The sequence below is a fragment of the Protopterus annectens genome, chromosome 5.part1, assembly GCF_019279795.1.
Source record: "Protopterus annectens isolate FY-2018-M chromosome 5.part1, PAN1.0, whole genome shotgun sequence".
Lineage (NCBI taxonomy): Eukaryota > Metazoa > Chordata > Ceratodontiformes > Protopteridae > Protopterus > Protopterus annectens.
In genome coordinates this window covers 133,026,895-133,098,983 of record NC_056736.1, presented here as the reverse complement: position 1 = coordinate 133,098,983, position 72,089 = coordinate 133,026,895, and positions in this window count along the sequence as shown.

Here is a 72,089-nt window from a genome sequence, read left to right as displayed (position 1 = left end):
CTTACTTTTCCAATGGTATGGTTTTGCAGTGTTTTGGTGCTTGCAGAAACATCCATTTCAAGCAGGCCTCCAACCTCTTGTCACCCCCCCCCCCAAAATAGCCTGCTGTCATCCACTATAAGTTCACCTGCAGTCATAAATATATATATATATATATATATATATATATATATATATATATATATATATATATATATATATATGGGTTCCATACACTAGATTGAATTTTCACTAATTCGAAATAGTGCATGGAATGCTCACTGCAGCGAACCTGCACTTAATCAAAAGTGCACTTATGTGAAGTTCAGTACAACGAACGGGTGTTGTACTGAACTTCTGTGCAGTACTCACGGACCTTAGGGCTAGGGCATGGGTCATAGTAAGGGGACTACGGGCTATCCCCTTACTATGACTCGTGCCCTAACCCTAAGGTCCGTGATGACTGCAGCACAGTGAAGGACATAGCAATGTCCTCCACCATGGTGCGATAGTCATGAACCTTAGGGTTAGGGCATGGGTTAGGGTAAGGGGATAGCTGTACTAACTATCCCCTTACCCTAACCCTTGCCCTAACCCTAAGTTCCATGACTATCGCACCATAGTGGAGGACATAGCTTGTTTTTTATGTCCTCCCCTGTGCTGGAGTGTTTTTGATGAAGTGCACTTACACAAAAGTTCACTTTCGTTAAAGCGAACTTTCGCAGAAGTCAGGCTTCCTATTACAAGTTCGAAGTAGTGAAGTTTTGTTCTTGTAATAGGAATCCATACATATATATATATATATATATATATATATATATATATATATATATATAAAATATCCGACTTGTGCTGTTTCACATGCATTAAGTACTGTGTTCTCTAGACTGTACACTTAGATAGGCAGGATTTCATTCTCACTACAATCAACTGGGTATGTGTTTTTATAAACAAGAGTGGAGGTGTGCATCCCTAACTGACTTCTCCAATGGCATAGGTTTGTTGTGTTTTGATGCATGCACAAATATCTTTTTCAAGCAGGCCTCCATCCTCTTGTCCCCCACATGGCCTGCTGATGTCATCTGCTATAATTTCACCTGCAGTCCTCTATAAATCACACTTGTGCTGTGGGATGTGTGCTAAGTACTGTATTCTACAGTCTGTGTATTTAGATAGGTAGGGGTTCTATTCTCAATACAGTCAACAGTGTGTGTATGAGCTGTTGCTTGACATTACAGAGAGGATTTTATACCAGCATGTGGGACACTGTTATATCCTCCCCAACAGACACTGCTCATGTCATCAGCTATAAATTGTTATCTGAGACACTCCTAGTCAGACTTAAGGTGTGGCACTTTTGTAAAGTATTGTGTTTTGTAGTTTATGTTCATAGATAGATAGAGGTTCTATTCTCACTGTGGTCAACTCAGTGGGTATTTGTGAGCTGTTGCTTCACGTTACAGATAGCATTTTACACCAGCATGTGGGACACTGATATTCTCCTCAACAGACAGTTCTAATGTTATCAGCTGTAAAGTTTTGTCTGAGACACACCAAGTAAGACTTGAGCTCTGGTGCTTTCATAAAGTACTGTGTTCTGTAATCTGTGTTCTTAGATATTTAGGGCAGGGGAGGTGGTGTATGTGTCTGAGCTGTTACTGAATATTACACAGAGAGTGTTGTACAACAGCCTGTGGAACACTGTTCTATGCACATTCACCATGATTTGTTTTTAGCCACTCTTATGAAGTGAAAGCACTGCAGTATGTCCAGCTGCTGCTTTTACTTGTGTAAAAAAAAAAGTATAGTTATTTTTTTTGTGTGTGTTGCTATGAATAATCATGGAAAATATTGTGCTACTTTTCACTCTGTTGCCTATGTAATGCTATGAATAAATAAATTGCCAATTACTGCTTTTATTCTCTTGCAGCTGTGTTGCCTGCATTATACATTAGATTCACACTGGATGAATTCAGTTCAGTTCAACTATTGATGAGTAAGCATCATGACACATGATTTCTGAGAAAACGCCACTGTACCCTTGTGCCAGGAGTATACAGTAGGGCTATATATTTGAAGGCAACTGTTTCTGCTCTCATTTTGAGCTTTAACAGTGTTTCATTTTCTTAGCTGCTCTGCACTTTGTGTGAAGACAGCTTATCTATTTGCGGTTGTAGATGCAGAAAAAACAAAACAATTATTTTTCATTACACTCAGCCAATGCTATCTAGCAGTCTAGCAGAGCAGATCTTCAACAACTCAACATAGCTGGTCAGATTTCAGTTAAACAAAGAGTAATATCACATCTTATATCTCCACAACAGAACTGTATATCCCACTTTGGATACACCTCGTAATGTAAACCCTAATATTAAGATACAACCAAACACCCTAATACTGGGTGATTTCAACTACCCTGCCATTAACTGGGAAAACTACTCGGGTACCAACACCTTTTCCCAACGGTTCTTGGAATTCATAAATTCCAACACCCTGGATCAACTAATCCATTGTCCCACCAAGGACTCCAGTATCCTAGACCTGGTCATTACCAACATGGGAGATAGCTGCTCCACACCAGTGGTCACCCCCTCATCGGTCAGGTCTGACCATAAGCAAATCACCCTTGACATCCACATCTCACTGCTATCCCCCGTAAGGAAACATCCTTAAAGAACATCCCCAAAACCAACTCCATGCTAGTCAAGTCAGAAATGACAAACTTCATGACACCCATGCAGATTGGAGCTGAAATTTCGACTGCTGAATCCTACACTAAGGCACTGTATGAGCACATCCACTTGTGCATTAATCCTGCCATCCCAAATAGAACCAAGATGCTCTCCTCCAAAAAAAGGAAACCAATCTGGTGTGTCCCCTGCCATAAACAAACTATACAACAGAAGAAAGAAACTGTTGCAGAAAAGAGGAACATCCCAGTATGCAAAAAACTCCCTTACCAGCCTCAGTAAGAAGCTGAGATCCCTCATAAAATCCTCCAAAGCTAGTTATGAAAATAAAATTGCCAAAAATTGCAAAAAAAAACTACAAGGCATTCTATAGTTATGTCAAGAATCTAAATGTCAATGCTCAGATATGCTCTGAGCTACAACAGAATGGAAATAAATATACTGATCCCAAGGATATTGCCAATATCCTGGCAGATTGATTTAGTGCAAACTTTAACCCCCTCTCACCCTCTAAAGGGCCCATCTCAATACCAAAAGATTGCCTAATTCTGTTAATCACGGCCACATAGGTAGAAAACGCACTCTCCAAAGCTAAGAATACAGCATCCATGGGACCAGATGACATCCCTGGCTGTGTACTACATGAACTACAGAATGAACTGGCACCTCACCTAAGTGTCATGTTTAATCATAGCCTAACCAAAGGCTTCATGCCCACTGAGTGGCGCACAGCTACAGTTATCCCACTCCACAAGGGGAGATGCACCCTGGATCCCAGGAACTACCGTCCCATCAGTCTGACGAGCTTGATCTGCAAGGGCATGGAACGCATTCTCATTGAACTTATAAACAAAGACATTGGCAACCTTCAAACACTGGGCCCCACCCAGTTTGGGTTCGTGAAGGGCCGATCCTGTCTCTTGAACCTGATTGACTACTTTGAATCAGTCTCCAGAGCTATGGGTGAGGGTAAGGTAGTCCACACAGCCTATCTGGATCTCGCTAAAGCCTACGGCATCATCCCACACTCTGGAATCATAGATAAACTTACTAAGCTGGGCATATATCCCTATGCCACTCAATGGGTTGCCAACTGGCTTACAGACAGAACCCAGACTGTAAAAATAGCCGACTCCAAATCCAGCTCCAGACAAGTGACAAGTGGATTACCTCAGGGTTAATTTCTGGGATCGCTCTTGTTTGACATCTACTTCTCAGAAGTACAGGCCAACACTAAGGGAGTCTGGCTAACAAAGTTTGCAGATGACTGCAAACTGGGAGCCATTATTGAATCCCCAAATGATGTGGATATTCTACAAAAGGGCCTTACAGAAGCAGATGCTTGGTGCCAGAGCCATGAGCTCAAGCTTAATGCCAAGTAATGTATATTTATCCCCTTTGGGAAAAACCATGTACCCATGAATTACCACATAGGTGACAGTACACTATACACCGAAAGTGTGATGAGAGACTTAGAGGTGGACAGTGGTCTTTCCTTTGATAACCAAATTGCCACAACAGTCAGGAAATCCTTCTATGTGGCACACCTCATTACTAAGGGCTTTTCATCAAGAAAAAAGTAGGTCAGTGTCCCACTGTACTCATCCCTCATTAGACCCATTATAGAGTATAACACCCCGTTTGGTATGTACCTCACAAGACATCTAACAGCTGGAAAAACCACAGAAATACCTCACTAAAAGAATCACAGACCTAAAACAGAAGCCCTATACTGACCGTTTAAAAAAACTCCAGCTATACTCTGTGGCATATCATCTACTCAGGGGCGATCCCTGCTTAACATACACAGCCATGTCAAACCCTGAGCTTTTGGACCTGCTCCACTTAAAGAAATCCCAATCCCTCAGAGCCACATACTCCAGGGATCTAAACCTTGTCATCACAATGAACAAAACATGCTGGAGGGCAAGGTTACTGACTCAGAGACTCCCCATACTCTGGAATAGACTGCCCATACATGTCAAGCAGAGCACCTCTTTGGAGCTCTTCAAAAGGAACCTTGATGATTGGATGGGAGATAGGAAATTCACCCCGTGGATCACGTCAGTAGCCCTGCTAGATAGGGGTCCAGGAAAGTAAATATTGTGGGAAGAAAATTGTTATGGCTAGGTTTGTATAGGCCCTAGGGCCAATAGCCTAGTACCAACCTATGAACCTATATGTTAGACCCCACTAAAATAGCACCATATCACATACCCCCATTCTTTTCTCATTCTCTATGCAGATAGCAGGATTACACCTTACATTGTGAGCTGTCAGTTCCCCTCTTTTTCTTCTGCTAGCCTAGTTGACATGTTTTCAATGAGTCAGTGCAGATAATGCCTTAGGCCTGTACTACAACATTAATGAAGTACCATCATGGCTGGAGGTACTCTCCAGCAACCTACATAAACAGCACAGGTATCCAAAACACATGCATGGCACCCATAACACTAAACACAAAGTACACAATACATACAATAAAGGAGCACCAGTGTCTCACCCAGGAAGTGCCTAAGGCAATAGTTTCCTATTGAAAATGCTGTTCTTACAGGTTATTGTCCAGTGAGCCATACACCCACCCCACTCTCCAGCTTAAACAAGGTGAAATTTAGGGTCAGTTGTGTGAAACAAGTAGTTGTCACATCACACATGCAATCAGGTCTCACCACAACAAGTACCACTATTAATCCATCATAGTTGGTGTTGGTCTGCCCAACCTGAAACATATCTCTAGGGAATATATGGAGACATACATGATTAAGGTCACCAAATGTGTCTCAGGCATGTATGTCCCTATGTTTGACCAGCATTACAATCTCACCTAGGATGAGACAGCAATATAAAGAACAAAAGATCTTCTGAAATTGGTTATGTGTCTGGTTTCATTCTAAGGGGTTCCAGTTCTTGTCAGTGTGGGATGACATTGTGGATAGACCACACTGCTTGGAAGACATGGACTTCACGTGGAATCTCTAAGCTTTTGTTTGCTGGCTAAAGCACTTGCATCCTCCATAATATCTTTTGTTAGGGAAGCCCACAAAATCAGAAGTTACTATGTGAAAATATACAATTCCAACAAAGTAAGGTCCAGGCTGCTAAACTGTAGGAGTGAACATCATAAACTGCACTCTCTGTCAACAATTTTCCCAGTGGAAGTGGTGGATGTCTGTGTAGTCACAGAAACCTGATTCAAGGCCACAGTGAGTAACTCGACCTTGCAAGGCTGCAATGCCTTCCAAACATTCAGACTGTAATTTGAAGTTGCGTGAATCACAGGAGGTGGATTATCTGTCTTCGTTGAAGATAACACCTCCTTTACATGGGTTAGACAACATAAGTCTATGGAGTTAATGCAACTCCAATTTACTGTGACTAAGAAACTCCTTAATGTTATTGTCAGTTGTATGTCCCTTTCCATGAACAAGAAAGGCCATACAGTCTATTTATAACTACTTGTAATGATAAAGTTGAACAAAACAACCTACTCAGGGATGATTTCACCTATAACTATACTGATTGTGAAACTTTTGTGAGACCAAACTCACTTGCACAGTCATTCCTGGACTTTGATAACTCATGCTATGGAAATATGACTGCACCACCCAACAAGTGTCTATAATATTCTAGATCTAGTCATCACAAATAGCATTGACTATTGCATCCCCTCATGTGTAGAGCCTGCACTGTTTCAAACCAACCATAAAGTAGGTTTCTTATAATCTGCAATAGATACATGATTACAGAATGAAAGGTCAGCTGAAAATACATCTTCCAAGGTAACATCACCATCCTAAGGGATGGTATAATCTTCTTCCAAACTGAAGTTTACATGGAGGACATTGGCAACCATTATTTTTATTTATTTATTTATTTTATTTTGTTTTGCATTCATTTACTGGGAAAGTCCAAATGGACACACATCCTTTTTCATTGGAGGTCCAGGGAGAAAAGCTCGACGTTGAATATACAGAAATATAATATATCAGTAGTATATGACAAAGAAGTTAGAAAACTAGCTAAGAACAGTTTGGACAATCAGCTATACAAAGGCTAATTATTGGATTACTAAGTATAGATAACACATGATGAGTTTTTACCAAATCAATAAGAAGCAAAAGGTTAAACGTAAGTAGAGAGACATTACATCATACATTTCTGTGTAAATAAATAAAGGGACCAATATGACATTACAGTTTCTGAATATAGTTTACAAAGAAATTGAAACGTCTAGCCAATATGTCATCAGCACTACAATGGTATAGTCTTGGTTAATGTTAGTATGCAAAGAAGCATAGGTAATATAATGGACAGAAGGAAACAGTTTAGTCAGTAAGTGAAACAAAAGTTGTATCATTGTCAGAGGGAAAGATTAGTCAGGAGCAGAGCAAGGGCACCACAATTTATTTAGTAAGTGTTTTTTAGTGTTGTTTTAAACTGGACTAGTGATGTAATAGTTGTTGTGTTTTCTGGTAGAGCATTCCAGATTTTTCCTATATCATTTGAGAAGAGTGAATCTCCTGCTTGATTTTTGGTTATATTGATATTTATTTGATATTTGTTAGTGGAGCGTAGGGTTATGTTAGTGGCATAAGGTTGAAGTAATATTTGTAGGACAGGTATTTTCTCAGGTTCATAGATTATTTTATGGGCCATGGTTAACTTGTTGTAATGAAGATGGCAGGGTGCTCTAGCCAGTTGAGTTGCTTGAGTGATAATACAGTGGTGATCTGTAGCTGGTAAGTCTCTAGCATATCTGGCAATTTTGTTTCAACAGGATTCAAGTTTTGCTAGCTCTAATTTTTTTAGATTTGTGAATATGGGAGCTGTGTACAGCAGCGTAGAGATTAAGTGAGATTGGGCAATGGTAGCCTTAGTATTTTTAGTGAAGTAGTGTTTGCTCCAATACAAAGTTCTAAGCTTTTATGTGTACTTCTTTTACTGCTTAGAAATGTGAATGTCAAATTTTAAGTTGTAATCAATTTCTACTCCTAAAAGTTTGGTATCTGGTGATGGTTAAATGATGGTGTTGTTCAGTGATATGATGTGGAAAGTGTTAGTGGTAGAGGCTGATTTATAGGGTTGGGAAATCATAAGTTAGTTTTTTGGGGAGTTTAAAATTATTTGAGAGTTTGTAAGCAAAGTCTCAACTACTGAAAGAATTGTTGTGTTAAATTATGAACTTCTTGAACTGAGGGAGCAGCACATATCACTGTTGAATTGTCTGCATATTGGATGAAAGAGGTTTGTGAGATTGAGGTGTGGATGTTATTTGTAAACCTTGAGAATAGTAGTGGGCCTAAGAATGAGCCATGGGAGACACTTAGACTCACTGATAGAAGGGGTAATAAAGTCTGTTGTCAAAAGACTGCTTGCTGGTAAGGTAATCCTGGAACCAGGCAAGAGTAGAATTACAAAAGTTTTGTTTAGAAAGAACATTTAGAAGCTTACTATGTTAACCATATCAAAGGCTTTTGATAGCTCAAGGAAGTTAGAGGATACATAATTATTGTTTTTCCTCTAATAGTTAACAGTATTGGTGTATGCCATTAGAACAGATGATGTACTATGAAATGCTCTAAAGCCATGCTTGGTGTTGGTTAGAGGTTTGTTAATATGCGGGTAATCAGTAACTTGCATGTGATGGACCCTCTAGTATTCTGGACAGTGGTGATAATATTGCAATCGATCTGTAGTTACTGAAATCTGTACAAAAGCCAACTTTATGTAGAAGTACAACGTGAAAGGTTTTCCAAATGGGACTTGTTGTTCTGCTATGGATCTATTGATAAGAATTGATACAGGATAGGCTATTCTGTCTGCTGTTAGTTTTCAGAAATTGGCACGTAAGTTGCCTCCAGCTTTTTAAGCAGTTTTTTTCATCATCTCTGTAGGTACAGGTTGCAGGGAGAAGGTGGATTTAATATCGGAAGAGGCAGGGGTAGTTCTGATAGGTGAGGTGCTTTAATTGCTGGTTAGTAAGAGGGGGTGTTTGGACTTTGGCTGTGAGAAGTATATTATTTATAGCTGTCCAGAATTTTTGTGGGTTATTGCAGTGCTTTGATAGTATTTCTGAGTAGTAATTTATTTTGTGTTGGTTAATTTGATGTTTTTCATTGTTTATAAGTTCTCTGTAGGTTTGTAGAGCAGATTGGGACTTTGTTTTTGTTCCAGGTTACCCATGCCTTGTCTCTAGATTTAAGTAGTGATTGTGTTTCTTTTGTTAAACATGGGGCATAGTTTGATTTGACACATATATTTCTGCTAGGGGCCTGAGAATTTAGTATAGATAGGAAGGTAGAGTTAAAGTAATCAATTGCTTCCTGTAGGGATATAAGTTTCAATGATGTCCAGTTACAATGTCTTAGTATGTTTATAAGGTTGTTGGGATTCAGGTGTTTTTGTTTCTTATTTGTTTAACTGTAGTTTGCTTAGATGGATTAACTTATTTATTAAGTAAATAGGTTGAGACGTGGTCACTGAGGCTATCTGATAGACAGGCAGAATAGAGTAGAGGGCTGGCCTTTTTGTTAATATCCAGTCTAGAAAGGAGTGTTTGCTGGATGGTCTCTAGATGAGTTGTGTGAAGCTGTGCAGGCTGATGCAGTTTTTGGGGATGGGGAGTTGCAGTCTAACCAGTCTACATTGAAGTCACCCATAATAATTGTTTCCTGAGGTAATATTTTACTGCTCCAGTGTAGTATATTTTCTAATGCTTGGATATTATCCCCTGGTGGCATATAAATGCCTATTAAGCATATATGTTTCTTAACGTTAATGTTTAGTTTGGCAAATACTACTTCAGCAATGTTAAGGTTAAGATTTTTTTCATCTAAAGTTTTTATAGAGAGGTGGATTTTATAGAGTAGGGCCATACCTCCTCCTCTTTTGTTATTTCTGATATTGTATCCTGGTGGTAGTTTTTTATTGCTGGGGTGGTAGGTTTTAGCAAAGTTTCTGTGAGAAGTACAATATATGGGGAGTAACGGGAGAAGTTAGCAAGCAGCTCATGGATTTTGTTGCTGACACTTCTTATACTAATATTTAAAAGTAGAATATCAGGTTTGTCCCTAGGAGGAATGATTGGGGATTGAGGACATTGAAAAAGTATGCCATTTTGTGAGGCTGAGTTATACGGTTCATAGGCTGGGCCAGGGCTTGGATGTATATCTTCACTGAGAGTTAGCTTGGATGCTATGTTGACTAGAGTTTTCAAGAATTTGACTACGTGTTTATCATAATTGTGAGAGATGCTAGTTATTTTTGGATGAGGTTGAAGGGAAACCAAATATGGTGTAGCATTGTGATATTAAAGATGGAGCTACATATAAGGATGTTTACTGGTCTGGGTGTTAGGGGTAGCTATTAGAGGTGGAGGGGAAGGGGAAGGTACATTTAGGTTGGAATGGTTAGAGGTGTTATATGCTGCTAATGTTAAAAGTAGCAGAGTGGTTGTCAGTAAGGGCAGCTGTTTCATGAACTTTGTTGAGGGTTGGATACTTTTGAATTTTTTTGTTATGGGAGGAGTTTTATTATTAGGCATTTTAGTTAAATAGAATTAGGTAAGGATGTGTTTGCAGAAGTAATTAAAGTGGGAGAGGTGTAGAAGATTAAGTTAGAGTTAGAGAGCAGTTAGGTATAGTGTTTTGTCTGGATGCACTGTCAAGAGGGAGTGGCTAGAGAAGTATAAATTTAAGAAAAGTGGGGGTGGGTGGGAATGGGGGTAGGGTAGGGGAGCAGAGTAAGCTCAAGTGTAGCCAGGGTGAATGGAGTGTGCAGGCCATTTAGAGTGTCACCAAAGAAAAAGCAAAAAAGAAACAATCAGCAAGGTAAGCACAAATGTAGGAGGAAAGCTAGTTAAGGGTAGAGAAACCAAGTTGGAGGAACTGTAGCTAAAGTAAACAAATTAGGGCAGGTGAAGAGTTAGAAAAGAAGAGTTAAGTTTTCTATATCTGTGTCAGAGACAGAGAAGGTAGGTAGAGGGACAGAAGAGAGTAGGTATTGAGTGTGTCAGGAATAGGAAATATAGCAAAAATGTTGGAGAGTTTGCTGGATGACTGACAGAGGAGGTATACCTTGATGCCCTGTATAAACATCTACAGAAATGTATAGACACAAATGTACCTGATAACATCAAAGAAATATCATTGCCAAAATAATAACCATGCAGATGGATCTCTGGCATTACGTGATTATACAGTAAGTGAATAAAGCTGATGTCTGAAAATACAAAAATCCCAACCTGGAAAAGGATCATCCTCAGCCAACCAAGACAATAAGACATCTTATAAAGTTCTCACAGATAAGCTATGGGAAGTATGTCACAACAACAGCCAAGTATAGCCATAAGGCTGTCCTTTGCTACATCTGTAACATCAAATGTATAACTCAGATGTGTGCTGAATCAGTTGTGGATAGTACTGTACACACTGACCCAATGTAAATTGAAAACCTGCTAGCAGACATGCTTGGACAAAAGTGAGCCCACCACCCACCCTCAAGCTTGCCAGAACACATGTATTCAACGTCACTTCCAACCACACTCTGCACATGATCACAGGTACACAATCTTAGCTTTATTTGGACTGCCTCCTCAAGAGAAAGGGGTGACAACAGCATAATTGTGTTGTGAAACCAATTGGACCAAATTAAGTGTGTCAAGTAGATGTGTGTGAAATGAAGAGCTATGTATGGGATCATTTTTTTTTAAGAGAGGAATGTTGGGGAAGGGAGATAGGCATGTCTGGGGCAGGCAAGATGGGAAGGTGAGGAACAGACAAGAGACAGGGTGAGTGAAGGACACAAGAGAAAGAGTGAACACCACAGATGGGGTGGGGTTGGAGATATCAAGGTCCCATGGACATCAGGCACAGTAACAGTGTGACTACAGTCCTCACCCAGTGGACTGCCACCACTGTTCCATCACTGTGCCACTGCTGCAGTGGCCAAGGTATTTCCATACTGCAGGTATTCTCTACCAGGATGGAAAGCAGGCTCTCCATCTGGTGTAAGCATGTGTCCAACATCTGGTGCACAAGCTTATGCACCATACTTGGCAACTCAGTTCAGGTGATGTATACACCCCATCTACCTCTGCTTCCAGAGAGGACCACCGACCTAGCCACTGGTGCAGAACTACCTGAGAGTCCAGGTAGTGCAGAGTCAATAGGGGGTGCAGACAAACTGCAGCCCAGAAGTGCTGGGCCTCAGTGCTCTAGCTAGTGGAGCAAGTGTAGGTATATCACAGGGAACCAGCCTACCCTGCTCTGCTATAGTAATACCAAAAAAATAAATTACAGTATGAAATAAAACAAAAAACAAAACAAATGGAAATAATCCAATTAAAAATATTATAATTTATTATAAAAATAATAAATTATATGATTACAAACACAGTGATAAATAAATGAAACATATGTAGTACAAGTACTTGTAACAATTAAAGCAATAAAAAGTATACATAATAAAAAAAAGGAAAATTAACCCTAACAAACAAAAGAATAGAAGGGGTGGAGTGACAAAAAAGGAGAACATTAGCACTTCACAGCTAATATACAAAACTGTATACAATTAATTTTTACTCTATTCTGTTACATTTTACTTTTAACACTACCAACTGCTAAGAAATTTCTTTATTACTTTGAATACTTGCCTGTTCCTTACACATACACACTTTTTTGCAGATCAGATTGTATGCGGCAATCATTCATGGGTGCATATATTGTACATATACATGCTCCATGTACACTGAATATACTTGACAGGAGGCCATTCAAGCCACAGCTATAGAGGTCTGAACTTCAAATACTATAATGATGAAAATGTAACAGTATTATGCATTTAATGATGAAAACCTAAAACAGTATTGCAAACACATACGTTTTACATTTGGGAAGTGTGGTATTTGAACACACAACCAGTCAATACTGTAATACTGTACTTTCTTTTGGACTACAACACAATGCATGCACACTTTCCTTTTACACTTTATAGATTTATGCTCACTGTTATCTGAGAATGTGCAACTGTTGGTATGTGATACAGACCATACCTGTTAACCTCTTAGAGCAAGATATCTGGGCAGATCATAAAATAATGGGGGTACAATGACACAAACACAAGGACAGATTTTAAATATTGCTCTTACACACATGCAAAGTTGCACAGGATTTGTGTTAGTATACATTTTGACACTCGTTATTTACTGACTGCAGTCTCAACTATTTGCCAGAAAACCATAAATGTTATGAGGAGCAGACCAAAACAGTGAGTCAAAACTCTGGATATTCATCAAAAATATTTTATTTATTATTTGTTGACCAGGAAAGTCCAAATTGGACTTAGCTTATTTTCGGCAATGCCCAATGAGAAACGATCCAGATGCACGTCTTTATAATGTGGGAGGAAAACAACGGGAATGCAGGGAGAACATGCAAACTCCACACAGAACGCATCCTAGCTGAGAATTGAACCAGAGAACCTCTTGATGTGAGGCAACAATGTTAACCACTGCACCACTGCATCAGGGCCAGTTGAGTGTTATGCTACAGACTACTGCATGTATACATACTTTTACAGTTGAGATATGCATGCTGAATCTTATACAACTGTATGATATAACAACTAATCTGTCTTTAACTGTTACGTCTACCATTAACAGTACTATATTTATTTATTTATTTATTAATTTTTTTTTTTTTTACATTTGTTAACCGGGTCAGTCCAGCTGGGTCAGAAATCCATTTTCAGTAGAGACCTGAGAAGAAAAGTTCCAGTTAAATTTAATATACATGTTAACAGAAAATGCAATATACATTTAGTTACATTCAGTTTACCTTTTACAGAGAAAACAAGTTTCAGTTAGTTACATTCATTTAACATTTTGCAGAAAAAAAAGATTCCAAATTAGTCTACAGTATGGTAGAAGAAAGTGGTGCAGTAATGGTAAAACAAGGTCCAGTTGCATCTAGAATTCTACTAGCCATATGTAAAGATAAAGCAAAAAGAGAGTTAAGATAAATATATAACAGTATGAGCAGAGAAAGGACAAGAGTAGGATAGTAAACAAGCATAAGGCATTATATATATAACAATCTTTAATGATAAAGAATACCATGTGATTTAGGTCGAGTGGTGTTCGAAAGACATGCGTGACTGGGCGTGCCTTCATTGAAGGTTGGGCATTGAGCGGGCACCTCGGCACAGTAAAAATCTACTGCTAATCATTAGCGGACCGGAGTTCCATTGTGGTGACCCCTAACTGAGAAAAGCTGAAAGAAGAACAACAATTAGTTTTATACTATGAGACATTTGATAGGCTGTTTTTTACAGTCTAGGTAGAATGGGTGGGAGTTATGCACTTTGAAAGTGGGGGTTAGGTGAGGTTATGGCAGGGACAAGTTTTGGAGTTGAGCAGATGATGTTTGAGTTCCTTTTTAAAGTGAGATTTATGATGGGAAAGAGAGCGAGGGAGAAAGAGCAAGAGCTTAGTCTTTTTGGGGCTGAGGATGAGCTTATTATCTGACAACCATTTTTCTGTGGTAAAAAAGGAGTGTTGAGTGAGGCAATGTAGTTCTGTGATATTGTTGGAGATGGAGATGAGTGTTAAGTCGTCTGCATATTGGATGAGGGAAGATTTTTTTCAAGATGTGTAGAGCTCATGTGTGAAAACATTAAATAGTAGGGGACCCAACATGGTGCCATGTGGGACTCCATTAGGGACTGAAATATAGGGAGAGTAGGAAGAGAGCCATCTGACAGATTGTTGGCTACAAGATAGGTAGCTTATATATATATATATATATATATATATATATATATATATATATATATAAAAATTAGGCTTACACACCATATGTGTCTGTCATCCTTGTCAGTTGCAATGCATGGGACCTCAAATTCAAGGCCATCTCTTCTGCAGTTATGGAAAAAGAAAAAAGAAAATAATGCCATCATGAATACCAGTGTTGATTATATTCAGCTTTATTACTTACAATTAATCAATGCAATTTATGCATACACATCTGTTGGATGTTCTCTGCCTGACATTCCATGATCCAACGATCACGGGTATCCCATTTCCTCCTTTGGAGATTGTCATAGTGATGATGGCATTGGTTTCCAGTGCATGGGATACCTGTTGCACTGGACAATGCCCTAGCCACACTATTCCAGGCCTTGGATGTTTACTGAGTGCACGTATAGTTACCCTGCAAGAGGTAAGGGCCGTGCTCCTTAACCAGGAACCCAGTGAAGACCTTGGACTCCCAAACACACGAGCACCGCAATCAAAAATGCATACCCTCTGCAACGACACCAGCCATGCCTACAAAAGATCATGCTCAATGTCTAATGTGCATTTCTCACCAATTCCACCTTAAATATCATGTTGTCTTGCCAATTGCAAGTATTGCACTTACTGAGAGTGTGCGCTGTCTGTATTTAGATACATTTGAAAAATCTGTGTTCCACTTATCATCATACAAACATGGTAAGCCAAGTGCATTTGTTTGCATGATGGTAAGCGGAGCGCAGCTTTTTAAGTGTATCATAAACTAGACAGTGCACATTCTTGAGGTTATTTCATATACAGCCACTTATGCAACTCTGTTATTTAACTGAGACAGTAAATATCATATGGCATGTAAAAACAAAGTAATTAAAGTAAAATGTGTATGGAATACACAGTATTGAAACCCAGGACCATATGTACAGTAGTCCTAAACTTATAGCTCTTACCACAAGAACATTGAGACAACATTTGTCTCTGCATCACTATAATCTGCAATGTCACAACAGTATAAGAAAAAATTGCATATCCTGTACTAGAACCCAGGATCATCTGCACTCTGGTCCTAGACTTAACACCAGTCATCACAGAAATAGTTACATGAGGTACCACATATTAGTATTCATTGTTAACTTCATGGTATTAGCACAACCTCGCTACTAAGTTTGCATGATTACCAGCAGTATTAATTGAATGCATATGGTTTCTACGTTTGGATATCTGGGTCATGTCTGGTAAATGGGTGGTCCAGTAGCTTAAACAAGCTAAGCATAGCTGAAGCTGTTTGCCGCAAGGGCCACATTGCACAAACCTAGGAATTAAAGTAAAAAAAAAAAATACAAAATAAAACAGGAGAAATGATTAAACAATTATACAAAGCCAAACATAATGGGGGGACAAAGGCCCAAATATTAGGGACAATTTTGACATATTGCTCTTAAAAACTTAGAAAGTTGATAGACTAACAGATTTTACATTAGCATGAATTTTCCTTAGTGTATGAAGTTTGAATCTAATAGGCCAAAAATATGACGCAGACATCTGGACATTCTGGGAAAGTCTGTACAGATTAGAGGCATGAGGAAGTGATATCTGCATTCATGGAGAGGTTTCGTGGCCAGATGCACTGGTGCATGCCATGAAACCTTGTTTAAGAATACAGAACTTCATTAATACCTATAATGCACCAACACCACAGACACTACTTCCTGTACATGGTAAAACTTCATGTAGGCTCTACGTGAACCCTACACAGACTTTACTGAATCCTGGGGAATGTCTATAAATAAAATGCTTTATGAGTTATCGCTACAGGATGTAGTGACTTGTAGTCAACACATTGTTGTTTTGTCTGTCTGTCTGTCTGTCTCAACACTTTGGCCATTCACCAAAACAAATGCCAAGAAAACTATAATGTTTGTATGTCTGTCTGTCTCAACACTTTGGCCATTCACCAAAACATATGCCAAGAAAACTACAACTGTTTGCTGTCTGACACTTGCAATATGATTTTTCTTTTGGTGTTAGCAGTTGATAAAATGTTCTCTGGATTGTGGAATTGGGTAGGCAGGTGTTTAAATCCAGCACTGACTAACCAGTATGAGTGTTTGTAACTGTAATGTCAAGTATGACTGGCTTATACAACACATCTTTTGTGTACACTTCCACTCAGGAGAAATATTTACACAGAGTTGAGGGCTTCCCCTAAAAGTTCAATCTCTTTTTGGCCAGAGTACTGCTTTGCAGCACACTGATGAGGTAATTTCTTCAAACATATTCTGTCTCACACTTGCAGAAATACTTTTGGTGTGGCATCAGCAGTTGATATAATGTTTCCTAGAGTGTGTACTTTAGGTAGTCATGTGTTCAAATTGAGCTCTGAGTATAAATTGAGTGTGTGTCACTATAATGACATGTATTACTGGCTTATGGAGCAGATCTGGGATGTACACTTCCACTCGGTGAAAACATTTATACAGTAAGATGTTTCCTACAACAATTTAAATTTCTTTTAGGCCAAATATCTGTTTTGCAACACAATGATAAGATCATCCCTTTAAATGTGTTCTGTCTCACAATTGTAGCAAGGGTTCTGTGGCCTCAGCAGTTAATGTGATGCTTTTTAGATTGTGGACTTCGCTAGATAGTGACTAAACAGTTGGAGTGTCTGTGAGTATAGTGACAAGTAGAACTGGTCATTCAAACAGATCTAGTGTGTACACTTCCACTCAGGAGAAATATTTACACAGTGAGTGGGTGCGTACAATAGTTTCAATCCATTTTAGGCCAAACATCTTCCTTGCAACACAAAAATGAGGTCATCCCTTCAAATATGTTCTGCCTCATGCTTGTGGAAACACTTCTCCTATGGTGTCAGCAGTTGATACAATGTTCTGTAGATTGTGGACTTAGGCAGATGTTTGAATCCAACAATGAGTAATTAGTGCATGTGACTGTAGTGATGGGTAGGACTGGCTTTTCCAACAGATCTGGTGTGTGTACACTTCCCTAACTGGAAACATTTACACAGGAAGATGTCTCTCGCAAACCTTTCACTAACTTTTAAGCCAGTCATTTGTCTTGCAACGCAATGATGATATCACTCCTTCAGATATGTTCTGTCTTAAAGATGTGCTAAGACTTCTCATGTTGTGTGAGCAGCTAATGCATAATTTTCTAGACTGTAGAATTAAATAGGCAGGTGTCTGAATCAAGCAATAACTAACTAGCATGAGTGTTTATAACTCTAATCCTAGGTAGGACCAGGTTATCTGACAGATCTGGTGTATACACTTAGGTTCATAGGTTGGTACTAGGCTATCGGCTCTAGGGCCTATACAAGCCTAGCCATAACAATTTCCTGGCTATTTTTTCCCACAATATTTATTTCCCTGGACCCCTGTCTAGCAGGGCAACTGACGTAATCCCTGGGGTAAATTTCCTATCTTCAATCCAGTCGTCAAGGTTCCTTTTGAAGATGGCCAAGGAGGCACTCTGCTTGACATGTATGGGCAGTCTATTCCAGAGTATGGGGAGTCTATGGGTCAGGAACCTGTCCCTCCAGCATGTTTTATTGATTGTGATGACAAGGTTTAGGTCCCTGGAGTGTGTGGCTCTCATGGATTGGGATTTCTTTAAGTGCAGCATGTTCAACAGTTCTGGGTTTGACATGGCCTTGTATGTTAAGTAGAGATTGCCTCTGAGTAGACGATATGCAACAGAGTATAGCTGGAGTTTTTTTAGTCGGTCAGCATAGGGCATCTGCTTTATGCCTGTGATTCTTTTAGTGAGGTGTTTCTGTGGCCTTTCCAGTTGTTGCAGATGTCTTCGGAGGTACATACCAAATGGGGCATTGTACTCTATGATGGGTATAATGAGGGATGAGTACAGGGGGACAATGACCTCCTTTTTTCTGGATGAAAATCCCTCAGTGATGAGGTGTGCCACATAGAAGGATTTCCTGAATGTTGTGGCGATGTGGTTATTGAAGGTGAGACCACTGTCCACCTGTGTTCCTAAGTCTCTTGTCACACTTGCAGTGTTTAGTGTACTGCCACCTATGTGATAATTCATGGGTACATGTTTTTTTCCCAGAGGGGATAACTATACACTTCTTGGCATTGAGCTTGAGCCCATGGCTCTGGCACCAAGCATCTGTTTCTGTAAGGCCCTTTTGTAGAATATCGACATAATTTGTGGATTCGATAATGGCTCCCAGTTTGTGGTCATCTGCGAACTTTGTTAACCAGAGTCCATTAGTGTTGGCCTGTACTTCAGATAAGTAGATGCCAAACAAGAGCGATCCCAGGACTGAACCCTGAGGTGCTCCACTTGTCACTTGTCTGGAGCTGGATTTGGAGTTGGCTACTTTTAAAGTGTGGGTTCTGTCAGAAAGCCAGTTGGCAACCCATCGAGTGACGTAGGGATATATGCCTAGTTTATTAATTTTATCTAAGATTCCAGAGTGGGGGTCAGTGTTGAAGGCCTTGGTAAGGTCCAGATAGGCTGTGTGGACTGCCTTACCCTTGCCCACAGCTCTGGAGACAGATTCAAAGAAGTCAATCAAGTTCAGGAGACACGATCAGCCCTTCACAAACCCAAACTGGGTGGGATCCAGTGTTTGAAGGTTGCCAATGTCTTTGTTTATAAGTTCCATGATAATACATTCCATGGGCTTGCAGATTAGGCTTGTCAGACTGATGGGACGGTAGTTCCCAGGATACAAGGTGGATCCCCCTTTGTGGAGTGGGATAACTATAGCTGTGCAGCACTCAATGGGCATGAAGCCTGAGGTGAGGCTATGATTAAACATTACACTTAGATGAGGTGCCAGTTCATTTTGTAGTTCATGTATTACACAGCCCAGGATGTCGTCGGGTCCCATGGATGCTGTATTCTTAGCTTTGGAGAACATTTTTTACCTGTGTGGCTGTATTTACCGGAATTTAACAATCTTTCGGTATTGAGATGAGCCCTTTAGGGGGTGAGAGGAGGGTGAGGTTGGCACTGAATTGATCTGCCAGGATATTGGCAATGTCCTTGGGATCAGTAATATTTAATGCCATTCTGTTGTAGCTCAGAGCAGATCTGAGCATTGCCATTTAGATTCTTGACATAGCTATAGAATGCCTTGTGGTTGTCTTTAGAATCTTTGGCAATTTTATTTTCGTAACTAGCTTTGAAATATTTTATGAGGGATCTCAGCTTCTTACTGAGGCTGGTAAGGGAGTTTTTGTATCCTGGAATTTTTCTCTTTTCTGTAACAGTTTCTTCCTTCTGTTGTATATTTTTTTATGACAGGGGACCACCAGATTGGATTCCTTTTTTTGGAAGAGAGCGTCTTGGTTCTATTTGGGATGGCATGGTTTATGCACAAGTGGATGTGCTCATACAGTGCTTTTGTGTAGGATTCGGCAGTCGAACTATCAATTCCAGTCTGCATGGGTGTCATGAAGTTTGTCGCTTCTGACTTGAGTAGCATGAAGTTGGCCTTGGAGAAGATTTTTACAGATGTTTCCTTCCTGGGGGGTGGGATGTAGATGTCAAAGGTGATTAGCTTATGGTTAGACCTAACCAATGAGGGGATGACCACTGGTGTGGAGCATCAACTTCTCATGTTGGTAATGACCAGGTCCAGGATATTGGACCCCCTTGGGGAACTATGGAGTAGTTGATCCAGGGCTTTGGAATTTATGAATTCCAAGAACCATTGGGTAAAGGTGTTGGTACATGAGTAGTTTTCCCAGTTAATGGCAGGGTAGTTGAAATCACCCAGTATTAGGGTGTTTGGTTGTATCTTAATATTTTCCAGTATGTTTAGAAAGGTGTAATGAGAATCTTGGGGCATGGTGGGGAATCTTTAGCAAGCTATAATTTGGATTGCAGTCTTACCTAGTGTTAGTTCCCCTCGATGGAAGCATTTATAAAAGGAGTAGTCTCCCACAACTCTATCACTCCCTTTTAAGCCAAACATTTGCCTTGTACCATAATGATGATGCCATCTCTTCAAATATTTTCTGTCTCACACACAGTCCTATGGACTGAGCAACTTACATACAGTACTACTGAGTGTATACATATTGAAGAATCCAAATCTGGTAATGTATTTGTGTAGAATGGCAGTGACAGAGAGGACTGCCTTACCTAACAGAAGGTTGACTCACACTTGTGAGAGCACTGACATAGCTAAAGGATTTTGATCTGTCAAAATACATACCGGGGGTACATAAGCATTCAAAAACCATGCATATGCCAGACCTTGAAGTTTGTGCTTTTTAACTCTTGTAGCTGAAAGTCTCCTGTGGGCAGAAGCAGTTAATACACAAGCTTTATGAGGTGTAATTAGACAGGCAGTGGCTCAAATCCAGCTATTTTTGCCTACTGTGGCTGTATAACTGATAATCAGTATTATGTAACAATGGCTTCATGAATAGATGAGATATGATGTGATGTAGATACATCAAATTAGGGTTAACAGTTAACATGGCTACAGATTTTTGATAAGTCATACACATTAAATTTGTGTCATATCACTTCAAATACACCACTGGAGTCATCCATTCAAATGTGCCCCATATGACAACTCACATAATGATTTTTACCATGGCATCAGCAGTTAGTGCACAGTCCTTTAAATAGCAGATCTGTATAAGCACGAATTCAAATCAGGTTACATACTAGTGGCATACAGGACTGATGTACCAAACAGATGTTGATATCTAACCCAAACTTATGTGAACACTAGCATGGCTTAAGGTTTTTGAGCCCCAGAATAAAATTTATGGGAGATATAACCATTGGAACACTCTGCTGATGCAATTCCTTCAAGTGCTTGCTTCATGCAATTCTGTCTGTGGTATCAGTGGCTAATATACAGTTCTATGAACTCAGATAGGCAAATGTTCAAGTCTGGCAAAGTGTATCTACTGAGTGTGTAAATGACTGATAATAGAATTTGCATTTTTACAGTTCTACTTAAAGATTTACAATTGGGAAGAGAAAGGACAACTTTTGTAATCCATTTAATGAAAGCCATACACACATAACACAATGCACAAGTTATCCTTCAAATATGTGTTGTCTGACAAATGTGTTATGAAATTGTGTGCGTCATCATCATTTAGAGCACAGGTTAAGATAAGCTTGATGTACATTGCATATGTTGCCATACAGTGGTGTATCTCTTTTGTTATTTTATGTGCACTATAGTGGTTACAACAGGCAAGAATGGCTTATTCAACAGTTCATGAAGCGTGTCATGCTGCATAGTGGTCACAAACTGTAGCAGGACCTTTGCTATGATAGTCTGTTATGGTTTTGAAATAGACAGGTGATGTCCAACCAGTAACTGCAATATTTTCTTATGAGCATGCCTGGTATAATTATGCATTTCATTGTATGATGGTTAGCACATAGCACAGCAGGTACTCAATGTCCTGGAATAGTTGTCATTTGTTGTTTCATTGGCAACATTTCTGAGAATTTTCCTCTGGCAATTTAATTCTGCTGACAGCAGTACAGTAGAGGCTATGGCTGATGGATAAAGGACACCAGCATTGTTATAACAATGTGCACTTGTTGTATGCAAATGCTGCCCATTTCTACAGTTCATGTAAAACCTGATGGTACTGTTGCATCTGTCTTTGAAGTATGTTGCATGATCCAGTAATGACAGATGTGCTGTACAATGCTCAAGTCAGGAGAAATTTTGATTTACTGCATGGTTGTGTACTTCCTTCAGTGGCGTACATTGTCAGATTATATTACCTGTGTATGTGTGGCAGCTGCTCAAAGTACACACATAATCTGATGACACATAACCACAACTGTTTTACATTCCAGTCATGTATACTGAACTAGAATGTTGCATGGGGCAGTTTCTGCTATTACACAATACTGCCATTGGACACACTTGTGTTGTGATTACCCTAGGGGCTAACTATCATGAGTGGTCAACCTTTCACATATACCTAATCATCTCCATAGGCATATAATGATAGTCATGCACATGAAACCTAGATGTTATTAGACTGCTTCCAAATGACTTATGTCTTCCAGGATTTCCATCTTAGCATATTTCATATGACATGTCCCATATCTTCAATGTACTTACATCTCATCCATTATAGTCATTACTGTTGAACTGATGCATAGTGGCATAATCTTCTGTTAATATGCTGTTCAAAGTGGCAGTCCTGTTTCTGAGACACGTCCTTGTAGATTGCACTACATACTGATATAGAATTTATTAACTATCTCAACTTCTCCCCTTCCGAACATGCATGATGCAGGGGAAAAAAAAAAAAAAAAGAAAAAAAAAATCAGTATCAGTCCAGCCATCAAGGGCCACTGCTGAGGATCAGTGTCATCAACTACCTATGCCAATCATTCACTCAGCCACAGTACAAGCAGTAAGTATAGAGGATTAAGGCTATCTGCTGCTAAGTAGTTGCACCCTGTCATTCAGAGTTTGGGTCCATCAGCTTCAGTTGCCTAATTTTATGATAATGATCAAATCATTAAACCAGAGAGTGTTCCCAGACTGAGTATGAAAAAAGGTGTGTGTCAATCAGTTCTCTACCCAAATAGCAAATACACATCAATAAATAAATAAAATATAAACATACATCTACTAAACCGTCACTGGCCAAAGAAAGTTTTTTTTGTTCTCTTGACTTCCCCAGTAACTACAGTAGAAGCAAAAGGGCTGTTTTTGGCAGTTGAATCCCACGATTAGCCAGTAATAACAATACCAACCTCCCATCTACCCACCATCAGTGAAAATATTAATAAATGCAGACACTTACCGCTTCAACAGTAGTTTCTATACTTCCAGATATGCTGCATTCTGAAATGGGTGCCATGAATGGGGTTACATTTCTCAAATCTGTTCCAAAATACATGGCTTCAGTCAGGGCTTCCTTTGCTTGAAACAGGAGGAGCAGCCAGTTGTATTGTGCTGTGGTGGTGCTGTGGTAGCGTTGTCGCCTCACAGTAAGATGCTGTCTGGTTCGATTCTCAGCTAGAGTGTCTTCTGCGTGGAAACATGCATGAATGGGCGTACCTTTGTTGAAGGTTATGTGTCGGGGCTGGTAACTCGGCATGTAAAAATCAACTACCAATCATTAGCGGACCGGAGTTCCGCTGTGGCAACCCCTATTCAGGAAAAGCCGAAAAACACAACAACATGCACAGAATGCAACTCATTTTCACAATGCAGTAGTAGCTAGCCAAACCATAAAAGGCCTTTTCTTACTTTTTGTTTTTGGTGTGCCAGATGCATATGGCATTTACCTTTTCTTTTGAGGGGTTTAATATCCCCTTCCTTCCTACCATGTATCTCAAACATTATGTGTCAACCATACCCACTTTGTGCTTCGTCAGGTTAGATGGCAACTCAGTCTGTCTTAACGAACTAGAAAAGCTTTTCCCAGACTTCAGAAATAAATAGCTACATCTTGAAGGTAAGCCACTGATAAGCGGTTGAAACATTGCTAGCACTCTCTTCTTAGCTGTGTGAGTTTGTGGACTTTGCCAGTAACCGTTAGTGATGGCCAACATGGTCAGAAATATAGCTTATTTATTAATTTGTCCATTACTAATAATATGGGGTAAAAATCATATATGGAAATACTGTTACAAAATCTTATAACATCATCAGTCTTGGGAACCAAGATATCTGTTATTCTCTTTGAATCTCCATCTTATGCATAATTTCTTTTTTACTGCATGGAGTTAGGATTCTGTTATTTAATAGGGTTTTGGATTTACTTTTTCATCAGGGATAGTCTCAATATTGTGTTGAATTAAATAATTTCTGCCATAAATTTCTGACAACATGCCCTATTTTAGATTTCCATCACTCCGTCTTCCTTTCTCTGGATTATTGACAATGTGTTTTGCTATCAATATTTATGATTCTTCAGAAATCATACTACAGAGATCAAATGTTCATTTCTGTGCATCTGCATATATACTTAATATGTCTGTTTGTCTTCTTTTTCTATTTTGTCTTACTATGTCATTTACTTCAATTACTTTCTCTTCCAATTGAAAAGTTGCTTGCAACTTACCAAGAAATTTTCAACAATAGGCACTGATATGAGCATGTTATACCCCTGATGAAATTCTCTGACATGTACATTTCTATTGTATGTTCACTGTTGGGCTTTTTATCCTCTTCCCTTCTTTTCTCTGGCAATAGGCATTACAGCTGTCAAACTATCCTGCAGTTCTGTATAATATCCCATCTCACTTTTAATGGGAAGTGTTTTCTTCTTACAGGGATTCCTTTGCTATGTATAGCAGACAGTGTATAGTAGCAACTGGTCTCATTTCTTCCTATCTCAGGCATTATAGACAAGCTCAGTAATTTAGGTATAAACCCTTTTATAGGTTCATAGGTTCATAGGATGATACTAAGTTGTTGGACTGGAGGCCTTTGTAAGCCTAACCAAGATGTTACACAAAGTCAGCAACTGTTTCCCCTGACCAGCATGGACACAGGTGGGATCCCAGGGGTGTATTTTCTGTTTCCCATCTAGTTGTCCAGGTTCCTCTTAAAGAGGGATAGTGAGGTAATCTGCTTGACATGGAGAGGGAATCTATTCCACAGATGGAAGAATCTTTGGTACCCGAATCTTTCCCGCCAACAAGTTCTATTAATGTCATAGACCAGGTTGAGGGCTTGCATGCAGGTTGCACGAATGGAGTTTGACTTACGAATATGCAGCAACTCCATCAAGACTGGGTATGAGACAGCCTTGTATGCCAGACAGAGGTCACCTCTGAGCAGTCTGTATAAGACTGAGTAAACAGACAGGGATTTTAGCCTTTCTGTATAAGACTGGTGGTTGAGATCCTGGATTTTCCTTGTCAGGAACTGCTGTGGTCTCTCCAGCTGCTGCATGTGCTTGCAAAGTACATGCTGAAGGGGGCATTGTACTCGATAATGCATCTGATAAGGGAAGAGTACAGAGATGTTATGACCCCCTTGTTCCTGGATGAAATACCCTTACTTATGAGGTGGGCTATATAGAAAGCCTTCCATACAACAGAGGCAATTTGGTGGTCAAAAGTCAGGTTGCTATCAACTTGGGTGCCCATGTCCATCACAACTGATTGTGTGCTTAGTACATTGTTATTAATGTGATAACTAGTGGAGATGTCATTTGTACCAAAGGGAATAATGATGCATTTCTTGGCATTCAGTTTGAGGCCATGCTTCTGGCACCAGTCATTACTTTGGGTAAGGCCCTCTTGGAGGATGTTCATATCACTAGTTGAATGTAAGACATTGCCCAGCTTGCAGTCATCTGCAAACTTGGTCAGTCACAAACCACTGGTTTTGGTTTGCACCTCAGAAATGTATATCCCAAACATTAGAATCCCCAAGACTGATCCTTGGGGAATGCCACGGGTCTACTACTAGAGGAGGCTTCCCCTATTTTGACTGACTCATTTCTATCAGTGAGCCAGTTAGCTATCCATCTGGTAACATATGGGTTTATGCCTAGCTGTAAGAGTTTATCTGTTAGGCCTGAGTGGGGAATAGTGTCAAAGGCATTGGCTAGGTCAAAGTAGGCAGTGTGCACAGTCTTTCCCTTGTCCATGGCTTTGTTGACTGTTTTAAAGACGTCAACCATGTATAACAGGCATGATCTCTGTGTGACAAAACCAAACTATGTGGATTCCAGCATTTGGGAGTTGCCAATGTCCTTGTTCATATGGTCCATGATAATGTGTTCCATGGCCTTGCAGATCAGCCAAGTTAGGCTGATGGGGCTATAATTGCCTGGGTTAGTGGGTACTTCACCTTTGTGGAGAGGGATGACAGTGGCCATCTCCCATTCAGCTGGGACAAAGCCACTGCTCGGGCTTTGGTTGAATAGGGTGCCTAATGGTTCTGAGATCTCTTGCCTGAGTTCATGTAGGATGCAGCCAGTGATGTTGTCGGGTCCCATAGACACTGTATTTTTTACCTTTGAGAGGGCATTAAAGATCTTCTTCCTGGTGATAAGGGGAGGGTGGCAGGTGCTAGGGATGTCCTGGTTTACTGATGGGGACAGGGGCATGATGTTTTCACTGAACCTGTCTGCCAGCAGGTTGGCTATATATATGTCATTTGTGTATGTAGTGTTTTTGACCACCAGTTCAGAGCAGATTTGGGTGTTACCTTTGAGATTACTGACATATGTAAAGAAGGCATTGTGATTGTCCTTAATGGATGTGGCCAATTTGGACTCAGAGTTAGCCTTAGAGGATTTCACTAGTTATTTGCTTGTTCAGACAAAGGAAATATTGCTTCCAACTTGGCACCTGCTCCATCTTTATCTTGGACAGTAATTTTTTCGTTTTATTATAGAGTTTGTTTATTGTTGCTGTCCACCAAATAGGTTTACTTTTCCTTGAAGAAGATTATTTGATTCGGTCAGGTATTGCTTATCACCAGTTGGATAACAAATTAGCTCACTGATAGGACCCAGGAGGTCAAAATAGGTGAGGACACCTCCATAAGAGGTCAGTCACTAATGGAGTCCCCCAGGACTCATACTGGGCCTGCTCCTTTTTGGCATCTTCTTCTTCTTCTTTTGGCTTTTCCCAGTTAGGGGTTGCCACAGTGGATCACCTGTCCACTCATGATTCGCAGTGGAGTTTTACGGTGTCAAGTTGCCAGCCTGGCACCCAAACTTCCACAGAAGGCACACACACACATGCACACACTCACACCTAGGCCCAATTTAGAGTGTCCAATCCACCTACAGCATGTCTTTGGGATGTGGGAGGAAATCAGAGCACCCGGAGGAAACCCACGTGACCACAGAGAGGACATGCAGACTCTGCACAGAAGGCACCCCTGCTGAGGATCAAACCGGAGAAGCTCTTGCTGTGAGGTAGCAACTCAAAATGCTGCACCACCGTGGCCACCCTGCTCCTTTTTGGCATCTATTTCTTTGAAATGGAAGCAATGCTGAAGGTTTTCGGCTGACTAAGTTTGCAGATGACTCCAAGCTGGAAGTTATCATTGACTCCCCTGCAGACACTAGCATACTTCAAGAAAGTCTATTGCTGATTAGCAAATGGTGTCAAAGCCATGGTCTTAAACTTAATGCTAAGAAATGTATAATTGTATCCTTTGGAAAATCAAACATCCCAACTAATTACCATGTTGATAATACACCCCTAAGAATCAACCCAGTGATCACGGATCTGGGTACAGATGTAGACAGTAGCCTTATCTTTGACTATTACATCACCATAATGGTGAGGAAATAATTTTATATTTATAAGTAAGGGCATGCCATCTAGGTCCAAAGAGGTCATTATCCCTCTCTACTCTTCCCTTACCAATCAGAGATTAAAATGTTTCCATTGGTATGTACCTGACTAGGCATATACAGCAACTAGAGTGACCTCAGAGGTTTCTTTCAAGAAGAATACAATGCATAACAAACCTGCCTTATACAGAGTTCCTTAACACATGTTCCTTCTATTCAGTCTCTTATAGACTGGTGAGGGGGTGATCTATGACTGGTTTGCAAGTCATCTACAAACCCCACACTTATAAATCTCCTGCATGTTCGTAAGTCAAACAGTACCAGAAATACAAGGTCTAGGGACCTAAATTCTGTCAGTGACTTAAACAGTACATGCTGGAGAGGCAGATATGTGTCCCAGAGTCTGCCCCTCCTATGGAACAGGCTTCCCATCCATGTGAAGCTTAGTTTGTTTATTAACACAGTTTAAGTGCAACTTAGAACAGTGGGTTGAGAATAGAAAAAACACACTGGACCTGGTACCTATGTCCCTTATGGACAGAGGTAGCATAAAAGTGTCTGATCCCTCAATGTCCTATTTGAATACAGGACATCATTATTCTTTCAGGAAAACTTGGCTAGGCTTAAAAAGGCCCCCTGGGTTTTTAGTCTAGTAACACTCTATGACTCTATCTTGAAAAATAGATTTACAAAGTAAAGGCTTCAAAGTTTTGTTAAGGCATTCTATTAGCATATAGGTCTGAGGGTGGTGTACAGAGGTTTTCAGCTACTTTACTTTAAAATACTGGGACATGCATTCATCTGATAATAAACGGTGCATCTTGCCTTCTTGAGATGAGTCAAAACCACACCAATTTTGGCTTTGCAACCAGATTAATAATGATGTAAGCTCAAAAATCACTACTGAGTAGTAATCAAACATAACATATGAACATTAACAAGCTATAACCATGAAGTAACAAAGGCACCATTTGACGTTACCAAGCCCATTCCACCCTCTGATTAAAATCCAAGTGTATACACCAACCCCCTCAGAAAGATCATACTGAGCAACTAACTGCGGGCTTAACATTTTTGCCGCTAAAGAAATTGCCTTTGAAATGATGACTATTCAGTCTTCATGATCTGTCAATATAACAAGAGTCCACTGAACTATAATTGTGAAATGCAAGAAGGTTAAAGCTATGAAGGACCTACCCACCAACATGCATGCACATACTGTTTCCCCATACATGACATATGTTCTGTTGGTAATTATTTATGCTTTATAACAGAAATTAATTGCCAAAGCACACCTCATGCTAAAACAGTCATTAATAGATATGAAGTCCTCTAAATTGAATATATCAAAACCCAAATCATTCAGTGAAATTCCATCAGTGTCATAAAAGTTCTTGTCTGGCTTCAATAAGTCACTATGCTCAATACCATGGATGCCAATCAATCCTGCTGCTCAAGGCACCTGGTGATTGGTAAAGTTGAGTTTTAATAATTCAATAAGTGAAACTCTCAGAGCACCTTTCCACCAAAGTCTGGGTAGCATCACAGACCAAAACAGGACCGTGTCTGGATGTAGAATGTGTAACCTATAAAGGTTGAAAGTCATGACTAACAGAATGCTCTTCAGGGCCAGGGTTAAATCATTACTTTCAAGGTGAATGCTCATGGTGGTGGGTAAATCTCATTTGTACACTAGCTGATGCCAGATTTCCCACAGTTGAATCCAAGGTAAACCTGAAAAACCAACCCAATGAACTACCCAAAGATTGCTATCCAAAAAACATGTGAACCCAATCATGTGAACTGCTGCCCTCAAAGCAACTTTCTGGATAAAAGAACGCACCAAAATCCTCAGCAACTTCTATCCTGAAAAGTGTATATATATATATATATATATATATATATATATATATATATATATATATATATATGTTACTGCCTAATATAAGAAAGAAATGGATCAGAGATTCATCTATCCATCCTGTTTAAGACTTTGTTTGAATTCTCTTCAAGTGCAAGGTCTGAGTTCTTGCCTTTCAAGAAGGATTTTGAAGTATAACCATGGGCAGGAATACCTTGTTGAAAAAGGGCTTTCTGTAGGACTACATTGACTTCAAAGGGAGTAATCAATTCACCTGAATTTAATCAGAAAATAGAATGGAAGGGAGCAGTGTTAGCAATACTTTGCATAAAGTGGTGGTCCAGTGGATTGGACAAGTAAAATAAGAGTTGTCCCTCTCCAAGCAAACTTGGTGACCCTTACTGGTCTGGTCCATCTTGGACTTCCGCAACCAAGCTAGAACATGTTCCTACATTAAAATCACATCATCACAATGCAAAGACTGTAGTAGTCCACTTACTTTAAATGTCCCAGAGTACATCCAGGTAAAGAAGGTGGCCCAGAGAATGAATGAAAAAAATAATCCACTGAGTGATTAACTCCCATGACAATGGGACCCAAAAGGTAGTAGCTTATTTAGTTCCAGGGATCTGGCAAAGCTCCATTGAGGTGTTCCCAGCAATTTGTTAATCTAGTAACAATAACTAGAAAAAGTCAGGGAGCCATAGAAAATGTGCTAACCAGCTTAAGGTTGCTTGGTGTATGAATAATGTGCTGGCCACTTCACTCAACAAGCATCTCTGAATTAGAAACTGAAACAATACTGTACCATCTCGATTTCTGAATTGATGAGGTATTCTCTTGTAGAAAATATTAAAATTTTGTAAAGATTGTGGAATAAGGCCTTTTTATATTGGGAGTCCAAGACTTGGACAGAAGAGTGTTGGCTAATCTTTACCAATCAGACAAACTTCTGGAAGAATACATGTCCCCAGTGAAGCCTCATGTGGTGCCAATTGATGAATCCTGGACAACTGGAAGGGGGGTAAACTGTTTGCTAAGGCCTTGCCCCTTCCTAGTATGTGATGACTGAAAAGCTCAAATTTAAGCACAAACTTAACAAGACAAACAACCTTATTACTGAGCGAGCCTACCTAGATTCTGAAGACCTTTTGTTGAGGGCCAGGACAACTGATATATTATCAGAGTAATATACAACCCTCTTGTTGCAAACATTTTCTTTTCAAAGCAACATGGATACCCAAATTCACAGAACATCTAAGAAGGTGATGTCCCATGGGCAATTTTGCCGTGAACCATCTCCCTTTGAAACAGCTTCTCATCCCTAGCCCTGGTGCTTCAGCAATGAAAGGCAGCAATTTATTGCAGGAACCAAATAGACTTTGCCAAAGTATGTCCACATTGTACTGGAGCAAAAAGGTCATCCACAAACAGAGATATTCTCTGATCCTACAGGTAATGATTACACAGTGGCGTTTTTGTTTGCTGCCTATTAGCAAGTTTGAAACATATCTCAGAAAAGTCTTGCCATGGAAATAATTCTACCAGAAAGTTAAGAAGCCTGTGCAGCTGAATAACTTCACTAACTCTAACTTTGTTAACTTTAAGAGACCTGTCGCTTGTGGAGCTGAGACATTGCAGTTTGTTGATAGGGAGTTTATAGGCATAAGGATCACTAGACCCAAAAAGGTAGTGACTTAGATGGATACATCTAACTTGTGAATAGCTAAAGGTCTGTTAGTGTCATTGCATAGCCCCCCCCCCCAAAAAAAAAAAAAATGGATTACTTTTTTAGTACCTTCCTTCCCTTCACCTGTTATCAGGTAAATACCTAAATAATAATGGCAACTTGCACATGAGCCTGCTGACGCTAACACCAATGTGAGGCAGAAATAAATGTTTCAAAAACTGATCAGAATAAAGAGCAGCCCATAGGCATGGCCCTGTCAAAAGAATTTGTCATCAAAAGAAATGCCCAACAGAGGCCAATCCTTCTATTTGATGGGAAGAAGGCAGACTAAATGTCTAGCCTGCAAAGCCATGGATTTGAAAATTCCCTGATGACCTATGCAGCTTGATCCAAGGATGCATAGCATACTCTGGATTTGTGCTTGTTGATAAAATCATTAACAGACAGACTCACTGGGTGAGAAAGGTGGAGAATTATATAGAATTCTACTTCTTTCTTCTTCAAGAGAAGCCCAATAGGTGAAATTTTATAAAAAGATGACAGCTGGAGGGTGTTGGTGCGAAGGGGCCAAGAACCCTCCACATGAGTATCTTCTATTCAATTAATTTATAAACTTCAAGTTCCCTTTGATTAAGGATAGGCTTTTATTCTTTTGGAATCCAAAGAAACAGAGGACTCTATGGCAAGGCCTGAGGAGAAGCTTTTGATGAAAAAGCAACCCACCTGTTTGTTGGGGTAATTGGAAAGTTCAACCACCAGCTTATTGACCCTGATCAGAGAATGAGACACATCAAGAGGTTATCTGTCCCTGAGAAAAGTTGCAGCTTAAATACTGGAATTGTTCCAGTCTTGTCACTTCAATTTTTTTAGCTGGAATTTAATTTACAAAGTGGTCACCATCTGTGGCTGGCTGAAACCTTCATTTACTATGTGAACCTCTGTTTTGATATTGTGCAGCTTCCAAATCTGAAAAAAAGGCAATGCACCTTGAAGGTTCATCTGCCATCTTGATATTGTGCAGCTTCCAAATCTGAAAAAAGGCAATGCACCTCGGAGGTTCATCTGCCATCTTGATATTGTGCAGCTTCCAAATCTGAAAAAAGGCAATGCACCTTGAAGGTTCATCTGCCATCTTGATATTGTGCAGTTTCCAAATCGGAAAAAAGGCAAAGCACCTCGAAGGTTCATCTGCCATCTGTACTTCAGAGCTTGCAGAGAAGGAAATCCAGAAAAAAAAAGAAAATGTGATGCTAGTGATGTGGTATCAAACCTGCAACTAATAGAAATAGACTTCCCCTGACATATAGCACTGTAACTAGACCCTTCAGCTAGTGCTCACGATTCTCACAAAAAAGTATGCATGTGTGTGTGGGGGCGGGGGATGCTAACTAAACATTAAGCTCAGAATGTCTGCCTTCAGTACAATTTTCTTATTTCCCTTTATTATGTTCAAGGCAGCCCAAGACATTGAAAGTGATCTCCCTATATGCCTAACAGATTGTGTGGGAGTGACTATTGGTAAGAAATTGAAATAAACGAGTAATCAAAATCCATCTCTTCACTCTAGAGATGTTTTATAAAACCTAAAATAATGGGGACGGGACAAGTCCTTAGAATAGGGTAAATTTAATTGTTGCTCCTATATACTTAAAGTGTTGATAGAATAACAGGATTTGTGCTAGCAAGCATTCAGAAGAATATAAAGCCTTAGTTAAAATTTATTGTCATATTTGGTGCTTCAAACATCAAAGATTTGACAAAATATGAGGATCAGACCAAAGCATGAGGCAGGTATCTGACATACTGTAAAAATATGGATGGCTGAAAGATGTGCTTTTAATAGCTTCTGGAACCGATGATGCAGATGCATATAAAAATACAGGTGGATCTAAAGTATTAGCCTATGCAGCTGCTAATGTAAATGGTAACAGTTAAACTTATGCTCACTAATATTCTTGCCTCACTTTGTATGTATGTATATAAATCTTTTTTTTTTTTTGTATATTAATATAATTTTACAAGGTAATGTACAGTCCATGACACTAATTTGTAAAAACATTGATTAGGCCTGCTGTGGGCATGGAGAGGATAACTTGCAGGAAAAGAATCAAAAAGGGGGAGGGGAATATAGTAAAATATAGGACAAGGCACTTTTAAGTGCTAGAATACCAGTTTTATGTGGCATATCCTACATTCATAGCAATAGAACCAAAATAGCTGTCCTATAAAAATGGGCACACCTGGATGTTTTGCTGCTGTGTGCATTCCAGAATTGCTTAGCTTCCTGCTGTACTTTCACATAAAAGAGAACAGGAACTCCACAAGGAAACTGCATATAATAGATCCTTGCATGGCCCAACAAGGCACAGAAATTTGAAGACCGACAATCAAGCTACTCTGAATCAACACAATGCATTCTAACCCCTCAATAACATCTATTTAACAATGCACAAACAATGAGAGAAATAAGGTCTGATAATAAGGTGAGAATCGAAACATCACTCCCATTGACTTAGAAGGTTGAGATATAAATGGAATTTCAGCCAACCTGCACCTCCAAGAACAAAGAAACCACAAATACTTATAAGTCTCTTCATGATGGTTATTAATAACAGAGAGTCGACCAATAACAGTAATACATCAAACTGAATGCTGTGGGAGACTGACTAGATGAGGAAAGTGCCCCGGGCTTAGCAAAATGTAAGTCTGAAAATTCAGCAAGGAATACTGCTCTCCCTTCCATAGCCAGACACAGACAGTCAACACCACAAGATGCACCATGAGTGAACCCAATGCTCTAACCCAGATTAGCTCCTTTTCGTTAAACCAAGGTCATACTTTTCCTCTGGATTATCCAAGTTCAAAAACTTTAACCTTTTATTCTCAAATGATCTAACTCTATATTTCCTTGACTTATTTCTGACCATAAATAGAAGCCCTTAAATCTTTTCTAAATGGACAACTTAGGGAAGGGACCTGTAACCCCAAACAAGAACAATGAATAGAAACTAAACTCAAAATCTAAAATTGTCTTATTTTTAAGCTAGCACGTTTGAAAAATATGTATGAGAATTTTTGTATTTTGTGGTTGCTATAGCTAAGATGTTTTGTAGCAGTATGTAAATTGATTTTTTCCTCTCATATGCTTTACTATATGCAACAATCTGTAAATGTGTCTATGTTGGAGCTTTTCTCCCGGGGCTTCCGCTGAAAATGGACATGCATCCAGTCGGACCATCCCGGTCAACAAATGTAAAATAAATAAATAAATTAACCAAGAAACTGCTTTTAAAATATTAGAACTGTTACCCTGCAGGATTGACAGAATAAGACAAACTGAATTAATATACATTTTCTGAAGTAAATGAAGTCTATAATTCTAATTATTGTCATTATTTAAGTGTAATTCAACATCATCTCTCCAAAAATCACCAGTTTTATGAGGGATTAAAGGGGACAGAGCTAGAATTTGAGTTAAAATCAGGGACATTTGGGACTTATGTATCAAACCCCTCACCAGCAACCAAACATAACAGCCAGATCAAGTAAAATAAGTCATTTGACCTATAACACAAAAGCCCCAAACCAGTCCAAAAAAAAAAAAAACAGGAATAAACCCTGCAGTTAAAATTCAGTGGGAATGACCAATGGTGACCTTGCATTTCAACAAAATTGCTCACTATCAAGAATCAAACCCTGAAACACCAACACTCAAACCTCCTACCCTACTACAAAGCCTTGCCAATTACCTCCATTACAGGTGAAAAAAAGTGAACATTCCACTTTTGTTTTTTGTGTAGCAGTCAATGTCGCTGATGGATGGCTTCACAGAAAGGCAAAAAATGAAAGAGAACACTTCACTGAGAGCAGTGCAATATGCCAACGCATATGTTCTGTCACGCTGAGCATTGGAATTCTATAACCTGCAGGTGATGGGTTATTTAAATGCTCTAATGGCTCCACATTCACCATAACTGACTTGAGACAAATTGGCTCACAGGTAAGCTGTGCTTATAAAATATTTTTTTTTCCGAGAATTCCAAACCTGTGAAATACTAGTAACAATTATTTTGCTAAAGCTTTAGTGTTTACTCATTTTATAGGAACTTGTGCTGTGAATTTCATGGTTTAGTCAGTGGTTACAAGTATGAACTGGTGGTGTTGATCTCAAAACGGGATCTATAAGATCTATAGATATTCATTCAAGTGGGATTCTTATTATAGCTAAGGGGATCAAATGGCTGTTAGCTCTATATCAGGTGATATTTTCTTGAATTCCAGACAAGATGCACATAGGTATTTTATTTCCTTCAAAATACCTGGTCAGTAAAACCTAGCTAAATAACCTGTCCTTTCTTTCATCATTGTTTAAATGTCTGCCTAATATATAGTTAAAGATAAACTTTATAACTAAAGATCTAAAAGTCTTTGGTAGCTATATTTGGCATATGACCAGTTTCTTCTCTTTACCGGCGTAACAAAGCAGGTCATTATTCAGTTGAAAATACAGGTTTGAAATAGAACTATTCTAACTGTGGTCTCCTCTTTCATTCTCGAATGTGGAGATCAATCAGGTCAAAAAATACTCACATTCTTAGCGTGGCATGAGATAGAGACCTTAGCTTCATCTCCTACTAAGACTGTTACTGCTTCTCTTGTTCTTCCTGTTTTTCTTGTAGAAATGACAGGCAACCAGAATCAATAAAGCCTACATGGTCCGTTTCCACCGCGTGCGCGTCATGCCATGACGCATACATGGTAGCACAGTTTTCCGTATTCAGTAAACAGCTATACATGTTGTGTAGAGATGCGCACAGCTGCGCAAACAAGGTAAACACTGTGGCATGCAAATTACAACATAAACAGTTGAACTGTATGCCAGTCAACCATTGCAAGTTGGAGGAGCTATTCAACAAGCTATAAAGCAACTGTATAGACTCAGTGCTCGATTTCCCTTCAAATTCCAAAACTTATTGGAATACAGGCACAGAAAGGAGTCTACACAGAAACAATGTTAGAGGCTATGCAACATGCATATGTACAACAGGCTGAGGTCTATGCTGCTGCTTCTGCTGGCCAAGAAAGAGAAGAGTTTTCAGACCCCATTTAACGTATCACAATCTACAAGATGTGGAAATTGTAGAACACTACAGGGTGGACAGAGACACATGACAGAAATTCTGAAACTTCTGTCATCCTCAACTCAAAGCCAGGGCAATCTGAGGGAAACTCATCTCAGTGGAAACAAAGCTATGTGCAGCACTTAGAATCATAGCTACAGGTACCTTTCAGAGACCAACAGGGGACATGCTGGGGGTGTCCCAGGCATCAGCAGCCAAGATTTTCTATCAGTTCTTGAATACTGTGCTTCAACATGTGAGTGACCACATATATTTCCCCATACTCTTGAGGATAGGGCCAGAAATATGCAGAAGTTCCACCCAGTATGACACTACTCTGAAGTACTGGGTGTCATCAATATCTCACATGTACAAATTAAGGCACCACCCAGGGAACAGGGAAGGCTCTACATTAAAAGATTGGCCTTCCACTCTTTTACTGCCAAATCATGTTTAATGCAATAGGAAATCATCTTGAATGTGTGTGCTGACAACACAGGCAGTTACCATGACTCACATATCTGGCACACCTCACAGCTGTATCAGATGTTCACTAGGGGGATATCCCACAATGTAATTTACTGGGGGATGCAGGTTATGCATTGGAACCATGGCTGATGAGACCCGTCAGAAATGCACACATACCTGCTGAAGAATGCCATAATGAGGCACACACTCATAGGTTCATAGGTTCATAGGTTCATACTAGGCTATCTGCCCTGGGGCAATTATAAGCCTAGCCCGATTCTGTATGGCTTACGCCACCCCTTGATTTGAGTATACTGTGCCCTTTTTTAAGGTTTAGTTTACTGTGCCTCTGTCTAATAGTGACACGGGAGTAATCCCTGGGACAAACCTACGATCCACCATCCACTTATCGAGATTCTTCTTGAAGAGATTCAGTGAGCTGCTCTGCCTCACATGAACTGGAATTCTATTCCAGAGCGAAGGGAGCCTCTGGGTTATGAACCTGTCCCTCCAGCAAGTTCTATTTATTTCTGTGCTGAGGTTCAAGTCCCTCGAGTGTGTGGCTCTAAGGGATTTAGATTTACTGAGGTGGAGCATGTCCATTAATTCTGGATTTGACATAGCTTTGTATGTCAGGCATAGATCGCCTCGAAGTAGGCGGTATGCAGCTACCAGAGATATCATAAAGTTTGCGTTTGGGCTGCTGAAGTTGCGGTTTGAGTGCCTAGATACATCAGGTGGAGCCATGCAGTACAATTCATAACATGTACTGAAATGTTCACAGTATGTGCCATGCTGCACAACATCATCTTGAGGAAACAGCTTCAGCAGGCTCAACAAGGAGAAGGGGCACACATCCCACCACCAATGCCAAGGTCACCACAGCAACACACAGATGAGAAGTCAGTGGGGAAGCAGTAGCTGCTGTAGGTGTAGGCAGCTGTAAGTGTGCTGAATATGCCCTTGCATTGGCTAAAAGACAACTCATAGCATACTCACTCACCACCTAATGGACTAAAACCTTCTTACTATGCACATACTTATAGTAACATTGATGCCAGGCAACTGGCACAACTTTTACCTCCTCATGTATTTGCTGTGTTCTGCTTGCATCAGACAGAGTCAGCTCTGAATTAAACTATTGCAAATGCTGGATTTACAAGATAAATGTTGAACATGGAGTGTATTGTGTAATAATATGAATGACTGGCATATCCATGCATGTTGTTAGTTGTTAGTGCAAGAAAGTATAAGGTGGAAGATTTGTACAGAAATGACCTGAACATGTAACAGCAGAGATCGGTTTGACTTATATGCATCCGTTATTAAGTAGTAGGTCTCAAGCATCAAAGATTCACACAGTCATACCTCTCAAAATTAGTGATGGTCACTGCATGTCCTCAGTTTATCACCATTAGTTTTGTACTAGAAAATAATTAAAGAGAGAAGTTAGAAAGTAGTGATACACATTGCAGTTTCAGACTTCGCAACCCTCACAAGATCACTAACAATAAAGATGGAAACATTTTGATGCTATCAACTGTGTAACATTTTAAGACCAATATAAGTCAAAGGTACAATTACCAGTTCAACATCATAAATGCAGATATACAAAGCACTAAGTCAGCTATGCACCCTGAGCATCAAACACAAAGCTTATGTATCCCTGAATCCAAAAGATACAAAACAAGGATATAGCACAGTTGTCATCACTTGCCCAGAGTGTTGGGGGGTGGGGTGGGCAGGAACCCTAGGCTGATACAAATGGTAGTGAGTGTGTGTGAATAAGAAAACAAAGCAGGCAGACATTTGGATAAAGCAACAGATGGTCAGTGAGACAAAATAAGTTTTAAGCTGCATGGCTGAACCGTGTAATTGTTGTGTGTGTGTCTGCATGGGTCCGCCAAGTAAAATTGGCTTGTGAGTGTCTGCATGAACACAGACAAGCACTGCACTATCTTTATGTCTTGGTATGTCAGACTTGTATAAGACAGACATGTGTGAGCCGTGCATGGTAGAGGTGGCAGTTCATCGTTGTCATACCCAACCACAAGAACTGCCTCTGCCAGGAGTTGCACTGCCATGTCCACGTCCATGGTGAGATGCACTGCTTCTACCTCACTGTGACTGATGTCTGCTGGATGAATTTCCCTCATGAGAGCACCGAGGACCACAACCTCATGGCCTGCCATGTCTAGGTGTGGACAGCTCACCCACTGATGGAGCAGTGGAAGCACTACTACTGTGGGATCATGATCGGGCACGGCCATGTTGACTAACAGCAGATGATGTGGCTCACCTATGCCCACAAGCATGCCTTCCTTCTCTCAGCAGATGTTCCATCACAGACACGGGGCCAATGTATTATTCATCTGATCCATTGAATCGGCAATATGGTGGAGGCAGCCATGCATGTCAGCCTGTGGCACATCTACAACCTTAAGCATTTCTCTGGAGCACCTATGGGAACATGCCTGTACCTCCATGATTGCCCTAAACATATGTTGAGTGGCACCTGAAGAGTTACCTGGATCAGGTGGAGGATGGACAGCAGGCCTCCTCCGAACACCCCTAATAACCCTCCTGCATGGCACCTTACCCACACTTTGGCTACAGCTAGAGTCAACAGGCACTGAAGCTGCAGTGACCACACTTATATGATCAACTGTCTCACTTTCCACCTGTCCAATATCTGAGGGCTCACTGGAATGGGTAGGCATATGTGTACTGGCTGTGTCCATGGAATTTCAGGGGATAGCTGCATGTCAACCTCCATGTCAGATTCCTCTGAATCCCATGACTGTGCCTCTGTTTCGTCACCATCATCATCAGAGTCTGCTGATACTCTGACATCAGGTGGTAGAAGTTCCACACTTCCACTGTCAGGATCACCTACAAAAATAAGCAACAAACACATGAATAATTAATACCTACACTACTATAGTCCAATATATGCTAACAAAATAACAGTGGTGCCACTATTAGATGGTACAGCAATACTCTCAATAGTCCTGACATCAACAGCACACACTAAAATATTTCTTTGAATTGCTCATTAGTACTGACACAAAAATGTTTGGCTTACCATGTACAGATGATGGCATGTTCTGTATGCTGAATGGTCCTGGAGGAAGTTAAGCAAATTGTAAGGACACCATCATCACAATTAACAGTAACACAGGGGGTAATAGTTTTGCCCCTTTATATGTTCATTAACTGTACTTTCAGCAAAAACTTGAATGACAAGTCCATCCTAAGCCCATGTGTAATCAATCAAAATGTGTTGTTAACTGTAGCAATCTTCAATATCCCCCCAAAAAAATATTCTTGTGAAACACAACTAACATATTGATTTAAAATTTTTTTACTATACAACAGTATTTAACAAATGAAATACAAAAACCTACCTGGAAGCTCCTTGTGGGACATGCTTGCTCTTCCTGAAACAGTAGCACCATTATCAAGGGCATGCTGTTCTGCACTTCCCTGGAAATAGTCTGGCTCCCTGAGTGGATAGGAACTCTTCATTAGCTGTTAGTGGTGGCTCTGTAGCAGGCCACTTCCCTGGTACCCACCAATCACAGGCCACTGCAGCTGCTCTCCTCCGTGCAGATGAGATCATGTCAAAGGCCCTATGGAGCACCTGGTCCTATATCCCGCTGTGACCACCAACTGCATTAACATCTGCTATAATCTGCTGCCAGATTTGCATTCTGTCTGACATATTTCCATGTCACCTCTCAAACAGGAAGGTACCATGTCTCCTAAAAGCTTCAACAATGACTTGAGTCTCAGTAGCAGATGTAATCATAGTGCAGACTCTCCTTCATTGTTTATTTTTAATGGATTGCAACTATGAATGATTACTTGTAGGGAGAAGATAAACAACAACAATGCAGACTGCCCTACATCCAGTATGTGTGCCAGGTTAGACTTACAAAATGTTAGATGTAATTTTCTCAAGGTTGGAAATGTAAGTAAGCAGCACATAATCCACAGATTCCGCATTAACATCCAAACCCCACTTCATTTGTTGGCAATTGCATATTATATTATTGCCGTTTAATACCCTCACACATTTTAAGGACAATGATACAGAATGGTTTATAGACTGCATGTCTCAGATTGCTGATCAGTTAAGAGGAAAATAACAAAAAAACACATAAGAGTAAGACAGAGCTGCATATTTGCAAACAATACTCATAACTGGTTGTGTGATCACTTAGTGCACTGCATTCAAAAATAAAAAATGTACAAATAACACGTGTTATGGTTTCATATTACTGTAGTTGATGTTGCAGTTGTTTGTATGCAGAATGATTTCAGTTCCTTGCTGCAAATCTGTTTGTGTGGCAAAGAGGGATAAGGCACGTTTACTGTGCTTTGAGAGCGTTTTCAAATCCTACCCTGTGAAAAAATATGTCATGTGTACTAACAAACATTTTGTAGTGTTTATTTCATAGATTGCTTTATTTCATTTGAAGTACTTTCCCCCTTTATTTATGTTTCAGTTCCCTGCTGCAAAGCTGTTTGTGTGGCAAAGAGTGTTAAGGCAACCTTACTGTGTTCTGAAGGTTCATTGGAGTGAGAGTTCAAATCCAGACCTATGTAGAAATATCGCATGTGTACTGACATTTTGTACTGTGTATGCCATAGAGTGCATTTCCTCATTTCAGCTACCTTTCCCTTTTTTTCTTTTTTTTTCTTTTTTTTGGAGGGGCAGTGTTGCATGATGTGCCACTTCACACAAAAACAAGAAAAGGAGAAAAACAAATGTCAGGTTTGGCTGTGCTTATCTCATTTGAGTGAAGTGCGGCAGTGTGCAAACTGGACTAGTGACCCACCCAGGAAGCAAACAAAACACCTGCAGAACAACCGCAAACTTGGCATCTGTAAAAGAGCAAAGGTCAAAAATATTAAATTGTTGCATTTTTGTTTACCATCGCGCAACTGCAGTTAGCGGTGTTGTGTGGCAGTTAGCCATTGAACACCTGCAGACAGGACTCAGAAAACCAATAACTGAAACTGGATACATTCAATGAATTCTGTAGGGCATCACCCAAACACGCTAAGTGGCATTGAGTGGCAGTCACACAGAGACCTTAAGAATGAATAGGAAATTAGGAAATTTCATGTAAGTAGTCCTGTGTCAGCAGGTATAAGTGTAGGGGTGAAGTACAGATTGTTTTGGATTTTAGCACAGGGTGTGCAACCTATTTTACTGTTGTAACAGTGCAGTTCATAGCAATGAACTGAACAATAGACAAGCGTTATTGCAGTATTCTTGTGGCAACAGTTGTGAATGTAGGACTGCCATACGCATGGTCCTGGGTTCTAATACAGGATATACCATACACTTTTACTGTTGTTCCACTTTCCTTTCTATTCACTCTCACTTATAACACTTTAGATATTGGAGCTGATATGAATTTTATGTCTGAGGGATGAAACACCATTATTATGTTTTCAAATGTATGACTGAGGTATACTGCCTAGTATAGTTCTGTAAGTATAATTCTGCTTTCTAGACTTGCATGGCCTTCACAATTACATAAGAAACATGCACAACTGGATCTGGTCTGTATCCAATAGCCTTGTTAGGTCATACACATTCATGTGTAATAGCTCAAACCATAACCTGTATTTATGTATGATTCCAGACTATGCCTGAGCAACACTTCTTCTGTGGCAGTGCTGTATAAGAAACTATTTTGGCCTTTATGCATTGGTTTGAAACCCACAGTGTAAAAATCCATTATACTCTGTGTATAAATGCAAAACAAATGTGTCAGGTCATTACCTTTATGCCCCCCAGTGTATGTCTGCAACTTTAACTCACGTAACAGTTACCTTCCAATTTCCAATATATATTTCCAGGTTCCATCAGTCAACACTGCTAAAACTAAAGCCAAGTGTCAGATTAACCTTTCAATTTCAATTATTTAAAATCCTCTCTGCTTGGCCCAGCTGCAGTCTGATTAACATTGAACAAACATGGCTAGTATCATTGCACAGGTTTGTGCACTACCAGTAAATGTGATAACTGGAATTGGTGACAAAGCATCAGTTTCTATTGCTCTAGTTCATCTGATAGACATGGTTGGTGTTGGAAACGAAGGTGTCAGGTTTAGGGCACAGAGGTGAGGTATCCAGGAATCCAGAATATTTACTAGAGTCCTGGTGAAGCACCACAGGCAAAGGCTTCTGCAGAGGGACTATTCTGGCTCCCAGTACAAGTCTGAGACCTAGAGTAGTTTGGCCCAGGCTGTATCCAGTGTCACTGGTATCCCACACACTGGAAAATAATGTAGGCATCATTTTAATAACCTACAGAGGAGGAAAGGGATACTCTCAGCCATTGGTTGCATGAGTTTGAGATTGGGGACATCCCACAGCTGTGTAAATATGAAAATGAAGAGTACTTGTGTAGGACTTAGAAAGCTAAATATAGGTAAGACTGGAATGCAAAATGCTCTGCTGTTCTTTTCTATTCTTTCACCAGCTCCCACCAAATGTGAGTTCTATCGGTAGGCTCATGCTGTTGGAGAGACTGAGGGAAGCAAGTGGTATGTATGCAGCAGAAGACAACTGTTATTGTAGCTTTAAAAGTTAAAGATAGCTTTTCTTTGGCCCTTTATAGATTGTATAAAATTGACCATGCATATCCCAACTGTAAAAGCAAGTATGCATGCATTAGTCTGTAGCACAAACCAATTGTAAGAGTCCAGTATTAGACTGTAGTCATGATTCATAACTACACAGTACTGTTATTTATTCAATAATATTTACATTAAATTAAAAACTCTGTACTACTGGCCCAGATGCCTTGTTGTAAACTGTAATCTGTATAATTGGAATATGTATATGTGCAATATATGCACATTTCAGGAATTACTTTAAGCAATCTGTAGTATAGTGTGTATCTGCTAGGACGTATACTTAAAATGTAATACTTCAGATAAAAGAGTTGTATAATTGTGTTAATGCATTGTATGTCACATAAGATGATAATAATTTTATTTCCTTTTCTTTTTTCTCTCATCCTGACCCTTATCTCTCTTTTTTCATTTTCTATTATGTGTCATCAAAATGTCTCCATGACATCAATGTGTACCACATCACTAAATGCTACAAAGCACAGTGAGTTAGGCCAGCCCCAGTGGATCAACCTGCCCTCACTCCACCTGCTCCAACATCGATGCCCAGCAAGTCTGGGAGACAACCTTGCAGCACTGCCGCTGCTGCCCTTGCACTACTTGGTGCAGTGATATCATCCAGGAGCAGTGGCAGAGGTGGTGATCTCATCACATGCAGGGGGGTGCCAGGGGTGGTTTGTAGGGTCATGTACAGCACCACTGGTGTATGCCTATGCCAGGTGGAGATGCTCATCTCCCATATGGTCCATAGGAGGAGAAGATGTCAAGCACTCCAGCCACTGGCTGGCCAAGGAGACAGTGATGACAGTCCAGTGGGTGAGGACTTTGATTCTCACTGTCTCCAAGCTTCACAGCAATGAGCCTTTATTGTGCTCTCCGTCATTCCAGTCATGGTATCCCCCAGCCTTTTGTGTCCATCACCATCCCTCTCTCTTGTCTTGTTTGTCTTGTTTGTTTGTATTTTTCTTCCTCAGCTACTCAGCTTACCTGAACCAGACATACCTACAACCCTTACTCAACAATCTTCTCTTACTGAATAAAAAATAGGCACTTGACGCACAAAAAATATCATCCCATACAGAGTTCTACATTTCACATACTTGTCTTCTTGACACACTTGATTCAGTCCAATTGGCTATACAATATGATTATGTTGTTGTCGCCCCTCCCTCTGGAGGTAACAGTCCAAATTCAGCTAATATTCTCCATATATGATCAGTTTTTACTTTTGAAGAAATGGATAGCTATTTCTTTCCTAACTCCCTCCTGCACATTTCTGTATTGCTTTCCTTTTGTTCTTCCCCTGCTTTCTCCCCATTTCACCACTTTTCAATCTTCCTCATTTTAACACCTATAATCTGGTAAAAAAAAAAAAAAAGAAAACTCGTATGCAACGCACATAAGTAGCAGAAAAAGCTATGGATCCACTCACATTTTGGCTACTATGTTTGTGTGGTGTTTTGCATCACCAAACAATGGTGAGTAGTGGTACAATGCTGAGGTTATCTCTGCACAATCTTGCTTAACCCTGCTGCATTATGCCAACATGCAACAACACATGTACTATAAAGAATTAATGTCTTTCCATTTTCACTGTTTATTTGAAAATATTTAAAAGTATTAGATACACCTGGATTCAAACCCAGTATCATCTGGGCTCAAAAAGAAATTTACACCTGCTACCACAGTGGCAGTTAAGCAGCAGGTGTGTTTCACGTACTCAGTACTAACTCTCAGACATTTAGCAATATGTCTCGCATTTGCCCACTGCTTAACTACATGCAAACATGGAAACTATTCAAAATGTGTATCTCGCATGTGCAAATACTTTGCCAACCATCACACAAACTCAATCCTTGCTGCACTACAGAAAAGTAAATATTATTATGTATTACTGCTGTTTACTGCCCATTTCCTGTCTTTGGCATGAAATTACATATGGAAACATAACAAACTGAAGGGCCTGTCAAACAACTTGTCACATATTTACAATGCACCCATGTGTTGCCTTCCTCCCCCCAAGCACTGCAACCCTGGTATCTTAGTATTTTTTCACACATATATCACTTACACTACAGAAAGTAATATCACATGTTGTGTGATATGCAATGCACAACAATCTGTTAACATGCAGAACTAGAACTATTGACCCATAAGCCTAAAAAGCCATCTTCAAGGCAAGGAAAGTAATTAGCATGGACCTTATCATCAGGAACATGGATGACCTTCAACACATTTGACCCAACCCAGATTGGTTTTGCAATGGTAGATCTTGCTTGTTAAACCTAGTGGACTTCTTTGATACTGACAGCAAACACCTGGATGAGTATACCAGGACATACCACCTATGATGAATTAACCAAGGCCTTTGAACCATCCCCATTCAGGTATCATAGAGAAGACCACATTTACTAGATGGATGGCCAACTGCCTCATCAACAGAATTCACACTGTCAAAGTTGGGAACTGCACCTCAAACACTAGACCACTTACAAGTGGAATACCACAAGGATTCATGCTGGGCCCTCAACTGTTTGGAAACTATTTTTCTGAAGCCCAGACAAAAGTGGATGGCTTGTGGCTTACCAAAATGGCAGATGACTGTCAACTGGACGTAGTCATATAGAATCCCCCAACTATGCTATCTTATTACAGAACGGGCTGACACAGACAGATGATTGGTGCCAAACACATGGACTGAACCTTAAAGCAAAAAATGCCTCATTGCCTCCTTTGGCAATGAAGTATCCCTGCTAACTATGATATATATAGCACCCCTCTAAGCTCAAACACAGTGTTGCGAGACATGGGAACACATGTTGATAACAATTACTGTATCCATAGTGGTGAGACACACATTCTATATTGCACACCTCATAAATAACGGCATAACATCCAAGACTAGGGCGGTCATAGCTCCAATGTAATCAACCCATATCAGACCACTAAATGAGCACAATGATCCCTTCTGTCTGTACCTCACCAGACAGCTGCAGCAAATGGAGAAAACACAGAGGTTTATAACCAGGAGAATCCAAGCCCTCCAAAACATGACATACATAGACAGAAAGACCTGTCACTGTGCTCAGTTTCATGCAGGCTGCTGAAAGGTGACCTATGCTTGGACTACAGAGTAGTGTCAGACTCTGGCCTACTAGAAATCCTGGACATCTGTAAATCAAATGTGACAAGAATAACTCGCTCCAGAGATCTCAACCTAGCCTGTGGCATAAACACAACATGCTGGAGAGACAGATATATCTCTCAATAATTGCCACTGCTCTGTAATATACTCCCACTGCATGTGAAGCAGTGAACATGTGAAGCAGTGCTCCTCAATGACCCTATTCATGCTCAACTTTGACAACTGGATGAGTGATTGTAAATTCACTCCTGGGTTGACAATTATTTCCCTCATGGACAGGGGCAGTTGGTGCTGATCACAAAATTGCTCTGCTAACAACGATAATTTAACTATGCTCAATAAGGGTACTTGTGTTTTTACACAGCTAGGCGTGTAAACACCCTATGGCTATTAGCCTAATAACCTGCTATGAACCTTTGCATGCCTCCCAATATCTTCTCTTCAACATGCCCTTCTGATGTCATCCACTACAAGATGACCTGCAGTCCTGTAAAAATCAGACTTGTGCCATGGTGCTTGAGTAAAGCACTGAGTTCTGTAGGCTGTGTACTTTGGTAGGGGATCTGTTCTCACTGCAGTCAACTATGTGTGTCTAGCCAGAAGAGCAGAAATGTGTATCCTACAGTTACCTATCCAATCCAATGGAATGACAGTAGTTTGATACTTGCACATGCCTACACACCCATTTCATACAGACCTTCCAACATCTTCTCTTCAACATGCCCCACTGATGTCATGCACTACAAGTTGGCCTGCAGTCTTGCAAAAGTCAGACTGGTGCCGTGGTGCTTGTGTAAAGTACTGAGGTCTGTAGTCTGTGTAGATAGGTAGTGGATCTGTTCTCACTGCAGTCAAATGGTGTGTGTGTGTGTGTGTGTGTGTGTGTGTGTGTGTGTGTGTGTGTGTGTGTGTGTGTGTGCTTTTGTGGTCTTGCTTGACATTACAGACAGCCTTTTATACCAGCATGTGGGTTACTGCTCTTACCATATTCTCCTCAACAGACAATGCTAATATCATCGGCTATAAAGTATTATCTAAGATACTCCAACACAGGCTTCAGCTGTGGTGCCTGCATAAACTACTGAATTCTGTAGTCTGTCTACTTAGATAGGTAGGGGTTCTGTTCTCACAGCAGTTAACTGTGTGTGTGTGTGTGTGTGTGTGTGTGTGTGTGTGTGTGTGTGTGTGTGTGTGTGTGTGTGTGTGTGTATTTCTGTGTTTGTGTTGCACCACAAGAACAAAAAGGTATCCTACATTTACCTCTCAAATCCCATGAATTGATAGTATGTTGATACTTGCACATGTCTACACATCCATTTCATGCATGCCTCCCAACATCTTCTCTTCAACATGCCCTGCTGATTGATGTCATCCACTATAAGTTGACCTGCACTCTTATAAAAGTCAGACTTCAGCTGTGACACTTGTGTAAAGTTTTGGGTTCTGTAGTCTGTGTATTTAGGTAGGGATGCTAATCTCACAGCAGTCAATTGGTGTGTGTGTGTGTGTGTGTGTGTGTGTGTGTGTGTGTGTGTGTGTGTGTGTGTGTGTGTGTGTGTGTGTGTGTGTGTGTGTGTTTGTGCTCTTTCTTGACATTACAGAGAACCTTTGAAAACACAAAGGTGAAGTAAGCTAGAGCAGCCACAAAGGATTTAAAATTGGAACATGAGCTACAAACTAGAAAACAGGTTTATTAGCACTTTCAGAAAAAGCAGTGTCTTTCCTTCTTCAGACAAAACATACTGGCTCTTACTCGTAAGTTAATATATTTTCAACTTAGTTGATTAATCAATCAGCCAGGTTGTTTAAACCACGTTTAAAGCTACAGCCCACTAACTTCATTCAAAAACCTTCACATACCATACAGAGAACCTTTTTATACCAGCATGTGGGACACTATTACCCTATTCTCCTCAACAGATAATGCTGATGTCATCAGCTATATCTGATTTGTAGATGTGCAGTATTCCCACCAGGGCAGGGTCATAGACTGCCCTGGAGACCAGGGAGAAGTCACCTCATCCTATATGGTACAGATTATAGTGATATGGCTTTCAGTCTATCCACATACATCATGGCATGGTCTGTAGGCCCTGTGTTTTCTTTGTGAGAAATCCCTGTGTTCTCTCCATCTGCTGCATGTCTCTGGTCAGAAACATGCAAAAGAGAGCATTATACTCTATTAGTGCTCTGATGAGGCTTGAGTACAGTGCTGTTATATAATCCTAAGATCTGAATATGATGTTGTGACTTATGCTGTGCATAAAATAGGTTTCCAATAACAGTGTGCACACTTGGTGGTTAAAGTTCAGATTGCTATCTATGTGTGTTCCCAGTGCTTGCATCTGTGGGTTTCAGCACAGCAGGTCTGTTGTCAATACTGTAATTAACAGGGAGTTCCACTTTTCGGAAGTACAGCATATAGATACATTTTTGTATTCACTTGTAGACCATGTGGCTTTGTCAGCAATCATTTGTCTGTGGTAGCCCCTCCTGTAGTATGTCATCATCATAGACAAACTCAATGATTGCACCCAGTATGCAAGAATCAGCAAACACTGTAAGCCAAAAGCCATACAATTTAGCCTAAACTGTCAAGAAATATAGTTGATTCCAAACAGTAATGGGCCAAGCACAGATCCCTGGGGTACAGGAATGGTAACAGCTCTACTGGTACAGTTTGAGTCAATAACTTTCACAGTATGTGGTCTGTCATTGAGTCAGTATGTTATCCTTCTAGTGACATAAGGGTTAATCTCTAGCTGGGAGAGTTTCTCAATAATATCTGGATGGCAGATTGTGTCCAAACCCTAGTCCAGATAAGCATAGGCAGTATGCTCTGTCTCACCTTCATCCAGGCCTATCACACAGAACCAATGGAACTGTGTCCGCTTTGCAGGTCACATATTGCGTGACTCAGCACATACACCTTCCAGACACAGTTGAATACACACTTTAGCACACTCTCCACACAGACTATGTTCCTGTAGAAGGCTGTACATCAACATCCATCTATCTGAGATGGGGGGACAACATGTCATCATGGACTTTTTCTAAATGGGCACTAGTAATAACCCAGCTGTGTGCAACTGAGCTGTGTGAGTTGTTAATGCTACATCATGTCTGTTACATCTGTTGGATGTCCTCAAAGAGGTCATTGAGGGCATGCATGATGACAACACTATCATCATTTTGAACTTACCATGCCCAAAGCATTTGATACAAAAACACACTGAGATATTCACTGAGCACTATCAGATGTGGCCATAAACATCTATATCACCAAATGAGGAGAACACTGTATCTCATACATTGCATGTAAATATGTTGAAATGTGTGACGTGAACTATATCTTAGGTCCATTGATCAGGTCTGTACAACAGTGGTGTCTTCTAGGCCCTTTCCTGTCCATTACTTAATTCACAAACCATCACAAATTACATACACATCCTGTGTCCAAACAGCTGTCTGAAGGGCTACAGATTGTGGGCAATCATTGACTCCAGCTGTAATATTAGTATAATACAGACAGTATCAACACACACAAATGATTGCTGCCATAGCCATGACAACACCTGCAATGACACAAAAAGAAGGGGGGATTTGTTACATCAAATGAAGAAACACACAACCCAAGTAAATTGTAGAATCTCACCATATAATCAAATCAATAAATATGTTACCTCTGTCCTAGGCTAGATAGTATGTGAAATGTACACCAGAATGTAGCCACTTGCTAACTGCACCCTTGTATGTAACCCAATCCAGAGTATGTGAAGGACATCCATATCACAGGCCATAATACCTCTATAGTTCACAGCCTTCATCACACCAATAACTGAGTAGAAAAGCATCCTTCTTCATGTACCTCCCAACACATCTTCCAGTAATGTGTAACTGAAGTGTAATACCTTTGCCACAGTGAGCTGCTACACATCATATTGGCCATACCTAAGTATTCTTTTTGTGTCATAATCATTACTGTCTGATGGTGCAGAAAACCCATCAAGTTGTTACACCAGATGCATGTATGCTATCTGTTCTGGTGATGTACACAGTACATACATAAATGTTTGACAACATTGATGGCATGGGTAACATTCATGACAGCCATGCCATGCACACCAGTCAACTACCCTGGATTGCACATAATGTCACATACAGTTATAGCAGTGTCCATCCTAACACCTCCAGCAGATGTTCTAGTGTCAGGACAGTGTGCGTGATTACCCTCATAGAGAGTAGCTGTATCATAATAGTTGTACAAGTGTGTTTGTGCAGAATCATCTCTGATTATTCTAAATCACATATGTTATTTCAGAGGCATGGGATTACGGGTGGTATTATTCTGATATTGTCCATGATTGTGCATGCTTCTTTTAATGTCCATGAGCCTTTATCTGTGTCCCACTTGCTGGAGACCTCTGCTGAGATTACATATTCAGGCAAATTAGTTTGCACAGCTTCACAATATGCACCTTACCCTAATTGTATGTAACATCCGTAATAGATGAACTCTGCATTATTCATGTAAGGATGCTTATCTCACATAGACATCTTCCCATTGTTATATCACCTTGTGTGACATTCACATAATAGATATTTTCAGTGTGCATTCCCTACAGTACCAGACTGATATGTGATTGGTGTTGCTGCTACAACTTCTTCCATTAACATGCCCTCATCTGATGCACATTAGGTTGTTTCATCTGTCTTCATTCCATGTGATCATTCCTACAATTCAGCTGTGTGTCCCTATTAAATACATATACTTCCCCTGAGTGTTTATTTTACAAGATAGTTCATGTACACTTACAGATCAATTGCACTGCAGTACAGAATGTCAGGAATGGGATTTCACAATATCCTACACTGTAGATGCACTGTCCTGTACTGTGTTTGGATGATGTACTTAACAATCATACCTCTCGACTGTCCAGATTTTCACACAATGCCCAGATTTTTTTTCCTTTATATCTTTTTGTGTGTGTTTCGTATCAAATTTGTGGTTTTCTGCCATATCACTGGGATTATCTCAGGACTGATGTGACTCAATAATGACATATATTTGAGTTTAAGACTTCAAATTCTTCAGAACATGTATCTTAACACAAACCCCCTGGTTATTCTAGCACATTTCTAAGGAGCAAATTTGTCAAACAAGTCCCTATTTCTGGGTCATCATCCTCTCATTATGTTAGCCCCTGTCCAGATGTCTTGTGCTATGAGATTGAGAACTATCTGTTAGGTCCTGGTGATCATTGTGGCATTCTGCCCCAAACCGTGACCTTCAATGCTCTCATTTAAACAAGATTGCTGTCTGTATTTGCTTACATGGTTCTTGGCCAGCAATACTGTTGCCAGCCACAACACATTGCTCATTTATGTTTAAATGCAGTGCACAACATGAATATGCAATGTCTGCTGCTGCTTACTGTGCATCACCACGCACACATGTAAACTCAAAGCCTACACAGAGTTTATTGAACCCAAGGGAAAGTCTTTGAAGTAATTCTCATCAACCTTTGCGGGGGTGGAAGATTTTTGTCGCTTACTGTGCATCACCACGCACACATGTAAACTCAAAGCCTACACAGAGTTTATTGAACCCAAGGGAAAGTCTTTGAAGTAATTCTCATCAACCTTTGCGGGGGTGGAAGATTTCTGTCTCCAGCTTATTTCAACTTATTCTAACACTGGAGTATGACCTGTGCACTTGTTTGGTTTTCTATTTAAGTTTCTCTTTGGCTACATTCCAATTTGTTCATCACAAGGTTTGTCTCTCTGATTCTGGGTTTCTTTATTTCTTTTGTTTCTTATACCTATGTGACCCTGTTCATTTGAATCTATACTGTGTTCTCTTATTATTGTCTATGCTGGTATTTTATGCAAAGTGTTCTTAACTGCTTACTTTCCTTCTCCATATCCTTCCATAGTCATTCCACCAGTGTTTTGATGAAACTGAGTTTCAGATTTAATTTTCACCTAGATCTACACCTTGCTATATTTTGAAGCTTCTACTTCCATAGAATTGTATTCAATAGAGGTGTGAATCTCTGTCTGTACATCTGTTTTTGCTCAGGGGAAAGCCCTACTAAAGTATAGCTTTACGTATCAGATTAGACAATAAAGCTACTGGGAATAGTATTTGCCTTGAATAGTTAATATTTCTACTTGCGTCATAATATGCTCTTTTTTATTTTCATGTACACACATTACTTCAGTTTTATGGTAGCTGATAGTTTTATGTTTGCACGCCTATTATGTTCTAATAATGTAATCATGCTTCTTGAAATTATTCCTTGTAATTCATCTAAAAAAAGTACATTTATTAAGTTTGGTAATAGCATGATGACAGAAAGCAGATTTTGAACTTCTAAAGGCTAAGCATGCAGCCTGACAATATTTCCTTGCTTTACCTTCACATGAAGGTTAGATAAAGCTGCCTTACTATTGCTAGTAGAATATACTGGTGCAAGGATGTTGTCATAAGCTGTACAATATTTCATTCGTTGTCCATTCTTATAACATTTAAATGAAATTAGTACAGGTAACAATTATTTTTGTTTACCCTAAGGCACTGACTTATCCTTATTTTATTTATAAGCACAGACATACATTTAGATGAGAGCTTCTTAGTAGTCCTTCCTACACTCATTTTCTTTAACATTTCCACTTTTAAATAATACTGAATATTCCTCTAAGATTGTTAGCTCTTCAGGGCTTTGCACACTTCTTTGAAACACATCTTCAGAAGACTTCAGTAAAGCTTAAATGGTCATTTTTCACCATATGCGCATGTAGCCGTGGAAAGTTTTATCTTCAGTAAGCACCATGTAGTGGTGTGAACCACCGCACAAACCGTGGCATGGTAATTACAGCATAAACAGATGAAGTGCATGCTAATCAACCAGTCTAACATGGTGGACCTATTCAATTAGATATAAAGCATCCATGTAGACTCCATGCTGGTTTCTCTGTGAATTCCAAAACGTTTGGAAAACAGCCATGGAAAGGAGTCTACACAGAAACAATGTTAAGGGCTGCTGCTGCTTTAATTCATTTGTATGTGCTACAGGCCGAAGCCAATGCTGCTTCAACTGTGAAAACTGCTGCATTTACAGGGTAAGTCCTGAAGCTGAACTGTATTGTTTAATAATATGGATGTGTGGCATATCCTTGTATTTCATTAGCTGGTATAGTAAGCAAGTGAAAGGTGAGAGATTTGTACAGAAATTACCTTAACATGTGACAGCAGAGATTTATTTGAGTTTTATCTGTCCATCACTAAGTAGTAGTCCTCAGACATCAAAGATTCACACAGTCATACCTCTCAAAAGTACTGATAATCACTGCATGCCCTCAATTTAGAGCCATATGTTTGTACTGGAAAATCATTAAACAAAGAAGTTAGAAAGTAATGATGCACATTGCAGTTTCTGACTTCACAACCCTGACAAGCTCATTCAATGTAAAGTTAGGAAATTTTGATGTTATCAACTGTCAAAATTTCCAAGGCCAATATAAGCCAAAGGTACAATTACCAGTTCAACACCACAAATGCAGATATACTGAGAACTAAGCTAGGCACCCTGAGCATCAGATATAAAGGTTTTGTATTCCAAAACCACCAAAACACTCACGAAGAAGGAAAAAAACAACAGGATACAAATCCAAATTTACTTCTTGAAGGCTTTTCTGGCCGAGTCGCTAAAGTGCAATAAATAAAGCTTTTGTATCCCTGAACCCAAAAGATGGAAAACAGGGATATGGCATAGTTATTATCAATTGCACATGGTGTTGTTTGGGTGGAGGGCAGGAAGCCTAGGCTGACACAAAAGGTATGTGAGTGTGTGTGAATACAAAAGAGAAGAAGACAGACGTAGATAAACTTGCAAATGGCAAGTGAGACAAAATGAGTAACTATTGTATGTGTCTGTAGGGGTCCTTCAGGTGAAGTTGGTGTATGAGTGTCTGCATGAACACAGCCAAGCTCTATTCTGGCTCTACATCTTGCTATATTGCACAGGTGCAAGCAGTGCATGGTAGAGGTGGCAGTTCATCATTGTTATCCCAGATCATGAGAACTGCTCTGCCAGGAATTGTACTGGCGCCTCCATGTCCAAGGTCAGATGCATTGTTGCTACCTGAATGTGACTGATGCCTTCTGGATGAGCTTCACAGGGATGCCCAGGACCATGATCCCATTGTCTGCCATGTCTGGCTGTAGACTGCACACTCACTGATGGAGCAGTGGAAGTACTGCCACTATGGGAACGTGATCTGGCATGGCCACATTGGCTGACAACAGATGATGTGGCTAACCTACACCCACAAGGACTCCTTTCCTCTCCCAGCAGGCATTCTATCACAGACAATGCTTGTTCCAAGACAGACACCCCTCAGTCCATCACAGACACCCCTCATTCAAACATTTCATTCATCCTATCCAGTGAATCAGCAACAGAGTGGAGGCAGTCAAGCATGTCAGACTGTGCCATATCCACATCCCTGAGCATTTGTCTGGAACACCTATCGGAATGTGCCTGTGTCTCCACAATGACCCTAAATATACATTGAGTGGCACAGGAAGAGACACCTCCAACAGGTGGAGGAAGGACAGCAGGTCCCTCTGAGCACCCCTATCAATCTTCCTGTATGGCAACTCACCCACACTTTGGCTATGACCAGACTCAACAGACACAGAAACTACAGTAGCCACACATCCCTGATCATTGTCCTTGCCCTCCACCTGTCCAAAATCTGTGGGCTCACTGGACTGGGTAGGTGTAGGTCTACTGGCTGTGTCCTATATAAATGCAGAGGATGGCTTTATGTCAACCTCAGTGTCAGATTCAACCTCTCCATCTCGAACTGTGCCTCATTTAGGCCACCATCATCATCAGAGTCTGCTGATACACTGATGTCAGTTGGCACAGGGCCCATGCTCCCAATGTCATGATCACATGTGATAAAAATCAAGAAACACAGGAACAAATTACTACCTGCACTACTATAGTGCAATATATGCTCACAAACAAACAGTGCTGCCACTATTATAGACAGTACAGCAATACACACAACATCACAGACTACAATATTTCTTTAATTTGCTCAGCAATACTGACATAAAAATGTTTCCCTTACCATCTGCAGATGAGATACTCCTCTGTAGTCTAGACAGTTCTGGAAGAAGTTAAGCAAGAGGTAAGGGCAACATCATCACAATCAACATTAACACATGTGTAATACATTTACCCTTTTATATATCCATTAGCTATAATTTTAACAAGAATGTGGCTGGCAACTTTAACCTAATCTTATAACTGTAGCAATCTTCAATTCCAATTAACTTATTGATTTATTTTTTTTTTTTTACTATACAACAATTTTCAACTCTTCAGATAGCAAAGCCTACCTGGGAGCTCCTCTTGGGATGAGCCTGTTATCTCAGAAACTGCTGCTCTGACATCTAGGACATGCTGTAATGCACTCCCTTGGGAGCTGTCTGGATCTCTGATATTGGCCAGGAACTCTTCATTGCAGGTTAGTGCCCTCCCCTGGTAACCATCTGGTCATGACCCACTGCAGCTGCTCTCCTCCATGCAAATGTGATCATGTCAGTGGCCATGTGGCACACCTGCTCATATGTCCTGTTGTGGCCACCCACGACATTGACATCATCTACAATCTGCCACCATACTCACAGCCTATGTGCCATATCTCCTTGTCCCCTTTCCAGCAGAAAAGCAGCATGTTGCCTAAAGCCATCCACAATCACTTGGATCTCAGCATCGGTGAAGGGGGTCAGCATGGTTTGACACGCCTGGGTGGCATACTTGTAGGTGTACTAAAAGACAACAGAAGGATAGTACACATAAGTAGCACATAACTACAAAATAACTGTTTACAGATAAAACAGAAAAGGTAGACAATCAGTATTACCCACTGGAGAAACATAAAACCGTCTAGAGATGTGAAATACTTACAACAGACAGGATGCAAAACAAGGAGAGTAACAAGAGCCATATATAATCATTTGTTCCATACCAGTAACTTGCCTTTGCTCTCCCCCATAAAGAACAGTCCATGCTTGTTTGTGCCATAACAGTAACATAGCTCCCCCCCCAAACAACAGTCCATCCTTATTTGTGCTATAACTGCAACTCACCTTTTCAGCCTTCACAAAAGAACAGTCTGTTATTGTTTGTGCCAGGACAGTAGCTCACCTTTGCTCCTACACCCACAAAAGAACAGGCTATCCTTTTTGTGCTATAACAGTAACTCTCTTTTGCTCCCCCCACTCACAAAAGAACAGTCTATCTGTGTTTGTGCCATAACAGTAACTCAGTTTTGCTCCCTCCAAAAGAACAGACAAGTGACACATTTTGCTAACAGACCATCTTTGAAATGCTAAAAGTGCTATCAACAGAACTGTCCCTGAATGATTTGTATATATTTATCACAATACATTCCATTTCCATGTATTGGCAATCATGTATAACTCTGAAATGGCTTGGCAAACATGCTCATGCCATCAGTACACTTCTAACTAGTGCATACTGATAAAAGTGTAAAAGCCTTTGCTTCAGAATTTTCATAAATACATTCCAGCATATGCAGTATGTACAGTAGCTGTACAAATTGAAACATACCTTCTGAAGTTCAATACTCCTCTGTGCTGAAATATCTAATAGCATATCTTCACTCTTCTCCACATAAACACTCCAGCCAGTGGTAGAGTGAGGTGACAGTGATGACAGTCCAGTGGATGAGAACTTGATAATGGGCTCATGATGTCCTCACCCTCACCTCACTCACTATGTCCCCCAAATTGTGTGTCCATCACTGTCTCTTTCTCTTGTCTTGTTTGCCTTGTCTGTCTGCAATTGCTTCCTCACCTACCCAGCTTACCTCACCCAGACATTTCTATGTCCCTTCAAAAACATTCCTCTTTCTCTCTCAAAAAAAAAAAAAAATCATCCCATACATGGCTCTCCATTTCACAAATGTGTCTTCTTAACACACTTGATTTGGTCCAGTCAGCTATACATTATTATTGTGTTGTGGTCACCCCTCCCCCTGGAGATGACAGTTCAAATTCAGTTAAAAATTGGCAGATATGTTCACTTTACGCTATTAAAGAAGTGGATAGCTATGGTTCTTTCCTACTTCCATCCTGCACATTCCTCCCCTGCTTTCCCTTTGTTGTTCCCCCTGATTGCTTCCTATTTCACCTCTGTGCTATCTCCCCCATTTCTTTTATTTAATGCATTATTGCATGATGGTGTGCATCTTGCACCAACATACAACAGTAATGCAAAAGTAATTAATAATTACATACAGCAAACTCAGTACCATCTGTCCCCAAAAAGGAATGTATCACCACATTAACTGCATAAACACAGAGTCAATTAAGTAGCAGGTGTGTTTTGGAGATTCAATACTAACTGTCACACTTTGTTTTTTTTCCCCTTCTTGCTCCCCATTTTTCCACTTTCCTATCTACCCCATTTTAACACTTTTAGTCAGCAAAAACTAGAATCACACACAACACACATAAGTAAAAGAACAATGGATCCTTTCACTTTTTGGGCTGCATGTTTGTAAGGAGGTGCTCTTCATGCACTAGTGCACACTGACGGTGAGTAGCAGCAAAATTCAGCAACACATCTCGTATAAACAATTCATGTCACTGCATTATCACTCTGTAATTAAAAGTATTTTAAAGTATTAGATACACCTGTATTCAAACCCAGTACCATCTGGATCAAAAAAGGACTGTATCAATGCATTAACAAATGTTGCCACATAGTCAGCTAAGCAACAGATGTATTTCATAAACTCAAAACTAACAGTCAGGCTTTAGCAATGCAGCTCACATTTGCGTATTGCTTAACTATGTGCAAACGTGTATCTTGTATGCATAATCACTTTGCTAACCATTGAGCAAACTTGCAGCTCGCCTCTCTATGGACATGTTTATATTAAAGTCAAAGTCAAAGTAAACTTTATTGTCATTTAGAACTATACATGTGTAGCCTAAATGAAATGATGTGCATCAGCTCAATTCTTGAGATTACAAAGGAAAGGGAAACAACACATACAAGTAAAGGAATAAACATAACATAACAAATACAGTACTACTCCCAATACATGCAAGAAAGAGCAGAGACATTTACCAACACTCATATATGAAAAGAATACCCTTCCCTGAGTTAAATTAACTACCCTATTTAAAGTAAAACAGAATAACTTTTGAAATGCCTAAGTTATTTGTCTAATATTGCACTTGATTGAGTTAAATAATACTGACTATGGAAATAATAAATAAATATTGCACTTACTTAGAATATATGTAAGTATATATTGCACAAATAAATAAAAATTTACTTATTATGTGTCCAGACCCCTTGGACTAGTGCCCAAGTTCAGAAGTCTAATCACTGTAGGGTAGAAACTGTTACTGAATCTTGTAGTCCTCCAGTGGATGCTGCAATATCTCCTGCCCGATGCCAGATGCTTAAACAGTCCATGCACAAGATGTGTATTGTCCTGTGTTATTTTGGTGGCCTTTTAGATGATTCTTGCAGAATAAAGATGTTGTATCGATGGAAGATTGGAACCTATTACCTTCTCTGCAGCCCTCACCACTCTTTGTAGCACCTTCCTTTCTGTAAATGTGCAGCTTCCAAACCACACTGTGAAGTTGCAGGTGAGAATGCTCTCTATTGTACCTCTATAGAAGGTAGAGAGAATATGAGGAAGAAGCTTAGCTTTTTTCAGTCTTTTTAAAAAGTGGAGGCATTGGTCTGCTTTCTTGACCATTTGGCTGGTGTTTCCTGACCACGAGAGATCCCCTGATATATGTACAACCAGGAATTTCATACTCATAACCCTCTCCACACTCTTGCCATTGATCCGGAGCACTTGGTGTTTTGTTCTCCTTTTCCTGAAGTTGACAATAATCTCTTTGGTCTTGCTTACATTCAGGTCAAGGTTGTTCCCCTTGCTCTAACTGATCAAAGATGTCACCTCCTCTCTGCATGTCCTTTCATCCTCCTTTGTGATGAGCCCCACAACTGAGGTGTCATCAGCAAACTTGATGATATTGCTGGACTTGTGCTTAGCATAGCAATCATTGGTCAGGATGGTGAATAACAATAGGCTGAGAACACATTCTTGTGGAACCACGGTATTAACTGTTATGCACTTTGATGTGTTCTTACCTGAACACACCCTCTATGGTCTCTCAATCAGGAAGTCTGAGATCCGGTTACAGAGATGTTTACTGATTCCTAAATGTGCCAGTTTTTCTGTCAGCTGCATTAGTACCACTGTATTAGATGCAGAGCTGAAGTCTATGAACAGCATCCTCACATAGTTGTCTTTGCCCTCTAAATGCTCAATGGAGATGTGTAGTGCTACTAATATGGCATCATCAGTGGAATGACTAGCTCTATATGCAAACTGCAGAGAGTTAAAATCAGGAGGTAGGCATGATGAAAGATGATTTTTGATCAGCCGCTCAAAACATTTCATAACAGTGGATGTCAGAGCAACTGGCCTGTAGTCATTAAGGCTGGAGGGAGGGGTTTTCTTAGGTAGTGAGATAATGTTAGTTTCCTTGTAGTATGAGGGTACTTTTTCCATGACAAGCGAGGTGTTAAATATTTCATTAAGCACTGTGCATAGTTGATCAGCACAGCCTTTTAACCCCTTACCCAGTATGTTGCCTGTATTATTATTATTATTATTATATTATTATTATTATTATATTATGCTGTATTACTGCTGTTTCCTGTTCATTTCCTGTGTATGACATGAAATTACATGTTTAAATATTACAAACTGAGGGACCTATCTAACAATATGTCACATATTTACAATATGTCTGTCTGTTGCCATCCCATCCAAGCACTGCAACCCTGGTGTCTCAGTACTTTTTTCACACCTACATCAAGCACAGTACAAAATGTAATATCAAATGTTGTGTGCTATGCAATACACATTAATCTGGTAATATGCAGAACTACAATTTTGCAAGACTAGGGAAGGAATCACCATAGACCATATCCACAGGGACATAGGTGACCTTCAACACAGTTGACCCGACCCATTTTGTTTTTGTTAAGGGTACATCTTGCTTATTGAATCTTGTGGACTTCTTGGATACTGACCCCACAGACCTGGATGAGGGATAACAGGACTTACCACCTATGCTGACTTATTAAAGGCTTTTGACACTATCCCCCATTCATGTGTCATAGTGAAGATCTCCCATTTGGGAATTAAGCCATACAGTAGTACAGGGATAAGTACCTGGGTCACTGAAATAACACACACTCTCAAAGTTGGGGACTGCACCTCTACCAGTAGCCTGTGCTGGGCCCTCAACTGTTTGCCAACTACTTTCCTAAAGTGCAGGCAATGGTAGATGGCCTGTTGTTTTCAAAGTATGCAGATGACAGTTAACTGGATGCACTAATATAGAGTCCCTCAGTGATGTTAACATATTATGTAAGGAGCTGTCACACACAAATCATCGGTGCCAAACTCACAGACTGAACCTTAAAAGCATACAATGGCTCATTGTACCCTTTGACAATGAAGTGCCCCTGCTAATTATGATATGCATAGCACTCCAGTAAGCTCATTTACAGTGTTGTGAGACTTGGGAACACATGTTGACAGCAATCTACACTTCATCACTATGTGTCCACACACACATTCTACAGTTTGCACATAAGACATATTGAGATCACATCCAAAAACAGGGTGGTCATATCTCTGCTGTACTCTACCCTTATCAGACCAATAATTGAATACAATGCTCCTTTCTGTCTGTACCTCACCAGACACCTGCAGCAATTGGAGAAAACACAGGATTGTGTCGGGGAGACTCCAGGGCCTCCAAACATGACATACATGGAAAGACTGAAAGACCTGCCATTGTACTCAGTATAATGCAAGCTGCTGACAGGTGACATATGCCTGCCTTACATCTCAGACAGTGCACTACTGGAAAAGCTGCACATCTGCAAAATCAAATAAGATAAGAATAAACTTGGCCCAGGGCTCTCAACCTAGTCTGTGACATAAACAGAACATGCTGGGGAGACTGATATATCTCCCAATAATTCACACTCCTCAATAATTGGATCCCACTGCATTGCAAATAAACCAGTGGTCCTCAATGACCCTGTTCAAGTTCAACCTTGACTACTGTTTGGGTGATTGTAATGTCACCTCTGGGGTGGCACCTATGTTCCTCATGGACAGGGCCAGTTGGTGCTGCTCAAAAAATTGCTCTGCTAACAATGATCATGCACATATGAATCAATAAGTGTACTTGTGTTTTTACACAGCTGGGCTTATAAATACTGTAGGGACATTAGGCTAGTAGCATCTTATGTACATATGAAGCTATGAGCCTATGTAGACCTCCCAACATATTTTCTCCCACATGGCCTGCTGATGTCATCTACAATAAGTTCACCTGCAGTCTCATAAAAGTCAGACTTCTGCCATGGTGCTTGCATAACATACTGTGTTCTGTCATCTCTGTACTTAGGTAGGAGTGCTTTTTCCACTGCAGTCAACTGTGTGTGTGTGTGTGTGTGTGTGTGTGTGTGTGTGTGTGTGTGTGTGTGTGTGTGTGTGTGTGTGCGCGCGCATGTTTGCGCGCTCACGCGCATGTGTGTGTGTGTGTGTGTGTGTGTGTGTGTGTGTGTGTGTGTGTGGCTAACAGAAGTTTGTATCCTGTAGTTACTGCTTTAATCCCATGAATAGACAATATTTTGATACTTGCATATGCCTACAAATCCATTTCATTCAGGCCTCCCAACTTCTTCTCTACAACATGCTCTGATGATATCATCCACTATAAGTTGACCAGCAGCCATTTAAAAGTCAGACTTGTGGTGTGGCACTTTTATAAAGTACTATGTTCTGTAGGATGTGTACTTAGATAGGTAGGGGTTCTATTCTCACTACAGTCAACAGTGTGTGTATGAGCTGTTGCTTGACATTACAGAGAGGATTTTATACCAGCATGTGGGACACTGTTATATTCTCCTCAACAGACACTGCTCATGTCATCAGCTATAAACTGTTATCGGAGACACTCCTAGTCAGACTTGAGGTGTGGCACTTGTGTAAAGTATTGTGTTTTGTAGTTTATGTTCATAGATAGAGGTCTTATTCTCACTGCGGTCAACTCAGTGGGTATGTGTGAGCTGTTGCTTCACGTTACAGATAGCATTTTACACCAGCATGTGGGACACTGATATTCTCCTCAACAGACAGTTCTAACGCAACAGTATTGCAACTACATTTTGTATTGTACTAAATGGATCTGTATATTTTGCACTATGTTATGAATGAATGACCTCTTTGATTATTCTCTGTACTGCACCTGCAATGTTCATTGTATACATTAATTTTTGTATATGTGATTTTGTTTGTTTCCTCGGCGCTTATCTCCCTGGGCCTCTACTGAAAATGGACATATATCCAATTAGACTAGCCAGATCAACAAATGTAAAATAAAATAAAAAAATAAAATAATGTTATCAGCTGTAAAGTTTTGTCTGAGACACTCCAAGTAAGACTTGAGCTCTGGCACTTTCATAAAGTACTGTATTCTGTAATCTGTGTTCTTAGATATTTAGGGGTTCTATCCACACTGCTGCTGACAACTGGGTATGTGTTTGTGCACTTGTAAGCATTTTACAACAGCATGTGGGACATTGCTTTTGTCATCTTTTTCTCAACAGACTCTGCTGATTTGCAGATGAGCACTATACACATCAGGGCAAGGTCAGAGATATCTTGTAGTCCATGCACAAGTTACCCCATCCTTTCCAATACAGATTTCAGAACAGGACTTTAAGCATATCCATGTATGTCATGGCATGGTTTGCAGGACCTGTGTTTTCTTGGTGTGAAACCCCTGTTGTCTGTCCAGCTGCTGCAGGTGTCTGGTGAAGTACATGTAAAAGGAAGCATTATACTCTATTAGTGTACAGATTAGGTTTGAGGACAGTGCTGCTATATCCATCTCAGATCTGGATATAATGGCCTGACTTCAGAGGTGCATGATGTAGCATTTCCATACCACTGTGGACACTTGGTTGAAGTTCAGATTGTAATCTCTGTGCTTTCCCAATTCTTATACCAATGGTGTCAGCATGGGGGGAGTGTTGTCAGTGGTGTACCAGGAAATTCCTCTTTGTATAAGGCACAAATCCTGACACATTCTGTATTTATTAGTGGTCCACGTGGCTTTGACATCAATCATTTGTGTGTGTGTTAGCCCCTCTTGTACTATAGTCACATCATTGGTGGACTCAATGATTGCAGCCAATATACATGAATCAGAAAACTTGGTAAGCTAAAGGTTGTATTTTGTAGCCTGGACTGTTGTGAAATAGATTTCAAATGAAATTGGGCTCAGCACAGATGACTGGGGTACACCAATGGTGACAGCTGCAATGGTAGAGGTTGCTTCACCAACTTTCACAGTATGTGGTCTGTCAGTGAGGACATTGGTTAAACATCTAGTGACGTAAGGGTTAATCCTCATCTTGTAGAGTTTGTCAATGAAAACTGAGTAGGGGGATTGTATCCAAAACCTAGGACAGATCACGATGGGCAGTAATCACTGTTACCTTTAAGCAGGTCTATCACACAGAAACAATCGGCTGTGACTACATCACAGATCACCTATAGAGTGACTCAGAACATACACCTACCTGACACGGTGGGATTCATGCTTCAACACACACTCCAGATAGCTTATGTTCTAGTAGAAGGGTGTACATCAACATGGATCCATCTGATTGGGCTGGGGATAGCACCTGCTGCATGCATGTATAGACACATCCTGACTCTCCTGATCTGTGAGAAAGATCAATATGTTATCATGGACCTTCTTTACATAGACACTAGTAATATTCCAGCTGTGTGCAACAGACATGTGTGAGTTTTTGATGCTACATCTATGTCTGTTACATCTGTCAGATGTCCACAAAGAGCATCATCCTATGGAATTTAAAAAAAGGTCAATGCAGTCGACAGGAGTCCACACTGAGGTATTCATTCCACAATAACAGATATGGCCATTAAGACCTATATCACCAAGTGATTAAAACAGTGGATTACATGCATGGCATCTAAATATGTAGAAATGTGTAAAGTGGCCTATATCCCATGTCCAGTGATCAAGTGTGTAAATCAGGACCATCTGCTACGACCTTTCCTGTGCATGATTGAGATCACAGATGCCAAGAATGACATAAAATCCTGTGTCTCAACAGCTGTCTGGAGGACTACAGATTGTGAACAATCATTGACTCCAACTATGATATTGGTATAATACAGACAGTATCAACACACATCAAAGATTGCTTCCACAGCCACTGCAGCACATGAGATGAAAAAAAAAAAAAACACGTGGGGATTTGTTTCATTATGCAAACAAATGCACATACTAAAGATCATGCAGGCACCGCACACTATCAGCAGACCAGTTGTTATGTGTCCTGTGTCCTGGGATATATGGTATGTGAAATGTCTACCAACATGTGTCCATTCTGGTGAGTACCTCCTTGTATGTAACACAGCTACTGAGTGTGTGCAGGACATCCACATGACAGGCCATAATAACTTCATAGTTCACAGCCTTCATCAAAACCAATACCCGAGTTCAATGCACCCTTCCTCATGTCCCTCCATACACATCTTCCAATGCTGTGTAACTGAAGTGTGCCACCTTTGTCACTGTGAGCTGTCGCACATCTATTTGTGCATACCTAGGTATTACTTTTGTTGCATAAACATTTCTGTCTGATGGCACGGATCCCCCATCAAAATGTAATACCACATGCACATGTGATATCTGTTTCAGTGATGCAGCCATGACATACATAGCTATTTAATGACATTGATGGCATGGTTTACATTCATGACAGTGCGGATTATACCACAAATATCTCTGCCATGCACACCAGTCAACTAGCCTGTAGTGATCATAATGCCAAGCGTGTGTCCTAACACCTCCTACATATGTAACTGTCAGAAGAGTGTGCTTGATTACACTCCTAGATTGCTGACATGTCCTAATAGCTGTACAAGTGTTTTGGTGCAAAACCATCTATGCTCATTCAGAAACACATATGTTGTGTCGGAGACATAGGTATTACTTGTGATGTTATTCTGATATTGTCCATGACTGTACATGATGGAGTTACTGTTGGCCATGAGTCTGTATCTGTGTCCTACTCATTGGAGGCCTCTGCTGACATTACAGGCATACCCAGGCATTTCTGTTTGCACAGTTTCACAATATGCACCCAACCCCAATTGTGTTTAACATCCATGATACATGTCCACTCCATTGTTCATGTCTGGATGCTTATAACACACATACATCCTACACTGTTATGTCACCTTTTGTGACAGTCACATCATATACATTTGTCACTGTGCAGTCCATACTTTGCCATGTGCAGATGTGATTAGTGCTCCTGCTGAAACTGTCTTCCTTTTACATTTCCTCATGTGTGATACATTACAATGTTTCACCTGTCCTCCTTCCTGCTGTTCATCCCTAAACTTCATCTGTGAGCCCCTATTCAAAAAACACACTTCCCACAATTGTTTCTTATAAATGGCAGTCCATGTACCTTTATAGATCATTGACACAACTTGTACAGATGGTCTAGAATGGGATTCCACAATACTCAACACTATATACACTGTCCTCTCCCTGCAACATAAAACATTAATATATGAAAAACTCTGGTGGTCCGTGTGGAATTCTATGCAGTCCTGCTAGCCCAGTATGCTGGAATGTACACATATGACAGTCCTGTCCTGATAAACTGTCCTGTCTCTGTAGCATAGTACATTAATATATGACAGTGGCATAGGGTGGTGACTTGTGGGAACATGGGCTAAATTCTTGGCTAGGCTTGTAAGGGCCTCAGGGCCAATAGCCTTGTAATGTCCTATGATCCTATTATCCTATGAAAAACTCTGACAGTGTTCATGGCATTCCATGCAATCCCACTAGTCCATTATTCCAGAGTGGAAACATACACTGCCCTGTCCTGTCATCACAAGATAATGCATTAATATATGAAAAACCCTGGTTGTCTGTGGCATTCTGTGTAATCCTACTAGCCCAGTATGCTGGAGTGTACACATACACTGTCTTGTCCTGATACACTCTCCTGCCTGTCCCCGCAACATAATACATTAATATGTGAAAAATCCTGGTGGCTCTTGACGCATTCCATGTGATCCTGCTAACCCAGTTTGCTATGCTCTAACTAAGTTCACTATTTGTGTTGCTTTACATGGTTTCCTGGACCCACAAAACCCTGCTTGCTTACATTTTAAAGAGTCACAGCATAAATATTTATTAAGTACAGCTACTCATTGTGCAGATATGTAAACTCCATGTAGGCTTCAAGCAAAGTCTACACAGAGTTTATTGAATCCCAAGCCTTATTTTGCAAACTGTTAGGTGCTACCATCTGCAGCATATCCAGTGATCAGATGTCTTAAAAAAATATTTCACTATTCCCATTGGGTTATAAATTCAATCTCAACATGTGTTTCAAATCATCCATCTGAGACCTAACAGGTGTTCCATGGTAAATGTCCGGTGACTAGATTTGTCTTCTTGGACCTCCAACAGAGCACTTGCTCTAGCTAAAAGTTCAATTTTCAGTTTTTGGCATGCATGAGTTTTTGATCTCCCAAATGTACAAATGTTTTGAGAAAGCCTCCTCTAAGATGATCTGAAAAAAAAATTGTTCCATTCAGTTGAGGGTCAGTTCTCCCTTGTAATAAACATCTTGAAAGTCAAGAGACTTGCCTCAATATCATTGTTTGCTCCCAATTTCTTTGGTGGACTGGTTCTTGGGAACTCAGATGTTGCTCAATGGTGGCACAACTGGTGTCACTTCTATTTTGGTGGCTAAGTAACTGCTAATTGGTTGTGGTAGCCATTTACCGTACGGGGACACCGATATGTGTGATAACCTTTGTCAGTAGCTTATTCCATATTAGGGATAAACAGAGGTATTCCACACACAGAAATGCAAGTGGCATTATATAGTACAACTGCATTAGACTTGCAAGGACTATAGTTCACAAAGTTTATCTGCGCAATTCCCAATATTTGTTTTGTATTTTAACATTCATAATTCTCCCAGTACAACATGTTAAGCAAACACTGTTTATTTCTTTCTGCAAAACAAGCTTTAGTATTTTTCAGAAATGTAATGGTAGGGATTATATATTTCCCATTGCATTTCTCTACTGAATCTTACATTTCAGTTAACTATTAGAGAAAGTTTCTTTAGCCTCTTTTTTAATTCTACATTGGTTTATTTAATAGAGGGATGAACAAAAATGTGTACTCCTTGGCAAAATAAGTTGAAACAGAACACATAAATGAAATGCAGTCCTTAAAACAGTAGTCTTAACTTTGTGGAAAATAAAAGTTTAGGGTGAATTTATTCCTATACAGAATGGCCCATACAAATTTTTTTCAAAGCCCTAAAAGATAGCATCAGAATGTCCAGGCCTCACTGTTATTTCCATCTAGCTAATTCACAACAGGAGTTGTAAAAAATTTGACTGGAAGGAAAGACTCCCAACAGTTTCCCACAAAGGCAAGACAAACTCTACAGGAACAACAGTGTTTTTCTGACATTCTTTTGTGGGATAGCAACTTGATACTGAGCATATGAAGGTTGTGTCATCAGCATATTGGACTATACAAGCTTTTGTGGTAGCTAGGTGGAGTTCGTTGATGAAGATATTAAAGAGAAGTGGGCTGCGGATAGAATCTCTGGGTATGCCTAGGGTGACTGGGAGTGGAGGAGATAGGGAGTTGATCCATTTGACAGACTGGTGTCAGTTGTCTAGGTAGATCTTGAAGCAGAGCCGAGTGGGATGATGTCAGAGAGACAGGTTAGAAATTTCTTGTGAGATACCATGTCAAATGTCTTTGATAAATCAAGGAAGGTAGCTGAGACTAGTTTACCTTGGTTCCTGTAGGAGGTTATACTGTTGGTGAATCTGAATAGGCCAGTAGAGGTACTGTGGGATGGACGGACGCCATGTTGGGTTGGGGAGAGAAGGTTATTGGAGAGGAAGTGGGAGAGGATTTGGTGATGTATACACCCCTCTAGAATATTTGAGAGGGGTGAAAGAATTGCTATTGGGTAATAGTTAGAGCGTTCGGTAGATGGGCCACCTTTGTGTAGGGGAATAATGAATGAGAACTTCCACAAGGTTGGCACAGTGTTTTTAGTAATGGATCTGTTAATTAGTAATGCAATAGGATGGCTATGACTGTGGATATGAGGTGGAGGTATTTGATGGGAGGTTGGCAGCTGTGAGGGTGGTAGATTTGAGTTTAGTTAAGAATTTGTATATAGAGGATGTTTGTACTGGCTTGAGTGAGAAAGGGAAGATGTTTTGTTGGGTCATAGGGGGTTGGGGGATGTTGGTGGGGGTAGAGTAGTTTATGAGTTTAAGTATGGAGGAGGTGAAGTAGTTGTTAAAGCTGTAGGCTATGTCAAGATCTGAGACAGATGTATTGGGGGGGGTGGGGGTGAATTTTCTGGGCTGGAGGATACTACTTACTGTTGCCCAGAATTTCTGAGGGTTGGTATTATATTTCCTTTGTAGGGAGATGTAGTAATTTTGCTTATCTAACGTTTTTTTTTTTTTTTTTTTGGTCTTATTCCAAAGTTCAGGAAAGACTTGCCTGGTAGTGGGTGTTCTATGGCACCAGGTTTTCCAGGCTTTTTCCCTATTTTGGAGTAAGGTTCTTGTGCTTTTTGGAGCCAGGGAGTGGGGTTGCTGCAAACCCTAATTGTTTTTCTGCGGGCTAGTTGGTTGAGGATGTTTAGAAATTTGGAGTTGAAGTATTCAACTGCTCTGTCTAATGGAAGGGTTTTGATGGGAGACCAGTCACAGAATTTTAAGGCCCTGAGGAAGTCCTCTTTGAGGACGTTTTTGTAAGAGCAAATTTGTAGGAGGGCGGGGGCATTGCTGTTTTTTAGCATATGTCTAAGGATAAAGGTGAGGTTGTGGTCACTGAGAGCATTGGCCAGTGTGCCACATAGGTGGGCAGTATTGGGCTGATTGGTGAGGATCCAGTCTAATGTGGATTCCCTTTTAGTAGCCTTGTCTATATGTGTAGGGGACTGGATGAGTTGGGTGAAGTTATAGAGATTGATATGGTAGGTGAGAGTGGGAGATTGTATTGAGCTCCAGTTGACATTAACATTGCCTAGTTTGATGGTTTCCTGTGGTAGAGAGGTGGAGGCCCAGTGGAATAAGGTTTTGAGGATTTGTCGGTTCTCGCCTGGGGGTATATAGATGCCAGTTAAGTTAAGGTGGTTGTGTTGACTTAAGGAGAGTTTTGCAAGTAAGGTTTCAACATTTTGAAGTCTCTGTATGTAGCAAGTGAACTTTTAAGTTAGTTTTATGAAGTAGAGCTATTCCACCACCTCTTTTGTGTAACCTGTCAGACCTGAGAATACTGTAACCAGTTGAGGTAATGGAGTTGTTACTGATATGTAGTTTAAGCCATTTTTCAATGATGACTATGATATCGGGGTTGTGTAAAGAGATAGTGAAATAAAGCTCTTCTCTTTTGTTCATTATACTGTAGATGTTTAGGTTCATAATTATTAAGTCATTGGGGTTTTGTTTGGAAGGAAGGTAGGAATTATTATTGTTATTGGTGGGGGTTCAAATTTTTATTTAGTTGTTTGCCAAGTAGCCATTTGTCATATAAACACTCACTTTTTTAACTGTAATTTCACAATTTATATCAGGTTATGATGAAAATATCAATATGCATTTCAAATCAGCCATCTGAAACCTAACAGCCTTTCTACAGCGTATATCCAGTGAATAGATTTGTCTGCCTGTGTCATCAGTGAAGCATCTGTTCTATGTTTGGATCTTACAATTTTGAACTAATGATATTTATCAATGTTAAATAAAAACTGCCTAATGTCTGAGGGATTACAGTGACAACATGCCTGGGATAAAGAAAAGGTCAATGCCTGTGGAAAACGTTAACATGGCCACTTTCCCTCTTATGGTAAACCTTTGTGATGTATAGATCACCATATCACTGAAGTTTCCCAAAGGCAGAGGCCTCAACATGGAGACTGGTCCCTCTGGTTGATCTTTGTGTTAATGCAGAAATTTGGGGAATAGGTAATGTTAATTAGCCAGATGCCCTCCCCTATAAATGTTATCAGCTCCTCATTTACACTGCCAAGTACACTGTTGGAGGAAAGAGTGAACACTCCAGCAGTGGTCACATATTAATTTGTATGAAAGCAGCTGCATTTCAACTATGTTTAGCTAACACATGGGGATGTGGAGGGGCTTAGTGTGTGTGTGTGTGTGTGTGTGTGTGTGTGTGTGTGTGTGTGTGTGTGTGTGTGTGTGTGTGTGTGTGTGCGTGTGCGTGTGCGTGTGTGCGTGTGTGTGTGTGTGTGTGTGTGTGTGTGTGTGTGTGTGTGTGTGTAGGAATATGCATATAGGAAAATGGGTCAGTGTTTCCATGAGTGTGAACAACTGTGGTGCCTTTGCCAAAGAGATAGATGGGCTTCCAGGGAAAGTTCTGCCAACATAAAGTATGACAGCACTAGAGCTAGATAATGATGATCCTGAGACATGCTAATTAGCCAGTAATGTGGTATTTCACATTGCAGCCATAGCTGTTTCTGAATTGCATTTTTTACTGTTGCATACATTGACCTACTTGCTGCAGTCAATTGACATGGCTATTGAGGGTCTTTCTGAATTTTAGGGCACATCTACTTATATTAAGCTACTTTACTTCTCTATAATTGAATATGCATTTGATAATCATGCATTTTGTTTTATTTAACAGTGCTTAGTGCATGACTTTATGTCACGAGTTCCTTTTGCTTGTGCATATTGATGTCATGGACTGCAAAAATAATTCGTATTTTGGTACAGGCAACAAATTAAAATGAAAATAATGCACTCTTTTTCCATATATTGAAGGCAGTTCTCAGCGTATAGTATTAATATCTATAGAAAGGAAGGATGTAAAAATAAAAAAAAGACCATGCAACTGTTGTGTAGTTTGATTTCTTCTACTACAATTATGCATTCCAGTTTGCATCATTCAAAACACTCACCAAAAGCTTTCTTTAAAGATAAGTTATACCTAAAAGGTTGAGAAATTGCTATCATAAACCCAAAAGTTCAGCTTAATTGAAAACATTGCCATACTAAAACATGAAATTATGCTGATATAAGCTCTACCATGCTAATTTGGATACAACTCAGAATTTTAAAAAAATCTGAGCTGCCTGTTTCTGCTAATGTCAATA